This window comes from Myodes glareolus, chromosome 1 (assembly GCF_982192425.1).
Source record: "Myodes glareolus chromosome 1, mMyoGla1.1, whole genome shotgun sequence".
Classification (NCBI taxonomy): Eukaryota; Metazoa; Chordata; class Mammalia; order Rodentia; family Cricetidae; genus Myodes; species Myodes glareolus.
Window position 1 is genome coordinate 126,842,426 of NC_142026.1, and position 72,089 is coordinate 126,914,514.

At 43.1% G+C, this 72,089-nt stretch overlaps 3 protein-coding genes across 3 annotated transcripts in view; all 3 read right to left on the reverse strand.

Moving 5' to 3' along the window:
* Positions 1-15,883: 15,883 nt before the first annotated feature.
* On the reverse strand, positions 15,884-20,115 carry LOC146895801 (uncharacterized). Its single transcript, XM_087899715.1, has 4 exons — positions 19,833-20,115; positions 18,939-19,205; positions 16,525-16,635; positions 15,884-16,084 (listed from the first exon to the last, which is right to left on the reverse strand). Exons 1-4 carry the CDS (start codon positions 20,113-20,115, stop codon positions 16,047-16,049), a joined length of 699 nt encoding a protein of 232 aa, XP_087755841.1. The 3' UTR covers positions 15,884-16,046.
* Positions 20,116-48,667: 28,552 nt separating this feature from the next.
* LOC148123569 (UL16-binding protein 1-like) lies at positions 48,668-49,599 on the reverse strand. Its single transcript, XM_087899773.1, has 2 exons — positions 49,314-49,599; positions 48,668-48,795 (listed from the first exon to the last, which is right to left on the reverse strand). Exons 1-2 carry the CDS (start codon positions 49,597-49,599, stop codon positions 48,668-48,670), a joined length of 414 nt encoding a protein of 137 aa, XP_087755899.1.
* Positions 49,600-67,204: 17,605 nt separating this feature from the next.
* LOC148123570 (UL16-binding protein 1-like) overlaps positions 67,205-72,089 on the reverse strand; it is a 16,648-nt gene continuing 11,763 nt past the window's right edge. The window contains exon 5 of the mRNA XM_087899793.1: positions 67,205-67,380. Within this exon, the coding sequence (XP_087755919.1) occupies positions 67,205-67,380 (176 nt within the window). The remainder of the gene's footprint in view (positions 67,381-72,089) is intronic.

Below are 72,089 nucleotides of genomic sequence, written 5' to 3' on the forward strand. Positions count from 1 at the left end.
CATCAGCAGGGACAGAAATAGGTGGTAATGAGTGAGCTTGGTGCCTGCACACGGTGCCGTTGTTTCTTCTCCAGACATAGGAGCAACTTGGGCTGTCAAAAACTAAGGAAAGGTCTTAGTCACTCCAGCCAATGCTCCACCCACAGAAAGTTTTTGAAATTTGGGCTGTGGATTTTAGGCAGTTCCTCCTTGGTCTACCTAAAATCAGTTCCCAGTTCTCATTTGTTTGCCCAGGTCCTTTCATAGCCACTCCAGGGTCCCTGAAGGCTGGTGCCCACTCCCTGAGGATGGTGATGTTGCCACTCCAGTGATTCATATTCCAGGGAGCACACAGGCTGTGGGAAGGCTCCTGAAGGCAGGGACGCCAAGCTTCTGCATCCACAGTGCCAGGAGCCCTGGGTTACTTACAGAAGGTACTCACTGGCTCTGTCCTGGGAGACCGTGGTCAGCAAACGTGGAGAAAAGATAAAGAAAGTGGCCACAGGGAGCTGCAAACAGAGGCAAGTAATCCAGGCTGCAGTTTGCATGCTTTTGTGGGGTCAGCTACACCCACACCCCTACTCCCCACCTTTGATGCCTTCAGCTTCTGGCTGCCCTCCTAGGGAGCCTTCTAGCACTTCTCTGGCCCTGGCTATCCAGCTCCACACCCCACCTCCTCTTTCTTCCTATCAGTAACTCCCACCTTCAGACTGCTCCTCTCTCTCTCTCTCTCTCTCTCTCTCTCTCTTTCTCTCTCTCTTCTTTATTTTTTACAGTATGGTGTTAGCACAAAGCTTTACTCCCAGCTCTCTGTGAGTTCAAGACTAGCCTGGTCTTTAAGAACTAGCTCCAGGACAGGCTCCAAAGCTACAGAATTTCAGCCCCACCTGGGAAATCAGAGTTGTAGTGTGCTACATCTGAAAGTTGTATTTTTCTAATCAATTCTATGGCCCTAGTTTTGCTTTCTGTGGAAGCTAGTGGTCAATATTGGGTGTTCACAAGACTTGAAAAAAGTGACCTTGGTGTTTTGAGGTAAGGTCTCCCTCTGAAGTTGTGAACTTACAGATTTGGATAGACTGGACAACTTTTAAAGCCTGGGTATATTCCCCTATCCACTAGGACAGACTCAGACTGTCTCTTTTGGAGGATTTGTGTGGGTTCTGGAGAATGAAATGCAGAACTTCTTGCTTATAGGGCTGGAGTTCTCAAAATGAAAGCAACTTCTTAGGTGTCCATGGTGGCACCCACCTCTCATCCCAGTCCTTGGGAGACAGAGGCAGGCAGCAGATCTCTGTTGAGTTAAAGACCAGGCAGAGTTACATGGAAAGACACTGTCTCAAAAAATAAAAAACAAAAATCAACAACTACAGAGATCAGTTTTTAAAGAAAATGTTAGCACTGGAAGGCAGGAATTGTGTAACTACTGATACTTGGTACTTCTGCTTATTTTCCCCATGTGTGGTGAAGGGCAGGGCTGAGTGCTCATGCGCAGGGGTTCATCCCTGCAGGGGATGCTGGAGATGATCAATGGTGTAGTTCTCTTGCTGGTTTCCATCTTTTGTTTGAGACAGAGGGGTTCACTGACTTGGCTGACTGACTAGTGAGTCCCAAGAATCCACTTTTCTGTACCTCAGCACTTCTGAGATGGCCAGCATGCTCTACCACCCCTCCCTCTACAACTTGGGTCCTAGGACTCAAACTCTGGTCTTGATGCCTGCAGGGCAAACACTGTATGACTCGGCTATCTCTCCACCCTGAGTGTCTATTCACGTAGAGTTTCCTTTCTGCTGAGCGCTCTCTCTCTCTCTCTCTCTCTCTCTCTCTCTCTCTCTTTCTCTCTCTCTCTCTCTCTCTCTCTCTCTCTCTCTCTCTCTCTCTCTCTCTCTCTCCCTCTTTGAGATGGAGTTTTATTGTGTATCCCTGGCTCTCCTTGAACTCATTCTGTAGACAAGACTGGCCTCAAACTCACAGAGATCCACCTGCCTCTGCCTCCAAAGTTCTGGGATTAAAGGCCTGTGCCCCCACCTCCAGACTTTAGTGAGCTCTTCAATTGTAGCCTTCATCCACTCATTCTCGTAATACCTCAGCCACTAGTCAATTGCATTTATACACCTCAAGAGACTGTCTGAGGGTGCTGTGCAGCCTGAGTGACCTGGAGCCTGAGACACCCCCTACCCAGTGCTCTTTCAGCACACACTGGCTGGGAAACTCCCTGCAGGGAACTCAGAGAAGAGATAAAGCTGTGTCCTCATGGTGCTTAGGGTGAGGTCTTCATGGTTGGAGTTTGAATGTGCACTATGGAAGCACTCTAAAGAAACTATTGTCTATGGAACTATTTTTGGATAAGAAAAGATTTTTTTGAAAAATTAATTCACTTGATGAACAAAAGCCATAAAGTTAATCATTGCCACAAGGAGATTTGTTAACATTAAAAATTATTTTTCTGTCTTAAACTAATTTTATTCTATGGCCACTTGGTAAGTCACCTGTTGTCTTGATTAGAGAGACAGCCTTAGTTACTGTGGTGATTTGAAAGGAAATGGCCTGTCAAATAAGTAGCACTATTATGAGGTGTGGCCTTGCTGGATGAAGTGTAGTCTTATTGGAGGAAGTGTGTCACTGTGCGGGTGGGCTTTGAGGTATATTTTTCTCAAAGCTTCCCTCAGTGGGACAGTCAGTAGACTTCCCATTGCCTGCAACAGTAAGGGCTCTCAGCTGCAGCACCACATCTGCCTGCATGCAGCCTTGCTCCCTTTCACGATCATGATAGACTGAACCTCTGAAATGTAAGTGAGCCACCCTCATTTAGATGCTTTCTTTTTACGAGGTGCCATGGTCATGGTGTCTCTTCACAACAACAGAAACCCTAAATAAGACAGAAGTTGGTATGAGGGACTCGAGTATTGCTGTGATAGGCCTGACCACATGTTTTGGGTGAAGAATTTGGACTTTGATAGTTGAGTTATGAAAATGGTGGGATGGTTTAAACATTGCTTTATGGTCCATACCAGTAAGAGCATGGAAGGCAGTGGTGCTGAGTGTGATTTGATGAACTGTGGGGGGCTCAGTCTGCAGGTATCAGAGGAGAAGAATTTTACCATGTTGTGTAGAGTTCATCCTTTTGATATTTTGATGGCAAAACTGACTGTGTTTTGCCCTTGTAGGAAGTGTCTGCCTGAGGCTAAAGTGGAAAGTTTCGCATTAATTCTGTTGGCAGAGGAAATCTCAAAACAGCCTAGTGTAGACTCTCTTGTGTGGATATTAGTTGTAATTCTACTAAAGATTTAACAATGCAAAGGAGCAGGTTGAGCAGGGTAAATTACAAATGTAAATTTTGAGGGGAAAATGAGCATCAATAAGTAGAAAGGAACTAAGTCCTGTGTTCAGGGAGAAAAATTGATTAAGAAATGGAAGAAAGGGAATAGTGACCTCAGGGCCAGATCCCACCCAGCTAAACTTCCAGCTGTGGAAAGAATCTAAAAAAAGGTTAGAGCCCGGTGTGGTGGTTCATGTCTTTAATCCCAGTCCTGGGAAGGAAGAGGCTGGTAGATCTCTGAGTTTGAGACCAGCCTGGTCTACAGAGTGTGTTTCAAGACAGTCAAACAGAAAGTAAAAGAAAGATAGAAAACAGGTGAAGATATAGTTGAATGAGGGAACACTGTTCTAATCCCAGGAAACATCAGAACTTGGCAGCTTTGGCCATTAGAGCTGGGTTTAGAGTTAAGGATAGAAGAAAGAAGTTAAGAAATAGAGGCACTAAGGCCAGACATGTGTCAGGAATGTCCCTGAATGGAGGCCTAGTAGAGAAGCTACAATGTGAAGCTAGTAAGTTGAAGTCTGGATTTCCTTGGAGAAGAGGCCCAGTGGAGTCAGCAGTGAGAACTGAGAGTACAAACCTGGTCTCGGGGTCCAAGGCTGAACTGCACAGGGCACATCCCAGTGCTCAGGAGTGTCATGTCCTTAGAGAATTCGCAGGTCCCTCCTAACACAGGCTGCTGCTACATCTAGCACAGCAGGACAGGGTGAGGATCCAGGCAGCCACCTAGAGACACTCAAATTGCTGTCTTCTAAGCATTGTGCCTGCCACTCAGTCGGAGACAGTGAGTTTGAGGTTTCAAACCACTTCTAGAATGATAGCAAACACCTTTTCTGTGGCCAGCCAAGTCTAGTGTTATAGGCCAGGAAACATTCATTTTAGGAGCTTCAGGCCAGTGTGTTTTCTTTGTCTGATGCATCCCATGCCCTCTAGGTGGAGAGAGATAGAACAGAAAGTCCAGCATAGACTCGTGTGTTTGCATGCTTAGTCCATAGGGAGTAGCACTATTGTGCAGTGTGACCTTGTTGGAGAAGGTGTGTTCTTGTTGGAGTAAGTGTGTCATAAAGGTGGGTTTTGAGTTTTTAGAATCTCAAGTTGGGCCAGTGTGACTCACTTTCCTCCTGCAGCCTTCAGATCAAGATGTAGAACTGTCAATTCTTCTCCGACACCATGTCTGCCTGAAAGCTGCCATGCCATGTCATGAGGGTAATGGGTTAAACCTCTGAAATTTTAAGCCAGCTCCAATTAAATGTTTGCCTGTTTAAGAGTTACCATATTCACAATGTCTCTTCACAGCAATAGAAACCTTAAGACAGTCCTAAAGTCAGTTCAGCTACTGAGCTGAAGATTTTGTCTGCTGTCAAAGCAATCTTCAGCTGCCCTTGAGCTTGTGTGGTCCCTGGGAGGGGGATAAAGTCACACAAGTCTGGCTTTCAGACTAGAGAGCATCAGGCACAAAAGGAGACTCCTCATTGATCCCTGTTAACATTTTAATAGCGCTTACTGCTAGGGTCCTTCTTGAAACTGCCATGCTTGCCTGTACACACATGGCTTTGGGGCTGAGCTGACTCAGGTCACAGAGACCTGTTCACAAGGCTGGGATCTGTGGAGCATGATCTGAGGTTTGCTTCTTTCTGTTCTGCTTTATTTCTTACTTAATTTGCCTAAACAAGTCTTATGAGTTGCAATGGTGAATCAATCCCACACCAGTTATGTTTTAAAGGGGTATTTATTTTTGGGGGTAAACTTACATACACATAAACAGTCAGGAAAGGAGCCTACTCACTGGAGCAGGAGCCAGAACCAAGCACCGGAACCAAGAGAGCGAGCCGAGGCTTGCCACTCTTCTTTTAAAGAGAAATATACCACGTCTCAGTGGGCTGGTATTTCAGCGGCTATTGGCTGACGGAGTGGAAGGTACTCCCGCAGCACTGTGGGCTCGTGCTTCAGCGACTATTGGCTGAAGCAGCGGAAGGTACTCCCACAGCACCTCCCCTTTTGTTTAAGTAAGAGAGTTCTAAGCCTACTATGAAATTATATACAGTAAGTACAAACCTACAAAATTATATACAATAAGTACAAATATCCTATTCTAACTAGCTAAAGTCTTGTATAATAAATAACTTGGCCAAGTCATGAGAGGAAAGTAGCTACATATATCTAGTCTTCAACCCCATAGAAGATCCCAGAAGGGAAATAATGTTACCTGAGTAATTAGGAAGTGCAATCAAAGAACTTCCAAAACATGCAACAAATCACAGAGACAACTGGCTACCTGGGCAATCACCAAAGACCTGTTTGCAGCGTTGAAGCAACCAACTTTGACTAAGGCCTAGAATAACTGACAGATTATTTTTAACAGGCAAGAGATTTTTCAAAACCATCTTACCCTGTCTTGGCAAGATTTAACAGTTCTGTTTATCCATTTCTGGATTTTATCCATTTCCAGATTTTAACAGGCAAGAGATTTTTCAAAACCGTCTTATCCTGTCTTGGTAAGATTTGACAGTTCTGCTTATCCATTTCCAGATACTGTGTATTTGTCAGTAGTTGAGGTATGGGCAGTTCCTTGCCCAGAGGCCAGTTTTGTCAAGAAGACAAGCTCCAAGTGGAGTGTCTTTGGTGCTCAACAATCTCTCGGGACTAGGTCGGTGTTGCCAGGAGTGATTGTGTCTCATTACACAGAACTCTAAGATTAAATTAAATGCCATTTTCTACAGCTCTTAGAAGAGGTTGAAGACTATTTATATATAATCTCTATGTATCTAAAGAACCTGATTAGTCTAACCATAAATATGACAGACATAGATGACTATTGATCTACAATTCTTAACATGTATCTAATTTAAAGACTGAGAGAATAAACAACTGTGCAATAAATGAGGACAATGACCTCCAAATGTAAACAATAAATATCAATACATAAACAATATATGAGTATCTTAATCAGAGGTAGAAATGTACACTGCAATATGGTATACATATATCAATACAATATATATCAATACATAAAAAACGTTTTAAACAGGTAGAAGCATTCATACATACAATATTCAATATAATTTAACTTTGTATCCATATAAAAATCTATACCAATGTAATATCTATAAACAATAACTCACAAATACCACTATTATCTATCCAATTTTCCCTCTTTCTTTTTCAAAAAGATCCCTGAGCTTATAAAATTCCTTTCCCAACTTTCAACTGTATACTAATTATAATCAATCCCTAAATACTGTTCCTAAACCTGAGGACAAACTTTGCTAAGAGAGGGGACATTGTCCTCTAGAATTACTTCCAGCTGTCATGGGGGTGAGGTTCTTTCTGGAGGATCCTGTGAAAGTAAAATGATGGTTAAATTTTATGATCAATGTCTTTTAAAATTGCAAACAGTCTCTGAGTATTTTGTGGAGGTCTGGCCAGAATGTTGTACAAGATGTGCACCATTTCAGCTAACCAAGTTGAAATCATCTGTGACCCTGATATCCGAAACAGGACTTGTAGTAGCACTATCAGTATCATGACGTCATATCAACTGAGTGGAGTTGTTGTTATGGGGGTCCCATCTTCTTCCTGGAAACTTCAAATGTCAGTGCAGAAAAAACTCGTTGTTCATTGTAGAAAACTTAAACATTAATTATAGAGACATATACAAACATATATTCAATGAAAGGTATGATAGACATATTCAATGAAAAGTATGATAGATATGAAGAAAAGCAAAGATGTTTTCTAAACTCATTTCTTTCTGTCTCATATCATGGCTCTTGACATAAGACAGAAACTCCAGAAACTCTGGGTTTTTCTCCTAACAACAGGCTTGGAATTAGAGAGGGACCGGGTCAAGAATCCAACTCCAAAACCAGCTCTATAAATTCAGAAATATGATTTAGTATATTCCAGAGCTTCATACTCACAGAACCTATTCAGTTTTTTGATAATTCATATTGGGTAGTTATTTTTCCATCTGTCAGTATTCAAACATCCAGGGTCCTTTGAATTTTTCAAAGACGAGTGTTTTTCTGTGGAGATAAGAACAGAACCCTGCCCCCATTCTATGTTTTTCTTACCACCTGTATGGTCATCATCATTGTAGATGCTGTCATTTCTCCTTTCCAAGAGGTTTCTTCTCTTCAAATCTAACCTTTATTAATTTTGATGATATTCACAATTTTTCTTCTCCTGTGGAAACGAGAGCAAAACCCCTTCCCCAATGTAGCACATCTCCTGGCTTCCATTGAGAGGTCAGCACATCCTTGATATAAACCGGTTGATTTAGTTCAGCAGACTTTTCCATTATCCAATGTCTTTCTGCCGCTGTTGCTCCCTTCTCATTAGCGTTAAGAAAATTCAAGGTTAATAAGGTAATATGTAATCTATTTCTGGGGGCATTTTCCATCCCTTTCTGTTTATTTAACATACCCTTTATAGTTCGATTTGATCTTTCTATGACTGCTTGACCTGTAGGATTGTATGGTATACCTGTAACATGCTTAATATTATAATAAGCAAAAAACCGTTTCATTTTCCAAGAGACATAAGCTGGACCATTATTTGTTTTTATTTGTGCAGGTATACCCATAATGGCCATAACTTGTAATAAATGTGTGATTACTGAGTCAGTTTTTTCTGAGCTTAAAGAAGTTGCCCACTGAAAGCCTGAATAAGTGTCAATGGTGTGATGTACATATTTTAATTTTCCAAATTCTGCAAAGTAAAACACATCCATCTGCCAGATTTCTTTCCTTTGAGTATTCTTCAGGCTAGTCCCTGCAGGTAGTGGTGTTTGGTTATATAAAGAGCAAGTAGGGCATCTCTTTACAATCTCCTTAGCTTGTTGCCATGTAATGGAAAACTCTTTCTTTAAACCTTTGCTATTGATGTGATGTTTTTGATGAAATTCTGAGGCCTGCAACATGCCTCCAATCAATAATTGATCAATTTCTGCATTACTTTGTGCTAGAGGACCTGGCAGACCTGTATGGGACCGGATGTATGTTATGTACATCGGGCAAAGCCTATTCCTGATTATGTCTTGTACCTGGATAAACAATGAAGTCAACTCTGTATCATCTGGTAAAATTCAGCAGTTTCAGTATGCAAGATAACTCTTTCTGCATATTGTGAATCTGTAACAATATTAAGAGGTTCTTTAAAATCCCTTAGTACCATAAGGATGGCATATAATTCTGCCTTCAGGACAGAAGTATAAGGACTTTGTTCCACCTTACTCAATTCATCTGATTTTGTAACCAGCCTTCTCTGATTTATTAGTATCAGTATAAAACGTACGGGCTCTGGTTATTGGAGCATCATGGACAATTCGAGGAAGAATCCAAGAAGTTCTCTTTATAAGGTTAAGTCTACCACTTTTTGGATAGTTGCTATTAATTTCTCCCCCAAAATTAGCACAAGCCCTTTGCCATGGTTCATTGTCTTCCCATAACTCTTTTATTTCATCAGTAGTGAAAGGCACTATAATTTCTGCTGGGTCTATACCTGCTAGTTGAGGAAGTCTCAGCTTACCTTTTATAATTAATTCAGAGATCTTTTCTACATAAATTTTCAATTTTTTACTTGGTTTGGGTGGTAAAAAGTTCCATTCTAAAATAGTATCTTCCCTCTGCATTAAAATTCCCGTAGGAGAAATTCTGGAAGGCAATATGACTAGAATGCAACTAAGATTTCGATCCATCCTATCTACATGTGCCTCCTGTAATTTTTCCTCAACCATCGTCAGTTCCTTTTCTGCTTCAGCTGTTAATTCTCTGGGACTATTCAAATCTTTGTCACCATCTAAGGTTTTGTTTAAATGAATTATTAGATCAGGTGTTATCCCAACAGCTGGTCGTAGACTGGAAATGTCTCCTAACAATCTCTGAAAATCATTAAGAGTCCGTAACCGGTCTCTTCTAATTTGTGCCTTTTGTGTCCTAATTTTCTGTAAACCTATTCTGTAACCTAGGTAATTAACAGAATCTCCTCCTTGAATTTTTTCAGGAGCAATTTGTAATCCCCATTTCGGCAAAATTATCTTTACTTCCTCAAACATTCTTTCTAAAGTATCTATGTTTGAATCGGATAAAAAATGTCATCCATGTAATGGTATATTATAGATTTAGGGAATTGCTTAGGTATTATTTCCAATGGCTGACTTACAAAGTATTGACACAGGCTGGGGCTATTGAGCATTCCCTGTGGGAAGACAGTCCACTGGTATCTCCTAGTAGGCTGGAAGTTATTATAAGTAGGCACTGTGAAGGCAAATTTTTCTCTATCCTTTTCTTGTAATGGTATGGTAAAGAAACATTCCTTCAATCAATAACTATAAGAGGCCATCCTTTGGGTAACAGAGAAGGCAGAGGAAGTCCAGACTGTAGAGGGCACATAGGTTGAATTACCTTGTTGACAGCCCTTAGACCTGTCACCATTCTCCATTTGCCAGATTTCTTTCTTACAACAAACACAGGATAATTCCAAGGGCTAGAGGACTCCTCAATATGTTGAGCATCTAATTGCTCCTGTACCAATTGTTTTAAAGCCTGCAATTTATCTTCAGCTAAAGGCCATTGTTTAACCCATATTGGCTTTTAAGTTAGCCATTTTAAAGGTAGGGCTGTCGGTACCTCTAAAAGTTTGTTTGTTGTTTTATGTTCTTGTACAGCCTGAATGGCTGGTGACCTTTGTGCATAGAACTTTATTACATCCTTCCCAGAATCATGACTTCCTGAGACTGCAGGAATGTTAATCTGGGTATTCCATTGTTGTAGCAGGTTACAGCCCCATAAATTTACTGCAATATCAGCTACATACGGCCTTAACTTTCTTCTTTGATCTTCTGGCCCAATACAGTGAACCCATCTCGTGCTTTGTTTAACTCGAGATATGATTCCAATTCCTAGTAATTGAACATCTGCCTCTTGAAGAGGCCAATTTGGATGCCAAGATTCTGGAGTGATGATACTCACATCTGCTCCTGTGTCTATCAAGCCAACAATCACAATTCCATTTATATGTACTCTCAGCTTTGGTCTCTGATCATTTATAGAAGTTTGCCAAAATACACATTTCTTATTTCCTAATTGAATTTCTGACTTATCCTCCAAATTTGCATCATTTAGAACCTTATGATCTTGTACAGAAGCTTCTAGAATTTTTAATTTTCCTGGTGTGACATGTCATCCACGGTTACTGGGAGTGACTGGGCCACTTTTGGCTTGAGGGCCTGCGAGAGGCTCCTCAGGGAGTTTCCTGTTGGTATCAGGTTGCCTTGTCTGTCTGTTGTTGATCTGCATTCATTCGTCTAATGTCTTCCTTTACCACACCTCCTACATATACCTGAAGGCTGAGGTTTCTTATTCCTGCCATTCCCAGATGAAGTGTTACTCCTAGAAATACTTTGCCTGCAATCCCTTTTTAGATGTCCAAATTTACCACAATTAAAACATTTGGCAGGTTGATGTCCCCTCATCGCTTTAGAAATCGCTTTTCCTACCCAAGATTCGTCATCGTAATTAAAGGTCTGAAAATTCATGGTATGCTGGATCCATTTATCCATAGGTACTGATCTAGATCTAAAGGCCCAGTTATCTTTTTGCAGTCTAAGTTTGCATTTCAAAAGCCAATGATTCAAGAATTAGTCATCTAGCTTCTGGGTCTGTTATTCCTGTGTTCAGAGCCTTAATTAATCTTTTCAAAAAGTCAGTATAGGGTTCTCCCTGTCCCTGCCTAACCCTAGTATATGACTCTACCTTTCTTCCTGGCTCTGGTAATCTACCCCAGGCATTTAAAGCTGCCTTGTTTCATAGAGACAATATTTCTTCATCATAAAGAGCTTGGACCTGTGGATCAGCGTAAGCTCCTATGCCAAGAATTTGATCCTGTGAAACCTCTACACCTTTTGCTCTTCCTTGCTGTTCCATATGTTTGGATTCTTCTTTGAAATAAACTCCAAACATCAAGAAAGGTCCATCTTCGAGGACCGCTGAAGCTAACTATGAGAAATCTTGGGAGATAGCCCTGACATTAGAAGCCCAAGCCCTTATCATTTCCTTAACAAATGTAGAGTGCAAGCCATAATTAATAATGGCTTGCTTAATTTCCTTTAGGTCATGCATACCTACTGGCATCCATCTAGATTCTTTGGCTCCCTTTGAGCCTTTAGAAGTTGATACTTTGTCAGAATAAATTACAGGGTATGTTGCTAAAACCCTGGGTAAGCCAGTTCTAACAGGTGGTGGTGGCATTGTATCCTGCCCTTGTGTTTTCTCACCCAGATCATCAGTTCCAATAATTTTTTCAATCATTTCAAATCTTTGTATCATCATCTCTCTTAAATCCTGAATCTCCTGACCTGCATGTGTTTCTATTGATTTCACTAAGGCATCAATTTTTTGGTCCCCATTCTGCACTTGTGACTCCAAGGTCATAATGGTTCCTTTTAAAGATAGTATCTCCTCCTTGAACTGCCCCTGGATATCATGTAAATTGCCATCCTGGAGGTATATTCTGTCTGTTACCTTATCAACACTCTGTGATAACTTTTCAAAGTCAAATTCAACAGCTTGGATCCTTTCAGGTAATTTCCTAGTGCCCTTAAATAAGGAGTCAATTTTGCTTATCATAGTATTAATCCTATCAATTAATGCCACATATTTCCACAATGATATAACATTAAGAAGGAAACTAAAACCAGTAAATCGAGGTACCTCCATAGGCATATAGGCCACTTGTGATTTCTATCAAAGTGGCAGCAAAAGCTGCAGCTAGAGTCCCATTAAAAAAGAAACCTGCCATTTTACCTATCAGCCACCAGATGGGGATATCTCCAAGTCGCGACTGGAACCACTCACAACAAATCCTGTTTTAAAATCTGCTCTGTTATTTGTTCAAAAACTGGGGAAAATAAGTCAATTGAGAGGTCAGATGTACACAGAGAGAAAATCCAGAGGCCAGGCACAGAACACAAAAGGTCAGAGAGGTTCTAGTGGCCAATAAACAAGGCAGTCTGGCCTACCCTGGCTGGGCTCTCCTGCCCAGCCGCTCTGTTCAACCTGATGCAGAGGGTCGTGACACAGCCATGCGCTGCTGCTAAAGAGGCCTAGTGCTTTGGGCCCCGTGTCCCTGTGCTGGGATTAAGGGTCAAGCTGCTTGCAGCGCTCCCAATCAGTTATGGCGGATGGCAGGGGTTTCAAACAGCTTTCTGGAACTTCAAAGGGAGCTTGCACTGTGAGCTCTTTGACTCACTTTGCAAGGAAAAATTTAAAAATCCATGCAGAACAGAGCAAAGTAGACCGGCAGAGACTGTCTGAACCTGTGTATCCTGGGAGGCATGAAGGTTATGGCTGAGGGAGGGTTCATGCCATGCCGAACTGGCCAAGCTGAGCTGGTGGCAGGCAGCCAAGCCAGAGGCCGGCACCTGAGCCGGGGGTGGGGTGGGGGGCGGGGGGGTGGTTCTTAAACCAAATGCTGGGCGCCAAATAATGGTGAATCAATCCCACACCAATTATGTTTTAAAGGGGTATTTATTTTGGGGGGTAAACTTACATACACATAAACAGTAAGGAAAGGAGCCTAGTTGCTGGAGCAGGAGCCAGGACCAAGCGCAGGAACAAAGAGAGCAAGCTGAGGCTTGCCGCTCTTCTTTTAAAGAGAAATATACCACATCCCAGTGGGCTCGTGCTTCAGCGACTATTGGCTGAAGCAGTGGAAGGTACTCCCGCAGCAGAGTTGGGTCCCCTCACAGATGAGGCCATGTGCTTGCCCAGCCCTCTTCCCTCTGATTCTTCATCTACCTGGATTGGAGGCTTCCTGCATTCTAGCCCAGGATCAGGTGTCACCTGAACAGTGAAATGTTACACTGGGGTATGTACTAGGCCCTAGGTGAACAGAGCAAGTTTAGTCTCTGTTCATGAGTCTCTGACAGTGTTGATTAATTTTATTTATATCACCAAGTGGTTTAACTTGATTCATAATGTAGTGTGTATTTCAGATTACTTTGTTAAAGGCCTGTTTTCTCATTGGAATTTTTTTTAACAAACACAATCTTGCCATGAACATGCTGTCAGAGATGTATGTGGATAGATAGATATGTTTGTATCTTTCTACAATATCAGTATTTATTGAATAATGATGAATTCACAACATTACACAAAGAAACATCAGTTTCTTTGGCTACAATTTGCCAAGGAATTCCAACTATTTTTTATAAGTGGCCACTGGCAAATATGGGTTCTTTTATTCCAATGTTATTTAATAATTTTAGTCTCAGATCTTATATTACACATCAGACAGTATATGTATATATGCACATGTATGTGTGTGTTGTGTGTGTGAATGCAAATGCACACACTTGCATATATATGATGTATGTGTGTATGTTATGGAATATCAGAAGAAGATATATATAGCATGTGTGTACTTGTATCTGATATATGTGTGTAGGTTATGGAATGAACATAGAAGGATTAAGGAATCCACACATAAAAACTTCTCTCAGCACAGAGGTAGAGATTGGTTCAGATGCAGTTGTCCAGATAAGATATTAAGGAGCCAGCTGGAGAGTTGCAGACTAACAGAGCTTAGCCAGGTTCAGAGTTGAATGGAGCTGCAGGGGGTGAAGTCAGGACCATGGGATGGGGAGGAGAGGGGAGGGACAGAATCAGGATGACTGGGCTATATGGGTAGGAACAAAAGCATGTGGTAGCACTGAACTGAAGCACAGGGGACAATCAGTTCTCTCCTTGTTTGTCTCTTGATACAGCATGGGAGTCCGTTGTAAGGTTGATAGTGAGCATCAGCATTGTTCTGTTAAGTTGTGTTGTGGAATATTATTACAACTATGTAAAGATGCATTACATTAAAATTGTAGAATATTACTTTGTTACAAGAAGTGAGAGCCTGCTTTTGGTGCTGGCTGCCCTGCTAGCTTATACCCAAAATAATCACACATAAACTGTATTCATTCTAGCCTCTTCTTGGCCAACTCTCACATCCTAATCTAACCCATTTCTACCAATCTGTGTAACACTATGAGGTTGTGGCTTACCAGGAAAGATTCTAACCAGCGTCAGTCTCGGGCAAGAGCTTCATAGCATCTGCCACTCTGCCCTTCTTCCCAGAATTCTGTTCTGTCTCCCCACCTACCTGAGTTCTGCCCTATCAACTAGGCCAAGGCAGTTTCTTTACTAACCAATGAAAGCAACACAAATACAGAAGGACCTCCTACACCATTACTTTAACTATGTGAAGGTATGTTACATTTGTTTATGATGCCTTTGCTAATGATGTAAAGATGTGTTACATTTGTTTATGCTGCATTGGTTTAATTATGTAAAGATGTGTTGGCCTAAGGCACCTGATTGGTCTGACAAAAAGCTGAATGGCCAATAGCTAGTCAAAAGAGCACTAGACTTGGCTGTTGGGCAGACAGAATAACTAGAAGGAGACATTTAGGCTCAGAGAAGAGGAGAGAAGAGAAGGAGGGAGAAAGAGAAGGACTCACCTGGGGTCAGAAGACAGGCAGCTGCCAACTAGCCAGAAAAGGAGAGAGCAGAAAAGCAAGATACACAGAAAGAAAGGTTAAAAGCTCCAAGGCAAAACAGATGAAGAGAAACAAGTTAATTAAATTATAAGAACTAGGTGGAAGTGAGAACAGGACAATGCCAAGCATTCATAGCTAACAAGTTTCTGTGTCATGATTTGGGGGCTGGTTGGTGCCTACCCCCCCCCCAAACACCAAATCAAAGTCTGTTACAGTGTTTTCTTCTTTTGGGTACAGGTGAGGGTATTGTTCCTTCTTCAATTTGGGATATTTAAAATTTTTCTCAGGTCTGATTTTTCAGCTATTGTCTTATATCAAGTTTCTATTGCTGTGATGAGACACCATGACTAAAAAGAGTTTATTTGGTTTACACTTCTACACTTTTCCAACACTGAAGGAAACTAGAACAGAAATTCTAACAGGGCAGGACCCGAAGGCAGAAATCTAAGCACAGGCCATGGAAGGGTGCTGCTTACTGACTTGCTCCATTGCTTTCTTATAGAGCACATGACCACCTTCCCAGGGATGGCACCACCCACATTAGACTGTGCTGGGCTGGACCCTCTGCCATCATAATTAAGAAAATGCCCTATAGCTGGATCATATAGAGGCATTTTCTTATTTGAGGCAGCCTCCTTTCAGATAACTTTAGCTTGTATCAAGTTGACATAAAACTATCCAGAATAGATTCGGTTATGATATGTCCTTATGTGTCTAATTGATTTTGATTTGTCTATCGGTGATATCTTTTTACTTTTAAAAATAAGGTATTTATCTGACTTTGCCTTATGTGTGGTGCAGGACAGAAAGCATGTCTATGTGCACAGGAGATGCCCAGGCATAAACCTGTTGCTTGTAAAATGGATCTGGCTTGGGCAAGACCCAGTCTGAAAGCCATCATTTTATACAGTAAGGAGTAACCTAGCACAGGGCACAGCCCTATCTCCCCAAGGTCGTAGCCTAAGAATGAGAAAGGGAACAGGAACAAAGCAAGATGGAGTCGCTGGTGACAAAGACCTGTTCCCTCTTAAAAAAGTGAGGCATGGAGATGATCAACATTAATATTTTACAACACGCTTGGTCAGAAGTGACATGGCGCAGATCCCCAACATCATCAGGTTTTCTTTTCTGGCTGTGATGTAGAAGAGAGAAGGACTGTTCCAGAGAAGTCCAAGAGGTAGCTGTTGACAATGACTGCGGATCAGACTAAGATGAGGAAGCTGAAGAGCCGTGTGGAGAATCACCTAGTGATGAAAAACGGGTGTCAGTTACAATGGGCTCCTGCAATCTGTACCCTACTCTACTTCATCTCAGGAGGACACTTCTCCCCACTTCACAGACTGTGAAGCTCAGCTTCACAGGGATTTTTTTTTCTTTTGGATGTATTTATTTCAAACCTTTCTGCCATTTTGTCCTTCAAATGAAAATGACTGAATAAAACCATAACAAGTAAAAGGTAGGTCAGTAACCAGCATTTTTGGTTCTCTGGGCCTTTTACTATACTTTTGTGGTTCATTTGAGACCCGATTTAATTTAATTTAATTTAATTTGTGGCCCGAGCTTGCGTGGAACTTCCCGTGTACCACAGGCTCTTACTTACCTCAGCTTCTCAAGTCTTGTGCTGACAAGTGTGTGCAACCACACCCGAGTTCACAGTTCATGAAATATTATCTTCAATACTGACCTTCCAGAGGAGGTATCACGATCATGCGGGTGCTTTCCTCAAGGTGGGACTCACCCACTGCACTTGGGGTGTGCTGACCCCCGTGATTTCCATAAATGCAGCACATCTCCCCTAGAGTGAAAAATTAAAAAAAAATGATCATGAGATAATTACACCTACCATAAAAAAGCAAAATAAAACACAGAACTTTGTATTTAATGATATTAGATGTAAATCTTTTTACACCAAGCATGCTTATAGGAAATATTTTGAAATAATAAGTGAAAATTGGAGTCTTGCTCATCTTCACCACACTTCTCTGTGCTTGCTCTAGACTGCATATGGCAAAATCTGATCACGACAGGGTTGAGGATGAGCTTCACTTTGCTTTAGTAAACAGCTCATTTCAGTTCTAAAAGACACAAATATTAGCATGTAGATCCATGTGCACTAAAGTCTAGCATAGTACATTGATCAAATGAGATTAGGGGTTTTTGTCTGTTTGATTGTTTGTTTGTTTTGTTTTGATTGATTGACTGTTTGCTTTGTCAGGATCTTACCATGCAGTCCAGGCTGGCCTTGAACTTCGTGATTCTTTTGCCTTAGCCTCCTGAGTGTTGGAATTCTAGGTATGTACTGCTGTGCCACCTCTTAAATAATCTTTGTCTATTCTGTTTTTGTCTTAAAGACTATCATAAACCTATAGCTACTAATGCACAGAGTATTATATTTGGTGCTATTATCCAATAAACTTTTTATCAGGACCCATGCAATAATAATGATGATAATGGTGATAATGAATGATAATAATGATTCCTCATATTCCGTTTTCTTACTTTGAGATCGGGTCTCCTCCTGTAGCTTGAATCAAACTCGCTACACAATGAAAGATGGTCTTTTATTCCTGATCTTCCTGCCTTTGCTTGCCAAGCTCTGGGATTCTAGCCATATGCCCCTATGTTGATCAGACACTATACCAGACATTAAATATAAGTTTCACTAATAGCATTTTGCCTAAACAATATGATATTACAATGCAAACATCAGAGCAAGGAAAAGTCTTGTAAGTCTTTAAATGATTCCATCAGACAATTCCAAATTCCAAATAGTTTACATTCTGAAAAGTTTTTATATGTCTTCCTCTCAGGCCTCACTTCTGCTACTCACACGTCCATGTTCTTACGTAAAGAAAACTGAAGTTGAAATGTTGACAACAAAATAGATAAACTAGTTGATAAGTGTCTTTATTACACTCTTCCTGCACATTTTCCTACTGAACAGAACTGTCGAGCAGTGTCCCTATGGTCACCCTGATGGGCCAGAGCTCACCACAACTTGTGGTCACTCCTTGTCCTAGGTCAGCGAGACGGCTCTGCGGCTAAAGAGCTGATGGTACAAACATTGTAACCTGAGCTGAATCTCTGGGTCAACAAGTAAAGATGGAAGAACTGACTCCTCAAGTTCTTGTTCTTATGCTGTGATGTGAATAGATTCAAAACACAAGAACTTTACTAGAGCAAATGCAATGCCCAAGACGCATACTGGGAGGGGATTTTATGCATCTATGTGGGTCACTTCCTCAGCCTAAGATGAATGGGCCTTGCCAGGTGCCAATGACTTGTCTGTACCTCACCTCCTATAGTGTTTAACTTTTCACAGCCATGGAGACACCATAATGACTGGGCCAATGACTCTTCAGATGATAAGTCTTTCCGACGTGGAAACTGAGTGTAGCTGGAAACCTTGTAGTCTTGAGGCTGTGATTCTGATCTTGAGGCAGTACTTTCAATTTCTGTCTACAGTTATATCTCATTGCATCCTCTCTGCTGGGCAGGTGTCTGTCATATACTACTCCCCATGCTCATCCACATGTGTCTTCAAGATGTTCTTGTGTTGTGGTATTTAGTGAGTCAGCACAGTCAGCTTGTGCTTCCTGCATGTCAGTATCAACTGTATACAAAAGAGTTTGATCACAGAGACAAATCCCACTAAACCACTATGAATACATGCCTAACTCACTTTCCCTTTAAATAAAAATGTCAGCAATGACTCAACTGTGTGTTGTAAAGAGACAAGAGAGACAGAATGAGTAAAATGAGGCATCCTAATTGATTATGCAAAAATAACTTGACAAAAGTCTCTGCAGTGAGTACATGGCAAGTGTCATGGTAGTGACACATGCAAGTGAGGCATCTGGGAACTGGTTTCATTCAGTTTCTAGTGTCTGAACAGAACATAGCATATTGAACTGGCAGCTGGACTGTCAAAATGTTATTGTTGGGGCCTGGCAAGATGGCTCAGTGGGTAAGGCCCTTGGTATGGAAGCATGAAGACTGGAATTCACATCCCTGATACCCAGTGGGACACACCTGTTCCATGTCCTCAGCAGACTAACCCTACCAAGAACCAGAGTGAGACCCCAGCCTACTCCTTACCTCCTTGGGGAGAATTCCTATTCACACACTTGTAAATGCAAAAAATGACAGGCAGGACGATGAAGAAGCTTACGATGAGTACTATTGTGACTGTATATCCTCTCTTACTAAGAGGCTGCTTGGTAGACATAAACTGGGTGGCATTCATGGTAGATGGAAGCTGGGTGGTGTTCATGGTAGATGGAATCTGGGTGGCGTTCATGGTAGATGGAAGCTGGGAAGGAGATGATGTAACATTTCCAATATCTGGGGCCCTTGATGTTGGTCCTTTAAACAAATCAGGAAAATTTTGAATAAAGCTTAAAACAAATCCCCATCAGCACCTTCTCTCCCCAGGCAGCCCGAGGGGCTCATGTGTAAAAACTGTTTATGATTCCTGAGTAGAGAGAGGAGTAGAGCTGTGTGGATGATGTCCTCGCAGAGTTTATTCCATTACCAAAGAAAACAAATGTCTCTGGAACCATCTAACAAAGGACATATTTACTGTGGTTACAACATTCTGGTTATCAGGGCAATTGCTGTTGTTTAATTGTGCCAGAGAAAGATAACAAATCCTTTCAAAGTGATGTGGAGCTGGTGGAAGGGCAGTTAAAATGAGGACGAAAAGGCTGGAGGTTTACAGTGATGCATGCAGACTTGGGGCCCATTAGCTGGCCATGCAGTGCCTGGCTACTTGGTTTGTAGGGAATGAGAAACATTGGGAGGTGAGATGGGAAGAGAGGTCCTCGTGGTCACCACTGGCTTCCCAGGTAGGAAGACTACTAAGAACTCATTCACTCAGTCTACCGGATCTTCCATTATGAACATATGGGAAATCATCAGATTTTCAAGATAACTGTCATGTTTTCCCCACCACATGGAGGTTTCCTTGTGATAATCCATGTATCTACTTACTTGCCATTTTCTTCGACTGTGATAAGATCTTGAAGCAGCGATCAGAGTCTCCTATGGAGAATGTTTCTAGATCTTGTGTGAGTTTGGTGTTATTCTGCCATATGTCTATACCTGGGATGTTATTATGTATCTCTTCCCATTTCTTGTTCTTTAGATCAAAGATGAAGAAATACTGTTCATCAAGGGTGAAATTCCAGTAGGCATTAATGGGTTGTCCTTCTTTATGTAGAGATACCGGTGTGACCAACAAGGTGTGGTCACCTGCAAATGACACACAAACCATCACCTTCTATCCTTTATAGAACCATCACCTCCTTCAAGGTCAAGTCTTTCTCCTCATGCTTCAGGGAACTGTATTCTTTCCTGCCTGGCTTGTTATTACTTATTCATTGGGTATGAAACTACTTCTAGCCTGAAACAGTATTCAGTTCCTTCATGCACATACAACCACAGACTCCTTCCCACGTTGAGTCTTCCCTTCCTGGATCTGATTAGCACCTTCTATCTTTGCATCCTGTCTTATACTTACCCGTGGTCAGGTATCCCTTTTCTTCTATGGTATGTATCTGGTTTCTCAACTCTTCTTCAATGTCTTTTAGTTTGGGAAACAAGTCTGCACATTCCTTTGGAGCATTTCCCTCCTTTCTTGTGTTGTCACTATCGTAGGGACGGAGAGGCACTCCATCCACTGAGCACTGTGGTGTGGACTCTGTACGTATGGAACGAGTCTTCACAGTGAAACTGCAGCTAAGAATATGTGCATCTGTGAGAGAAACACACATGAGATGTACAAAGAGGGAGCAGGAAGCCATAGGAACCATGGTTCTGTGACACCCAGAATCCTTCTGAAGGGCAAAAAAGAGGAGGAGGAGAAACCCCTGTTCCAGATGTCCACCAGCTTCTGGATCTCATTTCCTTGATTGTCTGAGGGTGGTAGGACCCTCAGATGCACCTAGTGTCACCAGAGGGATTTATCTCACAAGTACTTTTAGTGACTTTAATGAATTGTTGAGGAATAAAATATACCAGATAGTATTTGTATTCCTGGGATTGAAAAATCTACTGAACACACAGGGAGAAGAGGCATCATAGAACACGTGGTAAATTTAATATGGATCCTGGTTTTCAGGAAAAACCTCCTGGGGTTTTGCTGCGAATAGGCATGGAAAGGGGAGTTGTCACCTGTGAGCACAGTACTCATGCGTGTACCCACTGTGCCACTTCACACTATGATGTTGGGGTCAGATGCCAGATTCCCCCTTGTTAGACCACACCTTTATCTCATTCTCATGAAGAGATCTCTGTGACCTGCTCCAAGCCCCCAATATCTTTCCCCTTTCTCATGCAGTTGTTTCCCAGCACACTTATGGCCTCTGGTCTCCCAGACTTTCATTAACAGCAAGAGAAGACACGATATCCTAGAGCTGTTCTGTTCAGCAGACCACACAAGCAAGCAGGCAAAACCTAGTGAGGCATGCACACATATATTCTCCGGTGTGTGTGTAGAGCTGAAATCTAAAATACAGTATTTTATATGAACATTTAACAAGTTTGTAATATCAGTACACTAAAAAACAATGCAAAGTGATATTTTAAAAATCCCTCTTTCCCTCCTTCCTCTCCAAATCTTCTGCTATGAGGTAGGTTGCTGCAGGTTTGGGGACATTCTTTCCTGTCTCCTTTGACCAGCTTCCTCTTCCCTCTCCTCTCTGCCTCTTCTGCCACCTGTTTCTTCTCTCCGTACAGTTTCCACAACTCTATTTTTCCTTCTTCCCACTCTTAAGATTTGAATTTGTTCTTTAATAGCTGGGGTTCTTTCTCACTCAGTACCCCATGCTGAAAGATTGGTGGACATTAACATGAGATCCCTAGAGTGGAGAACTAGCTTTGTGATTGTTAACTAAAGGTCACAACCTGGGCACTTTAAGGTGGATCACAATGAAATATGCATCAGGGATTTCTGAGAAAAATCAAGTTAGAAGTTGATGAAAGAAAACTCTTTTAGCTGAAGCAGAAACAGTGAATTATGATGGTGATTTAAAGAAAGCATCCCTGAGTTCAAAATATGTGTCAGTAAATAATAATAGTAACAATAATAATAATGAATAATGATAGTAATAAATAATAATAAAAGTTACTTTTGGTAGAATATTTTATCACAAGAATAGAAATGAAGCCAGATCAACACCAGATCCCCTGGACATACTGCAGTGCTTCAGGGATGGCTTCCTGGGCCTGGTTAAAGGATCACCATGCCCACACTGTAAGACACAGAAAATTTAGGCTGGTTGAATCTGGTAGTGTAAGAGTGGGGACCAAAAAATCTCAGAGAAGTGCATTGCCAGAGTGGATGGAATAGCAAACATTTCCAGGGGAAGTGTGCAGAGTCCATGCTGTCTGTGGATGCTGGAGCATCCCTGCTGAGAAGCACAGTGAGAAGGACCAGGGAGAAGGGCACCAGCATGGCTGGAAGCTCAAGGATGGTGATGATGACTCAAGGATGGGGTGGGGTTAGGAAACTGTAATCTTGAGTCCCCAGCAAATATGGTACAGAAAAGATGCCATCAGGTGGAATGGTCAGGAGGCAGGACCATCAAGGACAGTAGTCCATAGATGAGTAAGGGAGATCCACCCACCTTGAAGCCTAACTTCTTAAGGGGGTCATGACTAACAGAACACACAAATCCTAAATAAGATAGATGCTTAGCCACCTGTATGTGACTGCATTTTAATAACTAAAGGCAAAGAGATGAACAGGAGTCTGAAAGTGGTCGTCCCAGGGCTCCTGTGTCCACTGTTTAAAGCTGAACCACTGAGGCTAGAGAGATGGCACAGCAGTTAAGGTCACTTTCTGTTCTTGCAGAAGATCCAGGTTCATTTCCAGCAATGACATGGTAGCTCACAACTGCCTGTAACTTCAGTTTTAGGAGATTGTATGGTGTTTTGATTTCCAAGCACACACATTGTACACATACATAATGCAGTCAAGACCTTATGCACATAAAATCTAAAAAACTTTATAGCTAAACGGCCTCAAAAACAATCAGACTGTTTTCTTAAGAGGACAGATCAGGTCCCAATAAGGAGGGACCACTCAGCTACACAGCATGTGCAGTGGTTTTTCCTGTATCCTCGTAACTGCCCTGTGACTCGGGTGGGAACCTCTAGATGCGATGGTGAATGTCCTGTTCCCAGAGGGTTGTGGAAATCTTCCCTCATCTAGAGGCAGAGACTGAGTTCAGCTCTCAAGTAAGCTGCCACCTCCCCCTCAGCAAGCACCTCAGGCTACAAGGAGTGTTACCTATGGCCATGGGATCCAGGAAATCCACTTGCCAGCAAAGGAGAGATCAAGAGATGTTTAACCCAGGACTTCCTCTTGTCGTTTCAGAATGACCCAGAAGTCATAGGCATCACAGAACCCACTGCTGAGTGGGAAACATGCAGCTTTGGCAATTCCTTTAAAGACACTCTGTTGGGCTGGCCACCAATAATGGTACATGGGGTACACCCTAACCTGGGGTGAGAAGAACGGACAGAGTCCATAGATGCTGTCCCGTCCACAGCTTGTTGACTTCTGCTGCTGTCACATTGAGTGCAGACTTGAGGATTTGATGGAGAGAGAGAGAGAGAGAGAGAGAGAGAGAGAGAGAGAGAGAGAGAGAGAGATAGTGAGGCTGCCAGGTTGAGAAAAAGTTAGTGGCTGCCGTTTACAGAACAAGAGAACCCACTCCAGCCCAATGAACACCTTTATCTGATGTCATCTCCCCAGGACACAGACAACATTGGCCTGGCAACATCAACAGAAGCGTCCATAGGTCCACATCCAAGACCATCCCCAGGGTCCTCCATAGAGCACAAGGTGTTTCAGCTCCTGATTAGCTGAGGTGTCTTCAGACATAGACACAGACTGTACTTGCTGGGAGAGGGGCTAAAAGGCACTTTATGGACGGGAAAATGCGGAATGCTAGATGGGCAGGGAAGGGAGCTGAGCAGTCTGGTTTAAGTATCATTTGGGAATTGAGCTTAGCCTGGTGACAGAAAGCTGTAATCCCAGTGTTTGAAAGACTGAGTTAGAGAAGGGATCCCTGCAGATTCTATAGTGTGGGCACTAGTGGGAAATCCTGTTTAAAACAAAACAACCACAAGAAAAGGAATAAAGAAGAAAAAGAGTAAGAATGTGTGTGGCTGTGGATGTCTTCTCCCTAGAAGCATCTACTGTCATCTGCTGGAGAAATGTCTTGGAAATTTGGGAAAGAAAGTTCAAGGACAAAGAGGCCCCAGAATAGTGGAGGGCTTGTGAGGAATCCCCCAGAAGGCTGTCTTGAGATTCCAAACTGCCTTAGGTCAGGAGTTGTTTGAGACTACCTTCTGAAGGGGTTTTCAACTATGCCCAGCAAGTCCAGTCCTGGTGACTGAGTTTGAGGTTTTCTACAGACCCCTGTGGTGCCGAGGAAGCCACCAGATATCTCCTGCCACCCAGTTCTCTTCCTTCTTGTAGCCCCTACCCCGCCCTTCCGCCATAATTTCCCCCCAACCTCTTCAGTCCTCTGACTTCTGGGTGGGGTCGGCCAGAGAGCCCAGTGGCTGCCCTGTGAAGACTGGAAGGAGCCCAGGAGCTCTCTGATAGCCAGGAGTAAAATGAACTTCCTAACTTAGTCAGTCCCCCATGCCGCAAAGTCCCTCCATGTAGACCCTGGGAACTCACCAGCCTGTACCTTGGACCACAGGTAACTTAGTAGAACCAAAAGGGTGACTTCAGCCTTTGCCATGGTTCCTTCCTGAGAGTGGGCTACCAACAGGCGTGGCTGAAACTGTGGAGAGATTTGGAGAGATTTCGGATCCTCACTACAGCTCTACAGAGGACCGGGTGCAGGGATTCACCAAAGTTCTGAGCACCCCTGGTTATGAATTCAGGCCTCCCTGTGCCCCAGTCCTGCCAGTTCCTAGTTCCCATCTTCTCCTACAACTCTTCAGGGTCCCTCCTGGGCCCCGGGGTTCTGATTCTCCCTCCCTGCCTACCGCGGTCCCCATTGTACTCAGGTGCTTCGAAAATTCTTAGTTAACTGAGAGGTGAGGACTCTGTTGTCCTGGCTCCCACACCCCTCGGTCCCTTCCCCTCACTCACCCACAGTTGTGCCTCAGGGACAGTGGACAGAAGAATCAGGAAGATACAGAATGAATAAAGTCCGTGCCTGCTGGTGGTATCTGCTCAGAGGGCAGCAGAGTCTGAGGAATTTATAGAGGAAGGTTCTGACCCTGTGAGGGGTCCAAGCCCACTTCATGTCCAGTGCTTCCCTGAAGTTCCAGTCCTTGGGGAGCCTCTGAGGCCTTGTTCTAGCAGTGTCCCTGCCTCTCCTGCAGCTTCTCACACCCTGAATCTCTCAGACTCCAGGCTGCTCTTTTCCACTTCCTCTTTCTCAAGTTTCTCCTCCACCCCAGACTCATTTGCCCCTTCAGGTCCCTTCTTACCACCCCTACTGCACCCTCAATGTTTCTGCTGTCTCGTGGCTTGCCACTGTCGCACCGCCCCAGCCCTTTTTAGCCGTCCCCCCCACCTCCATTTCCTTTCTTCTACTCTCTCCCTATCGAAGACCATTGCTGTCTTAGCGGCTTTTTCCCTTAACTCTGTGAACCTAAGACATTTAGGAAAGTTCTGCAAACAAACAAACAAACAACAACAAAAAACTTCTTCCAATCAAAAGTAGCTTCTCGGGCTGAGTCAGAGCTAAGAGCACCAACTGCTCTTTTGAAAGACTGAGACTGGGTTCCCAGCATTCGCATAAAAGCTCACAACCCTTTATTCGTTTTGTTTCAATTTTTTCAAGGCAGGATTGTAGAAGGAGCGCTATTGGCTGAAGGAGCGGAAGGAGCTCCCGCAGCACAGGATTTCTTTGTATATCCCTGACTGTCTTGCATCTCAGTCTATAAATCAGGCTGACCTCGAACTCAGATATTGCCTGCCTCTGCCTCTGGAGTGCTGGGATTAAAGGCTAAAGGCGTGCACTACAGGGCCTGGCAGTTCACAACCTGTAACTGCTGTTCTGGGAGATTCTGCAAGCTTCTTGTATTGATGCAGGCGCGCGCGCGCGCGCACACACACACACACACACACACACACACAAAACACTCATGCCCATGAGGCAAAAATGAATGAACCTTTTACCTTCTGTTTTAGAGGAGAATTTTGCATGGGAAAAGTCCAAGTCATTGATAGAAAATTTGTGAATCTACTCTCACTTTTTTTAAAATGTGTTTTTGCAGATTAATTGTGTGTGTGTGTGTGTGTGTGTGTGTGTGTGTGTGTGTGTGTGTGTATGTGTGTGTTTACTTATAGGATAAAGATTACCTCAGGGTGGAGCCACAGGTTCCATCCATCTTGCTTTAGGACACAGTGTCTTTCACAGGCCACAGCTCTCTGAGTTGACTATGGTTCTGGCCAGCAAGTCCCCGAAACCCTAGTTCTCCCCAGATCTGTAGCTGAAATGTCCTTGAATTCAATTTGGAGCCATTTTTCCAAGAGGTGTCTTTTCCCTTAGGAGTTCCTTGTTGGTGTCTTAGAAATCATTTAACACATCTGTCCACAGCTGTCACATCAGGTCCATGCATCTGTCCACAGCTGTCACATCAGCCATGCATCTGTCCACAGCTGTCACATCAGCCATGCATCTGTCCACCACTATCACATCACCCCATGCATCTGTCCACCACAGTCACATCAGCCCATGCATCTGTCCATCGCTGTCATAACAGCCCATGAATCTGTCCACAGGTGTCACAGCAGGGCCATGCATCTGTCCACAACTGTCACATCACGTCCATGCATCTGTCCACCTCTGTCACATCAGGGCCATGCATCTGTCCACCACTGTCGCATAAGGGCCATGCCTCCCAGAAATCTACTTTCCCCAGCTGGTTGTGGAAATCTTATTCTAGAAGACATGAATGGGGTTTCTGATTGCAAGCATCTCTGACTCAGGAGCATCCTCATTTCCTGGGCACAAACACCAGGAACTCCCCATATCCTCTCCAGCTGACCCAGAAGGCACAGGCAGCACAGGACCATTCCTGGTTGTTTAGCACACAGCTTTGGCATCACTTGGAAAGAGTGCTCAGGGGAATGGGTACCAATACTGGAATACAGGATGCTACCTAATCTGGGATCAGGAGATGAGTACAGAGGCCAAATGTGGTCTCTGTTGTCCCCTAATCTATGAGCTGCTTTCACACGGAAGCTGGGATAGAGTGTTTGATGTGGAGCCAAGTAGGGAGTTGTCAATACTATGTATCTTTAAATAAAAGCTATGCAATGCCTGTTGAAATGAACACTATTATCTGTTACTATCTCCCTAGGAGATAGCATAGGGTGGCCTGGAAGGCCAGAGCAGAGGTTTCTTTATGCCCCACTTAGCACAACTGGCAGCATCCTATGTGATTTAAGCTTTGCTCAGAATCCCCTATTTTAGGTTCTCTGGGTCAGAGTAGATGAATTTCCTAGGGTGTGTCATCAGGTAGGGGCAGGCAGTGCCAGCTGATTGAGGAGGTGATAGATTACCTTCCTGGGCGGGAGGGTGATTTATTCTAAGTTCACACAATAAAATTCCTCATTGTAAATAAGAGTACTGCTACCCAAGCACTAGGGATACTGAGGCAGGAAGATGTAAGTTCAAAATCAGCCTGAGCTACATAGGTGACCCTGTCTCTCTCATCTTGTGTATGACAGACAGGCGGAAGATACAAGGATGGTTTGACACAATCTTCATTTCTCTGGTTTTCATTTTTAAAATTCAAGATCCTTTACAGTGTACACACTGGGAAATGGGTGTGTAACTCATTTAAAACATAATATTTAAATCATAAATTATTCAAAGTATCCCTGAAATAACTTCGTATTTAGTGAGTCAAAATTACATTCTTACAGTGGGAATATTTATTTTATGAATACATATGTATAGTGAATGACTGATCTGCCTGAGATGCATGGATCAGAGAACAAAATGATCTGCTCATAGAAAAAGAAAATGTAAAAAGTTTTTTCTTTTTTTTTTTTACTTTTTACACAATTTTAAGCACATGTTTTGTTTCATTTCTCCTAAACGTTCCAAATTAAGCTACCTGCTATGACTCCTTAGAGGGGAGTAAACGGTGAAATACGCAGACGATGGTAATTATAAAACATATTTCCTTATCTGAAGTATGCCAATCTCAAATCTCAAGAGAAAAGGATTTATTTTTAATGTACACGTTAAAACATTAAACATTAAACATCTTGTTTAATGTAAACAAGAAAGAGTGGAAATCACAGCGACCGAAAACTCCCACTTAATTTTTCTCGGATTCACAAAACTTTCTATTTCTGATCAGCACCAGTTCCCACGTCCAGCTGCTAACTGGATTCCTCCAATTGCTTTCAAGTCTAAAGGGACTAAAGGCCAAACTTTCCTCTATGCCTCGCGAATTTAAGATGCCTGTAACAACCGCTAGAGGGCTCCCTCGGCCAGCTTTGCAGGTTCGCTATTTTACTGGAGTTGGTGTTTTTGAGCAAAAATTCATGAGACCGAGGTAGCCAGTACAAAGCCTCCAGGGCTTCTCACACCAATAAAGACATCACAACCAACTATCTACGAAAACCGAAATTAGAATTCAACACACACACACACACACACACACACACACACACACACACGCACGCACGCGCGCGCGCGCGCACCCCCCCCCCCCACGTTTTTATTTCTCATCTCAGTTTCCCTTAACTTAGAACAATTTTTTTAAAAATCTATTTTTGTTCCTGGGCACTTTGATTGATCTCAAATGCTTGTTTCTGGAGGTGGCCCGAGGTGGCAAAGAAGCTGGCCAAGGGATGTAGATGGCAGGTGGGGGGAGGGGGGTTTGGGTTAGGAGAGGGGAAGAGCCTTGTAAAGGACCTGGAGGAAGTTGCATAAGGAAAGGGACTCCGTTTTTTATTTTTGCGTCCCCCCACCCAAAAAATGAAAAAAAAAATCAGAGGGGAAAGAGGAGAAAAAGGAAGCTGGGCGGTGGCTGCTGGACAGAGAAGAAAAACCAAAGCGACGTTTACCTGCGTATCCCCCGTGGAAGGATGGAACAAGAGCCCTAACCCACGCGACCCGGCAGTGTGACTCAATCTCTTACCCTGGCTATCACGGAGCGCTGGCGCGTACAGAATGGACGCACAGACACCTCTGCCTTGCGCCCTCCTGGCACAGAGCAATCAGTTGGGCGGGTCAAGTTTCTCCAAGGGACAGACACCTCTGCCTCTCCCGGGCCAGGAGCTGAACAAGTCGCTGGGCGGGTCAACTTTCTATCAGGTTAGCGCAGTGGGCAGCGATCACGGGACCACAGAACTTCCCCACCCTCAGGAAGCTACTGAAGTTTTCCCTCCGCCATCTCGCCCCTCAGCGTGTGGCTCTCTCAAGTTTGCCTCCTCCTCCTCCTGTCAGAGGCTGGAGGGGCGCGCAGTGGACACTTCTGCTCCTGAGCTTCCCGATCCCCACCCACGCCGGCCTCTACTTTACCCCGCTCAGCCACCGCCACCTCTGCCACCACCGCCGCTGATGGACCACGCGGGCAGACTCCAGACAGCAGCCCCTTAGAGCAGAAGGGCGGACGGGCGGGCGCAGGGGGCGAGAAGCGGACCTAGCTTGACAGCCTCGGCCCCACCGCGGGCGACCTTAAACGAGTTGCAGGCACCGAGGTTCCCCGCCGCCGCTGCCACCGCTGCGGCCGCGGCTGCTGCTGCCACCGCTGCAGCTGAAGCCCTCGCGGCTGACGCCGGAGCCGGCGCAGCAGGCCCCTCCCACAGGCCAGCGCTCATACCGATTGCACTGCCCGCGCAGCGCCGCAGAGTCACCACCGCGGTCATCCCCATGGTCCCCTCCCTAAGCCCGCGCCCCCTACCTTGGGCCGACCGCGCTCAGCGCCCCCGGGGGAGGCTGCAGAGCGTTCGCCCTCACCTTCTCTGGCATAATGCTCACTCCCACAGCCTCCACCCTGCCCGTGGCATCAAAAAAAGCGACCAAAGGGGCAAGTTCAGAGAGGTAGGGCAAGGCGCAGACTCAAAGGCGTCCAGCACCCAGCGCTACAGCGAATGCCCAACAAGACCTTCTAGGCGGATTCCCTTCTTCAAGACCCTAAAGGAGGAAAAGAATACAAGTCTTTCCCCCCTTTTTTCTTTTCTTTTCTCTTTTTTCTTTCTCTTTCGCACTCCTTACCACAGACTGAGGTGTCCACAGACTCCCCCACCAGTTGCTTCCGAGTCATTTGCCCACTTTTTTCCCCCTCCGAATTAAGTTTTCTCCTCTTTCCCAAAGGCATAAAGAAGTTGGCGGGAAACCCCTTCTCTCCTTCCCCTCCCCTGATCGCTTTCCCAAGACAAGGATGCTCTTCATTCCCTCTCTAGCTCTTGGAACTTTCATCCTCACTCAGGGAAAAAAAAAAAATCAATAAATGGCTTTGTCACGATCCGAGCTGTGGATTAATTAGAGATTAGATCCTATCAGCACCTTCTTATCCAAATTTTCTTTTCTTTTCCTTTTTCTTCCCTCAGTCTCAAGAGTAGTCTGAGAAATGGTCCAGGGCTGCTGGCACAGTGTGCATATGCCCTTGAGTCAGGGTTGGACAGAGGGGAAACTGCACTGGGGCAACCACTTCCTCCGCAGCCCCCTCCAGGGAAGCTCACAGGGTTTTCCCCATTACTGCTGCTGCTCCTTTGCCTCTGGAAAGCAGCGATTGAGGTGCAAGCCCAAGGTGGCCACCTGCAAACACTGGTTCAGGTGCATCCCTTCCTGCTCCTTGTCTCTGCTGCTTCTCAGCTGGGTCAAAAATAGCCAGAACGAATGGGAAAGGCTGTGAAAGTTATAGATTTCTTGTCTGCTTTGGCAATTTACTTTTTTTCCTAAGGCAGTTCTCAGAGCAGCGAATCCAGCATGTGTTGGTTAAATGTGTGCATTCAGCCATTAAAGAGTGGGTCCTACCCAGGGGCTGAATACATGCCACAGGTCAAGAAATATAAGAAATGAAGTTCTAAGCTTGTATGGAGTTTAATTTGCCCTTTTTGAGACCTGAAAAATGCATAATAAAGTCTGAAACTTGCACCTTCGTTCCACATCCCAAATGAGATTTCTATGACAGCTTCAGGGGCTTAGGTCTCTGTTCTAAGGGACACTGGGAGTCTTACCCCAACTTAGAAATCCCTGCTAAAGTGCCTAGACAGGACTGCCCTCTTAATGTACTCAAGCATGATGGCTGAGCTCTCCTAAATAGTAAACCCTGCCTTTGTCAGGGCATCAAATCTGGATCCAGCTAGCATTGTATTTCAATATTGACAGTTTTTTGCTGATGGATGAACTGCTAACTGGCTTTGGAGGAGTTTATAATTCCCTTTCTCTACAAGGTACTGGCTCAGAAAGTCATTAAGTTTGCAATACATACCTTGATGCCAACAGGAGAGTTTACTATGAAGGGAAAGGGGATAAAGCAGTAAAGTGTGATTTTAGAGAAGGTGAGGCAAGCTGAGCACTTCTCTGAGGAGAAAGGGAAAGCAGTGGGCAAGTAAAGGAAACCTCTGCCCCAGCTGTATTATTTGTTTTGCATCTAATGGAGGGAACGGGGTTCTTTCTCTGCTATTGTTGTCTGGGGTCTAGAATTGAAATATATCACAGATGGAAATTCCATATTACAAAGCCTTCCCTTAAAAAAGATTATTCTTGATTGAATTTTTTCACCTAAATTATGTTCTTTGAAATAGTTTCAGAAAAATAAACTCTTAAATTCCTTCCTTGGGTCACTGAAATTACCCTAGAGAAACAGATCACCACCTATTTCTTCTGTTACTGTAGAGACTGTAGAGCAAGAATTTCGATTCTCCCTTTTCTTCCCAACTCTTGAATAACACAAAGTGAAATGGCCAAAGGCAGACTACAAGAGAAAGAAAGGTTTTCTGGTAACCTAAGACCTTGCCCCCAAGAAAATCAAAATTATTTCAAATTCCTCATTCTAAAACTCTATCCATCTCATTCATCTCAAAGTCATTCTCCAGAAAATTTTAGCTGATATTTCCATTTCTAGTGTTTTATAGCAGTCAGTTAACTCAGCTTCCTAAGGGCCGAGGTACTAGCTGTTTGCTGCCATGCCCACCCTCCCTTCCTCCAAGGTGCCTGAGCTGAAAAGATAACCAAAAGTAACATTATGTGCAACTTTGTTCAGTAGTGAGCTATGGTAGCAGGAACAATTGAGACATGTCCTCAGCAATAGGAAAGATGTACATCCAGCATGTATGATGGTCCATTATCTTAGAAGGAGTCTGTGAAGGACAACCAATCCGAAGAGGCCTATTGCAGTCAACTGTTTAGAGAGTATGCCTTACATTAAAACCTGCCCTGGTGAGAGTTGGCCAACAGAAATGGTGCTATCTTAATTTGGATACAATACATTGTATCTCTATCCAGAAAGTCATTGTGGAAACTTTGTCTCTAATTGTTGTAGTCCCACATAGTGGAGATACTGAAGATATTAAAGACCTGGATGAATAAGGACTTTGAAAACTACCCCTTCCCCCGCCCACTGTCAAAATACCTGGAAGGGCACAATCACAGACAAGCAGAAATACCATTAGAACTAGATGTCAATTTTATTCTTCATATAAATTTATGTACATTGAGTCACTGTTGGTAGAGGCTGCTTGTTTGTTGCCAGCCACCCAGACCCAAAATAATCACACAGAAACTGTATTTATCACAACACTGCTTGACCAATAGCTTATGCATACTTTTAGCTAACTTTTACATCTGAAATGAACCCATTCCTATTATTTTGTATTTTATCAGGAGGTTTATAGTTACTGGTAAGGTTCTGTCCAGTGTCTGTCGCCTTCAGCGCCAGCATGACATCTCTGCAACTCCACCTTCTTTTGTCCTCTATCTCAGTTTAGAATTCCTGTCTTGTTACATTCTGTGCTGTCACAGACCCAAAGCAGCTTCTTTATTAAACAATGGTAACAAAACATATTCACAACATACAGAGGGAAATGCCATATTAGACCAGTTTTTCCCTCCCAGAAAAGCAATATGCTAATGAAGCTTCTTTGTCCTACATTCCATCCTCCACTAATCATTTGCTAATTAATTGGCCAATAATTTAGGCTTCTGGCCAGCACCATTTAAGTATAATAAATGTATGAAAAGGGATCAGGGAATTACTGGAAGAGGAGGGTACAGTAGGGCCGTGGTGGGGGAGGCTGTGAGATTTACCTGTAGTGCAAGGTGTGTTTTTCCTGTCAGTATTGCTTCCATGCTGTGTTTACTCTATAGTAGGCACTGTAAGTTAAAACACAGAGGAAGAACCTGTCAAGTGTTTTGACAGTGGTCGCCATTGTCAGCCTGACTGGCTTAGCAGATGTGGAGAATGGTTGAGATGCTCTGTGTCTATGGAAGTGTTTCTATAGGGGGCACTGAATTACAGCAAGACCCTCCATCAGTGGGGTGACCCAGAACAAGTCACCAGAAAGAAGAAGTGTCTCTATTACTGCTACCACCACAGGTATTCTTTAGTGAGAAAATCATAGATCCATGTCAGTAGCTGCCAGCTTTCATTGTCAGATTGCCACTGCTGAGGCAACCAGCCTCCTGTACTGAGCAGTACTTAGTTCTCTGCCTCTCCATATTACCCAGGACAATCTATCAGACAGGTGTTATTTACAGAAAATGGCGCTGGGTGGACTTCATGGTAGTTTCTTATCGGAGAATCACTTTGCTTGGGCAAAAGCCAGACTGACCCACCTGCAGCAGGGAAAATACACTCCATGTCATTGTGTCCCCTGGCCTGAACCTGGGCCCTGGCAGAGAGCAGCCTGTGGTCCTGGGCTATCAGAAGGCCCATCAGGCCTCACGCAGACGTCGTGCGGTGAGCTCTTTCTCACTAGATTATTATGTAGACAGATAACAGTCAGACAGTATGTCCAGAAGTGAGACACATCCAGAAAGGACATATTGGTCGTCATGTGTGCTGAGAGATGCCTAGCAGAGAGAAAAGAATTTTTGCCTCACAGAAGTCTCCTTTCCCAAGATGGCTGTGGAAATAGCATTCCAGAGAAAGTGAACAGGGGTCCCCTTCTCCCCCAGCCAGCACCTCTGACTCAGGAGCGTCCTCATTCCCAGGACTGCAGAGCACAGTGGGCACAAACACCAGGAACTCCCATATCCTCTCCAGCTGACCCAGGAGGCGCAGCAGCACAGGACCATTCCTGTTTGTTTAGCACACAGCTTTAGCATCACTTGGAGAGAGTGCTCAGGGGAATGGGTACCAATACTGGGATACAGGATGCTCCTTAATTTGGGGTCAAATGATGAATATAGAGGCCAAATGTGATCTCCTGCTGTCCCCCAATCTCTTGAGCTGCTTTCACACTGAAGCTGGAATAGAGTGTTTGATGTAGTGTCAGGTAGGGAGTGGCTTCCCAAGTTGTAAGTATTTGTGTTCCTTAAATAAAAGCTATGCAATGTCTGCTGAAATGAACACCATTATCTGCTACTGTATGTCTAGGAGTTAACCTAAAGGAGCCAGGGGGCCAGGACAGAGGTTTCCTTATGCCCCACTCAACACCACTGGCAGATTATATGTGATTTAATCTTTGCCTAATACCCCCTGCTTTAGGTTCTGTGGGTGAGAGTGGATGGATTTCCTGAGGTGCGTCCTTAGGCAGGGGCATGCAGTGCCAGTTGTTTGAAGAGGTGATAAATCTCTTTCCTGGGTAGGAGGGTGAGGGAAGGGGATATAAGGATGGTGAACTGGGTGCTGGTTCAGTATATGAAGCAGTCAGTGAAGTTGTGTGTGGTGACCTCTGCCCTCAGCTCTCAGAAGGCTAATGGAGGGAACTGGTGCAAGCTGGCAACCTGGCCTATACAGTGAGAAAAAAAATGAGGAGGAGGAAATAAATAAAGAAATGCAGAGAGAACTGGAGTGGTGTGACTCCTGTCCTTGGGAGCAGCTGTGGTTTTAGAGATTCAGTGGCTTCTGGTGAAACACAGTGAACTTCCATTTCCTCTGGCCCTGTCTCCCCTTTCTATGTAGTAATTTTTCTGAGATGTCTCAGCTTCTCTGACAGCCTGTGAGATAAAGAGTATGGGGTGAGGTAGAGAGCAAACCCCAGGGTCTGAACTGTACAGTCATCCAGAAGGAGTCTGAGGGGATGGGGGAATGGGGGTGGAGTCCCAGGATCATCAGTTCAGCTAGGAGCATTCTTCCTCCTTGATGCTATGGCCCTGTGTCCTCTCACACTCTATTCTTGAGTCCCCCAAACTCATTGATTGGTCTCCAGGACAATAGGGGAAGAGCCCGGGTACAGCAATGAGCTTGGTCACTGTGGCCTAGGCCATGGGTTTCCTTCTCTAAACCCAGCCTCAGATGTGAAGGGCACTGTAATAGACGCCAGTCTTCTGCTGATGACATTCAGGAAAATTTCAGAATCAGGCTGTGACCTCAGACAGTTTGGGGCTTGTCTGTCACACCCTTCACTTTTTTTCTTAGAGGTTGTGTGGTTACATCAGCTTCCAGGAGAGGCTCCAGGGGCTCAGGTCCTCTTCCTGAGAGGCCATGGCACCTGGGCATAAGTTAAGCAGCCTGGACTCTGTGGCTCTGGAGTCACCAGGCCTCCTACTCCATGTTGTCCCTTCCTCACACAAACTGGCTGCAACCTCAGAGATCCTAGGCAGCTGAAGCAGGGCAGAAGGTCAAGAATAAATAAGGCATGGATTTTGGGCTGTGCAACAGTCTCTTGCCTGCAAACATAAAGCAAGTATCAGGGACTGTTTGAGGGATTTCTTCACATCCTCCAGTCACTGTCCCATGTCCCCAAACTTGGTTGGTCTCACCTTCTATTGTCTCCCACTACCTACCCTCTCCCCCCACTATCACCCCTCTCCCTCCACTCTCTTCTGTCCTACCCCTACTGTCCAGAATCCCACCCAGGTCCTTGCTTTCCTTTTTAGCCCAGCTTTAGGGCCCTCTCTGCTCTGCTGATGGCCCTCACCCTGTTAATTCTCTCTTCCTGACTCTCAAACCTCAACTCCACCACACCCCCCACTGCCTTAAATTCTTTCTTCCCTCTTGCCCCCAAACCAACAATACTCTTGTTCCCACAGTGCTCTTGCTACCTCTGGTCTGTCTCACCCAGTCTTCACTCTTATACTTGCTCCCCCTCCCACCCTTCTGCATTGGATTCCAACCTCAGTTCTCCCCCCACCCCATCCTCTCTTTGAGGAACACTTTGGTTCTAAAGCACAAGGTGTGCTTTGGAGATGTCTTTTTATGGCTAGTCACAGTTTCTTTGCTTGTATGCTTGCTGGTTGAGAGAAACTTTCACTATGTAACTCTGGCTTGTCTGTAACTCTTTATATAGACTAGGCTAGCCTCAAACTTGGAGGTCTGCCTTCTTCTGCCTTCTGAGTGCTGAAATTAAAGTTGTGAACCACTGTACTTGACCCATTATTGATATTTTATTCCCTTTCACCTTTACCTGTCTAGTTTGATGTTTTTACTTTTACTGCTCTTATCTGTACATTTGGTATTACATTTCTATCTTAGGATTTACTATTGCTGTGAAGAGACACCATGACCATGGTAGCTCCTATAAAGGACAGGTTTAACTGTACTGGCTGTCTTAAAGTGGAGAGGCTCAATCTATCATGGTGGGAAGCATGGTGGCATGCACTCCCGAATGGTGCTGGCTACATCTTGCAGGCAACAGGCAGTTCACTGGCACACTGTTAGGTATCCTGAGCATATAAAACCTCAAAGCTTGCCTTCACAGTGACACAGACACACTTCCTCCAACAAGGCCATATCCACTCCAACAAAGCCACCCTCTGAACAGTGACACTCCCAGAGATTATGTGATAATTAAATATGAAATTGGGAAGCCAATTACATTCAAGCTACCACAGTTTCAAATGTCTCTACAAAGAAAAATATCAAAGTGTTTTCTTAGAGTTTTTACAACATTTTCACAATGTCAGATTCTAGACTTAAATTTTCAGTCCATTTTAAGAATGCTTTGGTATGATGTGTGTTGTAAGCTTCAGATTTAGCCTTTCACATGGTACTTCCCAGTTTTCCCAGCATTGTTTGTTGAAGAGATTTTCCTTCCCTCTGGCACTCTGACAGGTCATAGATGGGGTAGAATTTTGGGTGAGCCAATTCAAAGTCATGTGTACCTGTGCCTGGGTGGTAGCTGAGTTAGTCATCTGGGCCACTGGGAATATGCCCCTCAGTCAAGAGGTGGAACCAGCTTTCCAATGTCCCTTCTGAGGGCTGAAGCCAACTTTCCCATGTGCAGTGGCCTCCTCTCCTACGAAGGGCAGGCAAGTTCTCCAGTGACTGGTCACTGGGACTAGCTCTCCCATAACCATGGAAAAGCAGGACCAATTCTCCCATGAAGGACCTGGCCTGCTTTCTCAGGGACAGTGAGAGGAAGAAACAGCTCAGCATGGCTCTCAGACATCAATGACCATGGTTTGTAAGGTCTCCTATGTTAACACAGGCAATGTATATCAACAGAGACCTCGGGAGCAGAAGGACCGTGAACGCAGAGGTGCCCCTCAGCAGCAGTTTTGGCCGGGATGTCACCATGACGCCATGCAGGCCACTGGTGTGGGAGGTCCTTCTCTCTATATGTTGCTTTTCTTGTTTAATGAATAAAGAAACTGCTTGGATCTATGTCAGAGCTTTAGGGGAAACCTAAGCTGAATGCTGTGAGAAAGGAGGCAGAGTCAGAGAGAAGCGATGAAGCTGCTGGAGACAAACGCTGGGAACTTTATCCAGTAAACTGTCACATGGCAATGCACAGATTATTAGAAAGGGGTTAAATTAATATGTAAGAGATTAGCCAATAAGAAGCTAGGGATATTGGGCCAAGCAGTGTTTTAATTAATACAGTTTCTCTATGATTATTTCAGGGCTAAGTGGCTGAGACAAACAAGCAGCTCTGTCCTACAGGCCACTCAGTTCTTTATGGCCCAGCATCAGAGTGGTCCCAAGATTTTAATATGGCCAAAACCCGAGGTGTAGGTCCAGACCACAGACATTCACATCAAATTTGATAGTAACAGGAGACATGGACATTAGCAGAGACTCTTGCTGTAGGAGGGCCATGGATTCAGACATGGTCCTTCAGTGAACCTCAGACACATATGTCAACATGTCCTTGCATGGCAGCACTGGCCACTCAGATCTGTATGGCCCTGCTGGCAACATGACCCTCTGATGGAGGAGGGTCATCTGTTTATGTGTTACTTTCATTGTTTAAGAAAGAGACTGCCTTGGCCTTTTTGATAGGCCAGCCCTTAGGTGGGTGGAGTAGACAGAACAGAATTGTGGGAGAAAGAAAGCAGAGGCAGGCAGTCACCATGACTCTCCTCTTCGAGACAGACCCAGTAGGACACCACCTCATGGTGCTACACAGATTACTAAATATGGGTTAAAGCAAGATGTGAGAGTTAGCCAATAAGAGCCTGAAACTAATGGGCCAGGCAGTGTTTGAATGAATACAGTTTCTGTGTAATTATTTCAGGTAAAGCTAGCTAGGAGGCGGGTGGCAGGAAGTGGCCTGCTGTTCCTTTTGCTACAACCCTCAGAGACCAACATGACCCCAGTTGGTGGCCCAGACCCCAAACATCTGCATAGCCTTTGGTGGTAACAGATTGACAGACGTCCACACAGATCTCAGCTCAGCAGGGCTATGGATGTAGTTGCCACCATGGCCCCAGGTGACAGGCAGGTTATTCACATAGGTCTGTTCCTCATGACCTCCACTTCTTCAAATCTGCCCCTTTCTATAGCACATGAACTTTTCTGCTCATCTCTCTTTACCATTCCCCCACCATAGTTTTCGCTCACCATATGGCACATGACCACCTAAAGTCACATGATGCCAGATGGATCTGTGGTTGTCTTCTACCTGCACAGGCCATGGAGCATCTGCTGAGCCTGTGGGTATCCTCAACCCTCCTGGAACTGGTGGGACCAGGCAGACCTTGGTTGTCTTCTATGTGCCCAGGTCAAGTGGCCGTATGATGGGTTTTGACACCTGTTTGTTGAGGGGATCATGAAAACTTTGTTCCTCATTCCATTCATTCCCTTCATTTGGAGCACCATATTTATCAACTTGAGTGTCACTGAATACTCCTTGGCCATTGGTGATGTCTGTCTTAGGGCAGGGGTAAAGGAACCAGTGTCCTCATTGAATTGTTTTCTACTTCACTGCTTTTCTTCTAGTGTATCTATGCCTCTTATTCTTAAAGATTTTCTTTCCTTATTTCTGTCTTCTGCTTTCCAGAGGTTACTTTGTTCTGCATTTATTTTTAGGGTGTAAATTAAGATTGTTGACTGGAGGCCTTGATTAGTTTGCATGGCATTTATTATTTTACATTTCTCCCTAACCATCTTTTCTTCTGTGTTTGTTTGACAGTTTTACTGAAAGTTTTTTAAAGTCTATTTCAAATAAATAATGTTATACACAAGAAAATAACAACTTTAGACCTTGTGATTTTGCTCAGGAGAAAAGTGCATAGAGTTTTTTTTCAATGTTTATTACTTTATGTGCATGTGTGTTTTGTCTGAATGTATGTGTTCACCATGTACATGCTAGTTGACCAGGGAGGTCAGGAGAGGGTCAGACCCCCGGAACTGTAGTTAACATGTGATTGTGAGCTCCATGTGGGTGTTTGTTATTGAACATTGGTCCTTTGGAAGAGTATCTAGTGCCCTTCATCACTGAGCGGTCTCTCAAGCCTCCTCATAGCTTGTTTATTGTCTACACAACAAATCTCAATATATCGTAATTATCAGGTCATCAGGAGAATCTTGCCTGAGTCAGCACAAAGCACATTTTGTCATCAAATTCTAGCAGACCTAAGAGACGATTGCACAGCTTCTGATACCCGTTCATCTGTGAGATTCAGGAATAAACTCCTTGCTGATTTGAAAATTACACTAATGTAGCTATCCACATGAGTGAGCGGCCTGGTTTTTAGGGTCTAACTCAGAAAATGTGTTAGATAAAGGCATGTTTTCTGAGCTTGTGGGAGGATCATGTCACAGCTCATTGCTCTAGAGGGTTGCTGCACCATCAGGACTGGCCAACCTGTGTGTCTGTCTATCCAAAAAAACAAATAAATAAAGAATACCTTTGGCAGATGGACAGACAGGCAAACAGACAGGAGTGCATTGCAAGGGAAGAGATGACTTCACCTTTCCTTTTTGAGTCACGAGGAGAAAGCCTGTCAATCATTGTATGTAATACCTGTCATTTGAAAACTTTCAGAACACACCAACTGTTTCTATAAGTTATGCTGTCTAGCAATGCTCCTCAGCCTCTGTTTGAGGCATTCACTGTGTAATGAGGTGGAATATTGGAAGAGAATGGGATTCATCCTTGCCAGAAGCCCCAGATTTTAATCAGTGCCCTTCAGTCATGGTTCTTGCTCACAGAACTATGGAGTAGTGGTACTATCCTTCCTGTAGGAATTTCTCATTCATTGAGGTACATACAGTTCACCTAGCTGGCTGACCTGTGGTTTCTACTGTCTTCACAGTTTTAGAAAAGTAGGAGGTGTGGCTAGAATGAGTTTTAATCACTGTTCAAGAGGGACAGACGTTTTCTTGATGCTCTTTATGTGCTTAGCAGAAGTGTAATGTCTCCAGGAAGTTGTGTAGCCCTGGCTGGCCCAAGTTAATAGTCCAGACTGGCCTTAATCTCATAGAGATAGGCATGCCTCTGCCTCCTGAGTGGTGGGATTAAATATGGCACCCCACCCAGTAGTACTTGCTTTATTCATTTAAAAACTTTCCCCTTGTTAGTTCTCATAATAGTCAGGCCTAGTAATTGGGAACAAAGCCCCCCAAACCCTTCCTAAGCAAGATAATCCCATTTACAATTTACTCTGAAGAAAGCATCTGTTGTGTTACGACTTGAGTGTGACTCTGTATGTCTTAAAAACAATTTGTTATACAATATAACTTATATTGCAGTCAGACATTAACCTTCTGAATGACTGCACTGATTCTTAACCTGTGGTTCATGACCCCATTGGGTATCACACATGAGTTATCATGCATATTAGATTTTTACATTAGAATTCATATTAGCAAAATTATAGTTATGAATTAGCAATGAAACTAATTTCATGGTTGGGGTCTCCACAGCATAAGGAACTGTATTAAAAGGCTATAACATTGGCAAGTTGAGAACCGCTGGACTAGAACAGAGTTCTGTGTGTAGTGTGCTCGTACATCAGGTAGCAATAATTGATTTTGTTCTTGTTCTCAGATTTGAATGTCTGAAGCTCCCAGGTTACTCTGGAGAACCAGATGAGTTTTGAGTGATACCAGAGATGATAAAAATTGGTATTTATTAACACAGGCAGTCTCCAGTTTCTGCTTTTTCATTGGTTGGAGACAAAAACGTTAAACTGTGAAGAGGTTTTTTTTTTGTTTTTTTTTTTTTTCTGGAGAAGGCCTTCCTAAGGAAACAGAAGACATCCTAAGTATACACAAGCTGTTTGCTTTTGCTACTTTGAACCCAAAGGTTTGTTTATTATAAACAAAGAAGGGACTGGAAATCAATATTGTGGTTCCTCTGCAGAGTTGAGACTTGTGCTTCTTTAAATCTTTAATCTGTCTGTGTGAAGAAGTCCTCTGCCTTGTTGGAAAGGTCACATGTTGCTTTTAGTCTTTTCTCCAGCAGCAACACTCTCTTCAGAGGAGGGGGGCGAGGGTCCTGAGAGTCAGAAGTAGGCAACTTCCTGTGTTGGAGAAAGCTGAACTCAGATGCACTAGAGGACTCGCCCAGGCTGTAGAAGAAGCATATGACAGACCAGCTTCAGAGAAGACCCCCAGACCTGTCCCTAGGCTGCAAGCTGTGCAGTTTCAGCTGTGCTGTCCCCTGAGTCACAGCCTGAGCTGAGGTGGGCTCTGCAGGGATGCAGCTGCTGTGGATCCATCCCAGCTCCTGTAAGTGACTCCTCTCTTGTTAGCGACCCCAAAGAGAATCTGGTACATCCCAAGGACCTTTGTGCAGTTGGTAATTTGGTCTGTCATAGGTTCCCTTTGTGGGGTGATGGGGTGTGTGTGTGTGTGTGTGTGTGTGTGTGTGTGTGTGTGTGTGATGCACATTTCCCCAGGTAAAGTCTCTGGTACAACACCAGTTTTCACAATCCCCAGATGGTTTGTGGGATCAGGTCTTGGTTTGATCCAGCAGACAAAGTGGAATAGTGGAATAGTGGGGCAGGGTTTGTCTGCACAGCTGTTGTCATCCTGTGTGCTCTGTAGAAATCTAGGGAAGGACAAATTTTACAAAGACAACTCTGATCAGGGTAGCAGTCTGGAGTGAAGGTGCAGAACTCAGGCAGGGACCTGAAGAGATGGTCCTATGTGCTGGTTTGAAGGATGGTCCTCATGTACTTGAATGCTAAGTTATCAAGGAGTGGCATTACATAGAAGGATTAGGAGGTGTGTCCTGTTTGAGGAACCTTGTTGGAGGAAGTGAGTCACTGGTGGAAGCGCTTTGAGATTTCCAGAACCCAAGTCAGGCCCAGTGGCTCTCTCTTCCTGTGCCTGTGGGTCCTGATGTAGAACTCTCAGGTCCTCTCCAGCACCATGTCTGCTGCATGCTGTCGGACTGGCTGCTATGATGGCAATGGACTAAACCTTTGAAACTATAAGCAAGGCCCAATCAGATTTTTCCTTTATAAGAATTGCCATAGTTATGTGGTCTCTACACAGCAATAGAACACTGATCAAGGCAGCCTCCATCTCTGCTGTTCTTTGGGGATGACATGCGCTTTTGTGTCTCAGGTTGCTCAACTGGGACTTTTTAAACCCTTCCTCCTGTAAGCTCTTACATTCTGCAATTCCTTATACTTTGCACTTAATCTGCCTTTATGAGTCTAACTTTATCAGAAACTCCTTTGGAAAACAGGCCCAGTGGTGGAGTCCCCAGTGAGCACCTGGACACAGGTCCATGACTGAACTATGTGTTGCACACCATCAACTCTCGAGTGACTTCTGCAGCTCGCCCTCTGTGGCACACACAGCTGGTCTTCTAAGCTCTGTCTGGCTTCACTTCACTGCTGCTGCTGTTCTTGGGGGTCATCCCATGGTACTGGATCTCCAAAATGTGGGGGTCTCCTGCTGCAACTGCACTTTCACTAGTATCCTATCCTGGTCTCTCTCCATGGAGTTCAGTCCTGCTACACAGCGCCTAGCCCCTGTGACACCTTCATATCTTTAGAACTAGCACAACATGGGTGGTTCTTATACTATCTAGTTCAGCTGCCTGCACAAGGTACAATCTTGACCACGTCTGGAACACAGCCTGTGTGCTGACTCTCAGGAAACACTTTTCAGAAGACCTCACCTCTAAGATGCTGGACTCTTGTAATCACTGTGAATTTCTCAACTCTAGCTGATCAACACTGAGTATCCTAGCAAAGCAAAGGACTCACTTTAGTAATTCTGGTACCTTGTTATCACTGCTGATTTTTTGATCACAGCTATCCAGAACCATTGATTCTTAATTCAAATAACCCAGTAGAGTTGACTGTTGTGGGAATTCATTCCACCAATGTATTTGTTGGTCTTAGGTTCTTAGGGCTTGACTTCTTAATAGGAGACTGACAGAGGTTGTGTGCTCTCTTGTGTTCTGAAGACCGGATCAGGGAGCTTGAAGCAGTGTGTGGCTTGTGCCCAGCTCCCTTGGGCAGAATGAAAGGTCTTTCCAACTGGGTGTAACTTGTCCTGAATCTGTGAGTCTGTTTCCCCATCTCACTCTTTAATAAATTGATAAATATATCTATAAACTTGTGGTTCTCATAACAACCTGCTTTCCCAGACTTCCAATCCTGACCTCCATTGTCTGTGCTGCTTTCAACACTTTGTCTTCTCAGCTCCTGAACTGAGCTCTCAACACTTGATGACTTTTCCAGCCCAAAGTTCCAAATCCCTTTGACATTCCTCTCCAAACCCTGTCCATGTCTGTCACAGGAACACCACACCACATGTCTGTCACAGGAACAACACACCACATTTCTGTCACAGTACCACCACACCACATGTCTGTCACAGGCACACCACACTATCTTGCTACCAACCTGTCTTCTTTAGGGAAACTATTGTTGTGAGGAAACATCATGACCAAAGGAACTTGGGGGAGAAAGGGTTTATTTGGCTTCCATTTCCAACTCACTGTTCATCAGTTGAAGGAAGTCAGGACAGGACTCAAACAGGGCAGGAATCTGGGATCAGGAGCTGATGCAGAGGCCATGGCTGGGTGCTGCTTACTGGATGGTTTCTTATAGCTTGCTCAGCCTTTTTTCTTATAGAAAAGGATCACCACCATGAGCAAGGCTGCCTGTCACTGATCAGTAACTAAGGAAAAAGTCCTACATGCTTGCCTACAGCCTGATTTGATGGAAGTATTTTTAAATTGAAGTTTCCCCTTTAGCTACGCCAAGTTGCTATAAAATTATCCAGCACATACCTTACATTTGCCAGTTTTATTCATTATTGCTGTATTACCTGGCATCTTTGTTAGGAAGACCTGCGAGTCCCTCTCACCAAGCTTCAATAGGACATTGCTACAAATGATGACTTAACTGGCCATTACAGGGCACAATCATTAAAACAATGTGGTTGGGTTTTTGTTTTGTTTTGTTTTGTTTTTTATTCTGAGCCATTATTTCCAGTTCCAGGGGATCCGATGCCCTCTTTTGACTTCTGCAAGTACCGGGTACACACATTACATACACACATACACATAAGAAAATACTCATACATATTAAAAGTAAAGGCTAAACAATCTTAAACGGTGTCCTAGCACATTAATGACACATAGAAACTGTTTTCATAAATGTGTATGAGTTATTTTGGTCATATCAACTCTTCTATTCCTTCTCATGTCCCATTCCCACTCTAACTGCTTTCTCATCCCAATTACTTTCCATCTACTTATTTGGGGATATTTACAGATGCAAGCGTGAGGAGTTATTGATGGCAACACAGGTTTCTTACTAGGGATCACCGCACTGAACAAAACATCTCTCCCGATCCGGCACCATTAACTGCAGATAGATTCTCACAGAGATCTGGAGCCTCATGATCCCTCTCTCTCCATGAATGAAAGGCTGACAGGCCTGCTCTTGTGCAGGGATCATGCAAGTGCTCAGAGCTGCATGTCATGGCTGGAACACAGGGTTCTCTTACATCCTTTCTTCCCCCTATTGTAAGTGGTTTCCTGACTCTTGAATGTGGGTATGTAGATGTCTGGTTTAGTGACTGCTTTTACCTTCATGCCTTAGGCTTATCCTCCTGGGACAACATTTTGGTGGCCTGGTTGGGGAACTCTCTATTAGGCTATGTGGGCTTGTCTTTTCTCTGTGGCTTGTGGCAGTTGATGGGACAGTTCATGGGCAGCTGAAGGTTTCTGTCTGGAAAGGTTTTGCAGTGAGATCCAAAGCTCCAGATTCTGAGTCTGAAAGTACTTAGCCCTGTACACCAACAGAGAAGTCTGCAAGTCACTGCTTAACCTGTATCTAGATGCAGAGGGATTGAATGAGAAACTTGGCCTCTCCTCGTAGAGACCAACCGTGACTGTGACCAGGAGTCAAGCAATGAACCTAACAAGTGCTCCCTCTCAGGGACTGAGACAGGTGGAAGGTTCTTGTTTCTGTTGTTTCTTTGTTTCTGTGTTTCTCTCTAGGTGACATGGCAGAGCCAAAAAGATTTGAGTCCCCAGCAGAAGGGCACAGGTCTTAAGCCAGGGGATTCTTATACCAGAGAAAGCATTGATTAATAGAGAGAGCAAGAAGTGACAGAAACACAGACACCCAGATACACACAGAGACTGAAGACAACCACTGATGACCACCACACATTCTTACACATGAACAGACAGAAGGAATCCAGTGACATCCCACACTTTTGCCACTGGACCAGTGGCCTTGTTGGACCTCTCCCATGTGTCCAAAAAGATGTTGCCTTAACTGGATTTACCTCTGGAGGTGACATTCTAATTTTGTTTCCTTTTGGGGTGGAGATGTCAGACTTCTCTGAAGCCTTAGGCAACAATTGATCAAAGGGAACCATGGGACCTAGAACTCAGGCTGTACAGCCCCAGGACAATGGTTCTTAATCTTCCCAAAGCTGTGACTCTTTAATCCAGTTTCTCATATTGTTGTGATCCCAAACCATAAAATTACTTTTGATATTCCTTCATAGCTGTAATTTTACTACTGGTCTGAATCGTAATGTAAATATCTGCTGTGCAAGGTATCTGGTGTGTGACCCCTTTGGAAGGACCCTTCAACCCCAAAGGGAATTGTGACCCACAGGTTGAGGACCAGTGCCCTAGGGGCTTCTTGACCACAGTCTTCCCTGCTCGAAAAGACTCTGAGACCTCTGTTTTCTTGAGGTCTTACTCAGGATTCTCCCCAGGAACTTCCAGAAATGTAGGGTATTCACTAGAGAAGACTCCTCAGACATGGATTTAAGTAAAGACAAACTCTTTGTTAGCTGATCATTAATTACACTGGGTATTTGCGATCCCAGTGTAGCACTGAGCCTTTCTCAGGTAGTGCTTTTAAGAACAAAAACCATGTTCTGGATGGACATACATCAGTTAACAGAAGAGTTGGCAGAAGTGGAAGGACAGAAGCCTAAAGCAAGGTTAATCCATTCAGAGACTTGGATGAACTAGGCCTTTATTCGAGTTCTGGCAGGTAGTGCTTCCTATATGCTGAGCTTTGCAGCATGGATGGAGCTTCCGTCATGGAGTCAGCTGTGCCCTGTTACAGTTACCAATGATTTCTACTAAACAACTGGTCCTCAACCTCTGTTTTCTTTGATTAGTTGTTAGAAGTTTCCTTTTGATATCTGAGATATTTGATTATTGCCAGTTATATATGCAAGAGTCAAAACTTCACATTTCCACTAAGGAGATCTGGTTATCCTGTTTCCTATGCTGGGGATGGGTAATAACAAAATCCTTTACAGATCACTAGTACAAGTAGTTCCATGATGAGGGTTCAACCCACCAGAAAGCACCAAGTCAAACAGTCCAAGGTGATAAGAAAAGACTCTAAGCAACAAGCACAGAGTGAAGACCATGAAATGCTGTGTCCTGGTGTGGGAGAATTGTCTGTATTCTGTCAATCATGTATTTTAATAAAACGCTGATTGGCCAGGCAGGAAGTATAGGCGGACCACCAGACAGGAAGTATAGGCGGGGCGATGAGAACAGGAGAGGAGAAGGCTAGGAAGGAGGAAGTCCCTCTGTCACTCCTGCGCAGACCACCGAAGAGGCAGCATGCAAGCTGTCATGCTGAAAAAAGGTACCAAGCCATATGCTAACATAGATAAGGATAATGGGATAATATGTGTCATAAGAACTAATAAGTAGCCTGACATAATGGGCCAATCAGCTTTATAACTTATAGAGATCTCTGTGTGGTTGATTTTCTCTGGGACTTGCCGGTTGTGGGGTACCAGGCGGAAACAGATACCCCAAAAAGCCGGCCCCTCATGTTACAGTGTCCGCAGCATCCTGATTCATCTGGTGGAGGCTGATGGAAGGGAGAGTGGTGGCACCAGATGAACTCTCACGACTTCTCTGGAGCATCTTCAACCTGCAGAAGGAAACACATCTTTTGAAGGGTGAAGAGACACCTGGGTCAGTTCTCCTGGGTGCCCTGTACCAGTCATCACCACCCACAGCCACCCTCACTGAGGGTCATTCAGTTCCCTCCTCCATCACCCCACATCCTGGATCCCCTACTGTCTTCCTCCTTCTTTCCCATGTCCCAGAGCCCCAGACCAAGCTGCAGACCTGGGAATTCAGAATAAAGTGGTGATGACTTGCTACTTCCTGACTCAGGGCCTGATGGGGGGGGGCTGGAGGAGAAGGGAGGACCTCTATCCAGAAAGGGCCCTGGGTCCTGGTTTATCCAGGCCTTGAGTGGGGTTCCAGATATCATTTCTCTTTCATTGTAAAACTCTCAAAATCTGAGAGTGGCATCACACCTGTGGGTGTGCCTGTCCCTGCGCCACCTTGTCCATCTGAGCAGCCCAGATGGGAGCCGTAGACTCCAGGAACAACTTAGTCTCATTTGTCTCCAGTGGAGAGACTGCTCCATTGGTTTTGGAGGCTGCTGTTGCTGCTTGATTTATTTCTATTTTATGTGTATGAATGTGAACCTGAAAGTCTTTAAGTGTCCTGTGTGAATGCCTGGTGTATGTGGAGAAGAAGGGGCTGGGTCATCTGGACCTGAAACTGTATGGTTGTGACTGTCCTGTGGGTTCTGGGAATGAAACTTGGGTCTGATGCATGAACAGCAGGTAGTCTTGCCAAATCTACCTTTTTAAAGGTAAATTTTAAATGTAAAAAAACCTTTTTAAAATCTTTATTTATATCACTTTATCTTTGTCTGTGGGGTGGAATCTTATTCCCTCTACACATTGAGTGGGACTATGATGTTCATTTGTGTTCCTGTTGTCTCCTCATCTGCATAATGATATCCTCCTGATTAGGAACCTGCTGTGTTCCCTCCTCCTTTCCCACTGGTCTGTTACATGATTCCTGTCCTGTCCAGGCTCAAGATACACAAGCTACTGCTAGCAGGTGACATGAACTCCAGATTTCTTGTGTCCTAGCTCAATAAAATGCTCCATAAGATGACGAACAACAATAGGACTCCAGTAATTCACTCTTGCTTTTTCACTTCTCACCCTCCTGTCCCTCACCCCGCTCCCAATACAACACAGAGTACCTGTCATTGTTAAGGATTTTCCTCAGAAAACATAGAAGAGAAGAAGAGAGTAGGGAAGTATTGCAGCAAGACGGCGATCTTAGGATCAATGACCATGGATGAAGACTGGTTCACATCTGGAGTAGTGGTTGTTGAGGCTGAAGTGGAAACACAAGTTGAGTCTTTGACCAGACCTCAAGTCTGAGGAAATCTCACTGTAGCTTCTGGATGCTCAAGTAATTCAACAACAAAAAGTTCCACCCCTGTTGCTGTAGATAACTGTTTAGGTGAGTGGGTCTCCTGACATCAAAAGACTCAGGCAGCTATGTTAGGAAGAGCAGGACAATTGAGTCCTCATCTTTCCTGCTGGCAGGAGAGCAGGCATGAGGGTGACCTTTGAAGATGGTGATAGGGAAGAAGAAAGATCAGGTGAGATGAAAGCAACAGTGAGACTAGAATGAGGAAAAGGCCAGGAAATAAAGTCTCAGACTTTGACAATCAGTGAGAACCACAGGGGGTAAACAATGTACACACAATTAATGAGATAGGAGAGGGTGAGAAAGAAGTGACTGGTGGAATAAATGACCATCAGCACAAGAACTCATGATGATTAGGTTATTATACACCCCACTGCACCCTTCATCTGCCTGAGTTTCCATCCCAACTTCCCAGTTACCTGCAGACTCCAGCTTTTCTTCCCAGTGTGACTTGAACTCCTCAGGCCATGTAATGCAGTCCCCCTGTGAGGTCATTTTTAAGAAGGCAGTAAAATGCATGTTTTTCTCCCACAACTCTTTCATCCACCTGGATCCAGGGTCAAGTTCAGTCCACTCTCCAGTGCTTGAGTCAACATGGACCATTTTGTGTCCATTGAGGCCTAAGTCCCAAAATCCATTGAAATGTTCATCTACTTCATGCTGACAACACAACCTGGCCTGCAAAGTGAGGGGCTCTGTGCCCATTGGAAAGAGATCAGCCTCTGCCCTTGATGAATCCTGTCTACCTACTGTCCTCCCTTCCCATCCTCTGACCTTGCTCTACCTTCCACATTTTAACCTTGGTGCAGAACCTCTTTGGTGGGCCTACCAGAGATTCATATTTCCCTCCATGAAAGCAATGAATGTCCTAACTTGTCATAAATCCTGTCCTTTCCTTTAAGGGGCTATTGTAGGGAGGGGACACTTGTTCGTCCTGACCACCTGACTAGCTTATACCTGAAATAACCACACAATTAAAAATAACTGTATTAATTAAATCACTACTCCGCCAATTAGTTCTAGCCTTTAATTGGTTTAACCCATTTCTTGATTTAACCCATTTCTATTAATCTGTATATCTCCATGTGGCAATGGCCTACTCGGAAAGATTGGGCACGTCTGTCTTTAGTGGTTCCATGGAGGCTCTCTGACTCTTGCTGCAGGAGAATTGTCTGTATTCTGTCAATCATGTTTTCAATAAATGCTGATTGGCCAGGCATGAAGTATAGGTGGGAAAACCAGACAGGAAGTAGAAATGATGGAATGACAACAGGAGAATTCTGGGAAGGAGGAAGTTGATTCCTCCCACTCCTGCCCAGACTCCAAAGAAGCAAGATGTGAGCTTCCCTGCTGAGAAAGTTACTGAAACATGTGGCTAGCATAGATAAGAACAATGGGTTAATATAAGCTACAAAAGCAAATAAGTAGCATGAGCTAATGGGCCAATAAGCTTTATAACTTATGGAGACCTCTGTGTGATTTTCTTTGGGGCTAAACAGCTGTGGGAACTGGGCAGAACAGAAAACACAAGCCAGCAGACCCCTCATGTTACAGACTCTGCTTTCTTCCTTTCAGAATTTATTCCTGTCTTCTCCACCTACCAGCTGCCTAAGTTCTGCCCTATCAAGGGCCCAAAGCAGTTTCTATATTTATTAAATAAAATAAAATGAAAAGTAGCATATAGACAGATTGACCTCCTACACCATCTATTATGTTCTTTTATTAAATTGTAGCAGTGGGGATTGAACCTAGGACCTTATGCATGGCAGACAAGCACTCTACCACTGAGCTAAATCCCCAACACTATGGAGCCATTTGGTCTTACCTCTGATAGTACTATTCTCCTGTTTCATGTGGATCATTTGCTGTTTGAACAGGTCAAATAAATCTCGCAGAGTGTCAATCTGTGTTTCCCAGATCTTTGCGGTAATCAATCTCTTTCCTAGAATACCATTGGGATAACAGTTGTTGGTACTGTTACAGTAAATAAAACACTTTTTGTTCAGTTGGCCTAGGACTTCCTGACTCCACGGTCCAGTTGTTGGCTATTTAACAGTGGAGTTGTAGCAAAGAAAAGCAGCATCTGTGAAGGAAACATGCAGTGAGGTTAGGGATGCAGAACAGGGACGCAGAGACAGTCTCTGTCTGTGGAGCAAGGAAGTCCTCTGGAAGGGAGTCTTTTAAAAAAGAGAGAAATAAGTGTTGACCGAGGTTTCTGTCCTACCCTGTCCTACCCAGTCTGGCAGCCATTCAGTCACAAAGAAAATCACACAGAGGTCTACAGTAATTATAAACTGAGTGACCTAGTATCTCAGGTCTCTTATTAACTCTTACAACTTGTATTAGCCTATAATTCTTGTCTGTGTTAGCCACGTGGCTTCTTACCTCTTTCAGCAAGGCAGTCACACCTTGCTATCTTGCTTCCTCTCCAGCTGGGCCATGACTGTAGACTTAAACTCCCCTCTTCCCAGAATTCTCATTGCCCCGCCTCTACTTCCTGCCTAGTTGCTGTACGTATAATTCCTGCCTGGCTACTGGCCGATTAGTGTTTTATTAATGTTCATTTGACAGGGTACAGACCATTGTCCCACAGCAAGTAGGTGAGTAAATCAATCAATCAATCAATCCCGGGCCAAGTTTCCACTGTGCTAAAAAAGTTTAACCTTTCTCTCCTGCTTGAAGATCCAGGTCAATGTGTGGCCCACCCCTGCTCTCCACCAGGACAATTCTCTTATCTGTTATCACATGATCTTGCTAAGGGTGGGCCCTGTCAGTTATGACAGGAAAATTCAGGATGTCTTCTCTGGATCTGTTCATCCTGTAGAATCTCCAGAAACTGCTCATGTAGACTGTGTGAAGACAGGATGGTGCGTGAGGCTGGTGGGGCAGAGTGGAGCAGGGTGAGGATGGGACAGAAGTTGCATGGACACCATTTTTACTGATCTGTTCTCTCAGATCATAGACTTGAAAATCTTTGCTGGTTAGATTCTACTGAGAGTTTGATAAAGCCTAGAGTCACCTAAGAAGGTAGTATCTACTGATGGGATGTTTTTACTGTTAGCAATGTAGGAACACCTGGCCACTTTGGGCATTATTATTCCCGGGGCAGGTGGTCTCTGGCTGGATTAGAAATCTAGCTAAATACGAGCTAGTGATCCAGACAGCAAACAGCATCCTCCATGGTTCTTGCTGTGCCTCTCTGACTGTGAAGTGAGATCCTTAGTCAAAGATAATGCTGTGTGTAATGGGCCTGTCTCTGAGTACCTACCCTGACCTCTCTCAGCAACAGACTATGGCTTTGGAGTCAAATAAATCACTTTCTCTTTCACGTTGCTCTTGGTAGAGTGTTTATCACAGTAACATAATGAAACCAGAACAACACACACCAGATCCCCTGTATACTGCAGTGGTCCAGGGATGGCTTCCTGGACCTTGTCAGAGGCTAGACCACACTACAGGACCCAGAAAGAAGTAGAAGAGTGGGGATCAAAAATCTCAGAGAAGTGCATGTGACAGAGTGGATGAAACAGCAAACATTTACAGGGGAAGAGTGCAGAGTCCATGCTGTCTGTGGATGCTGGAGCATCCCTGCTGAGAAGCACAGTGAGAAGGACAAGGAAGAAGGACACCAGCAATGCTGGAAGCTCAGGGATGATGATGATGATGGCTCAAGGCTAGAATGGGGTTATGAAACTGTATTTATGAAACCCAGTAAATATGATAAGAAAAATTCCCATAGGGTGGAGTGATCAAGGGGCAGTAACATCAAAGACATGGTCCATTGCTGAGAAGGGGGGACCCACCTCCTCCCAGCACCCCTCAGGTTAGACCAAGGCAACTCACCAGTGGGTAGCCTGTACACCGGACAGATCAGCAGAACAGGAAAGCACAGAGCCTTGGTGGGAAGACAGAGCACGGCTGCTGCATTCTTTGTCATACCCTGAGCAACAGGTTTAGTAACCAGAGTTGTGGAGAGAAGCGCTGAGGTCTTTGTGCAGCCCCGCAGAGGGTTCACAACAGTGCCAGGCACCGGTAGACTGTGAATTCTCAGTGGGATTCTGGGTGCAGTCACAGGACTTGCTCCAGAAACTTTTAAGCTGACTGCCAAGGCAGAGACTATGACCTAAGTGATGCAGGCTGTTGTCCAATCCCCAGGCTCCTAAACCTCCTGGTTCCTCCCAGACAACTTAGCCTTCTAAATCCATGGCAACTGTCCCCGCCCAAAACTCAAAGTCCACACTGGAAAGGGACACATGTACCTAAGAGCGGTCACCTCAGAAGAAACTTGGAGTCACACCCAGGAGTTTCTCTTTGGAGTCTTTGACACACACCTACTTTAGCTTGAGCCTCACCACCAGTGTACCCTTGCCACTGCACCCCACCCCCACCTCATGCCTCAGCCTGCTGCTGTCTGAGTTCCCCTCCAATATTCAGCTGTCCTGCACTTCCCATCACCTTCCCTCTTCCTACATCTCAATCTCAGACTCATTTTCTCCACCAGGTTTCTTTCCCTCAACCCTGTCCTCACTGCTCACGTTAATTATTGTCCTGATTCTTGGCACAGTGGCCCAGCACTCCCCATCCCCTTACAGCCTGAGTCATTATCCCCCCCCCAACCCTCCATCTCCTTCCTTTATTCCCACACCCCCACACAGGGAAGACAATTACTATCTTGTCAGCAAGGCTGTGCTTTTCTCCTTAACTCTGTGGCACTGGAATCTGACACTTGAACCTAAGAGCTTTAAAAAGTTCTGCAATCACAAAATTATTCCAATTAGGAACAGATTCTGGGGCCTAGAGAGATGGCTCAGAGATTAAGAGCCTTGATTACTCTTCCACAGGACCTATGTTGGAATTCCATTTAATCTTCTACATTGTGCCCTGAGCCTTAGGTGTGGGATATTTTGAGGAAGCAACTTTAGGGACTGGCTCCACAACTCTGCATGTTGATTGACTGTGGTTTTCTATAGAGGTCTCCATCCTCTTCAGTGTGAAGTTTCTTTAATGGGGGTGAAGAATATCTTTATCCATGTGTTTAAAGCCAAATGTTTATAGATTGTTGTTAGAGATTATGCTGGTTTAGTAAATTAGTGGTTGTGGATTCTCCTCCAATAACTATGACTTCAGCACTGATTAGTTAGCTAGGTTCCCAGTAACCGTGCAGACATGATGTCCCTCTTGCTGAGCAGGTCTTAAATTCAGTGACAGAGCTGCTGGTTACCACCAAGGTATGTGTGCCAGTTCTGCACAGATAAGGGTTACTGTGGCATGCTGCTCACTGATGTGGTCCATAGGCATCAATTGCTGGGGACTGTTAGATGTCCCCTTCCTTGGAAGCTTGCATGGCACCTTTAGAAAGCTAGTCCCTCAGGAAGGTGACTTTAAGTCAGTTTCAGCTCAGGATCCTCTGGGTCTGTTTCTAAAGTGCATGGTGTCTTCAGCAATAGGGACTTATCTTTCACCTCTGGTAGTGGAAAGTAAAAAAAAAAACAAAACAAGACTGTATGTTTTGAAGGCTTGTCTTGCCTGGTTATGGTTTTTGTTAGGTAGTCTCTGGAGGGAGCGCCATCAGCCCATATGAAAAAAGTTAATTAAAACTATATATGTATAGTCATACACTGAATTACATTAGTTACATTTTTAGGTAAATAGTTAGTAGTATGGCTCCTTGTGACTTTTCCAGCCGTTACGTTGTTTTATTCTACCTCCTTTCCTCCTTCTGTATTTACCTCCTTCCACCTTCCCTAAGGAGACGTCATTTTCCATATTTCCCTATCATCTCAATCCTATCAATTGTGATTCCCCTTTACCCTTCTCCCATCTTCTTCCACACTGACCTCCCTCTCCATCCGTAAGTCCCCTCTTCCCTTGTCCCTATCAGATTATCTAACTCTTAGAAGATCTTCCTAAGCTCACATTCAAGATTGTAATTTTGCCCACTCTCACCCATATTACACTTTTTGGGTACTCAGAGTCTGCAGCCCTCCTTTGACATGGACCCTCACTAGATCCTGAGACTCAGTATCTGTCTCATGTTTTATCACCGTGACAATCAAGGGCATATGGAGTTCCCAGACAAACAAGCCTTTTCAGTCACTTCCTCTCACCAATATGGGAGATTGGATCTACCTTACATCCTCCCACAGAACAAAAGGCCACTAGAATCTGTCTGCATTGGACCCCGTCAAGCTCTCACATGTCCAACTGCAGTCAACTACAAGGCCTGCTACTGTGGATCTATCTGTCCAGAGTCAAGATGCTCCATCCACAGGATCTCCATTGTTTTATTGTTTTGAGCCTCTTGCAGATCTGTTTCCTCTTCCAGTGAGACCTAATCCACCCGTGGGTTCTGGGGCTGGAACCCAGTTGTCTTGTGACTTAGTTAGGGTTTCTATTGCAGTGATGAAACACCATGACCAAAGCAACTTGATGCGGAATGGGTTTATTTGGCTTCTGTATGTCCAGTCACAGTCCACTGAGGGAAGCCAAGGCTGAAAGTCAAGCAGGGCAGGAACCTGGAGGCAGCAGGTGATGCAGAGGCCATGGAAAGGTTACTGGCTTGCTCTTCATGGCTTGCACAGCCTGCTTTCTTACTGAACTCAGAACCACAATCCCAGAGATAGCAACACCCACAATGGGCAGAATCTTCCCACATCAATCACTAGTTAAGAAAATGTCTTCCAGGCTTGCCCGCATCTCAATATTCTGATCTCATGGAGGCATTTTCACAGAAGTTCCCTCCTCTCAGACAATTTCAGCATTGTGTCAAGTTGACAAGAAACAAGCCAGGACATCATGCTAGGGGGCAAGTGCTTTCCCCACTGAGCCATCTTGGCATGAGTGTTTGTGAGTTTACTCTGCATCTTTGGTCTCTGTTTTCTTACCCCAAGATGCTCCTCAGTAGTCAAGAGTCTCAGCTTTCTTAGTTCAATGATGCAATTCCACAACCTCTCACCTCCTGTTCCCTTGATGTCCTAAGTGAGAACTCAGCTTTGAGAATTTATTAGAGACCTTTTTCCTTCTGTCAGATTGCATAGACTATTCCTAGACTGAGGTTGTCTTTCTAGTGATTGTCCCTGTTTTCAGGTCTATTCAAAGATCAAAATGTGGTCATAGAAGTGTAGTTGTGGGTTTTTTTTCTTCTTCTTCTTCTTCTTCTTCTTCTTCTTCTTCTTCTTCTTCTTCTTCTTCTTCTTCTTCTTCTTCTTCTTCTTCTTCTTCTTCTTCTTGTTCTTTGGTTCTTTTTGAGACAAAGTTTCTCTGTAGCTTTGGTTCCTGTCCCAGAACTAACTCTTGTAGACCAAGCTGGTCTTGAACTCACAGAGATCTGCCTGCCTCTGCCTTCCAAGTGCTGGGATTAAATATGTGTGCCACCATGGCCTGGCCTCCCTCTACTTTTTAAAGGGAATTTCTCATTTCCACTATAAGCACCTCAATCATTTAAAAAAAGTTATCTTAAAAGTCATTTTCTTCTGTGTCATCTGTCTTGGGATGCTCAGGTCTTGTTATAGCGCCACTGGTTTCTGGTGGTGCCGTACTGATCACTATGTTGTTGAGTCTATTCTTACCATGTTGTCCACCCATCAGTTCCTCCAATTGGTATAGTTGAGTGCTGTGTCTCCATTGAAAGCTTCTTCAGGTGCAGGCAGAGGAGAACCACGAGAGATCACTCCTCCAGGTGCCAGCAGGCACAGGGCTCAGATGGTTGCTCCTCAAGGTGGAGTTGGGGCCTGTAGGAAGGAGGCTATTTGTTGGTTCCTGGCTGCATAGCCCCGAAATAATCACACAGAAACTATACTATTTAAATCACCGCTTGGCCCATTAGCTCTAGCTTCTTGTTGGCTAACTCTTATATTTTAATTTAGTCCATTTCTTTTAATCTGTGTATTGCCTCGTAGCTGTGGTTTATTGGCTAATGTCCTGGCATCTGTCTCAGGTGGTGGCTACATGGCTTCTCTCTGACTCCACCTTCTTTCTCCTAGCATTTCCCTGCCCATCTCTATTTCCTCCACAGACCCAAGACAGTTTCTTTATTAACCAATCATATTCACAGCATACAGAGGGTAATCCCATATAGGGGCCATGGTTCTGGTTTCTCGGCACTCCTAGTGGTCACTTGGCACTCCAGGTCAGGTGAATCCCGGGGGACTCTGTGACTCCTCTGTCATTCCCAGGTAATCTGCCGTTCTGACCTCTGTTGTTCTTGGGCAAGTTGGCATCTCGGGTTTCTCTTTTACTGGTTTTTCAAGACAGGATTTCTCTGTGTAGCTCTTGTTTTCCTGGAACTTGCTCCATGGATCAGGCCAGCCTACAACTCCTTTAACCTCACTTTGGTAGACTCTTCAGAATTTTCTAAATATTCTATCTTGTCATGTGCAAGAAGAGACTCCTTAACCTCATTATTTCCAGTTTCTTTTTCTTGACCATTGTCTCTAACTAGAACATCTAGTGTTATATTGAGTCCATGTTGTGAAAGTGGGTACCTTCCTGAGTTCAGCTTCTCACTATTAAAACTGTACTATGAGCTGTGTTGTACTGAAAATCATGTGTCTTACAGACATGTGCATATGTGTGTATGTGTATGCATTCGTATTTGTGTGTGTGTGTAGACATTCTTTCCATACCTAGTTTATCACAGATTTGATCAGAGAGTGTGTTTTTTATAAGTTTGCATTTTTCCAACATAATTATTTTTATTGATTCCTTGGGAACTTCATATCATGCACCCCAGTCCTACGCATTTCTCAGTTCCTCCGTATATGCCTCTCACCCTTGTAGCATCACCGTTAAGAAAATCTGAGAAGAAATAAAAACATGAATTAGCAAACAAATGAAGCCAGAAACAAAACAAACAAACTAAGAAAAACCATTTATGTCCTGCCTTTCCTGTCTCTCTATCACTTCTTCATTTGTCTTAGCAGCATTGGGAATAAACTCCTTTGTCTAAACCACTTTTTTTTAATCAAATATTCATTGTATGATGAGTTGTTGGTCAGGGTCAAAGCCTCTGGCTTCTGGCACACCATCCATACTGGATGCTCACTGAAAGTCCTCTCAGATATCCTGCTGTTGCCCTGAATCTTTGAGATCCTGTGGTATGATTCAGCATGACCAGCACCTTCATGCAATCTGGCAGGTCATAGATGGGGTAGATGATAGGGTGGGCCTACTAAAAGTCCTAGATGTGTGCCTGAGTTGGTCCCTCTGGGCCACTGGAACCATCCCCCTTAGGCAAGAGGTGGAGCCAGCTTTTAACATGACTTCACCATGGCCCCAGCTCAGGTGGAGACCCAGAGCCCAGATATCCACATGGACTTTGATGGTAACAGGAGACATAGACATTAGTAGAGGTCTTTGCTGTGATAGGGCAATGGATCCAGACATGGCCCTTGTCAGCAGCTCAAACACAGATCTCAACATGGCCTTGCATGGCAGCACAGGCCACTCAGATCTGTATGACCTTGGTGGCAGCATGACCCTCAGATAGCGGCATGGCCCCAGGTAGTGGCACAAGCCCCAGCTATCTACAGGAACTTCGGTGGTAACAGACCCATGGATACTCAGATATTCCTCACTTCAGCAGGGTCACAGATGAGACACGTTCCTTGGTACCTTGGTAGCAGCCTGGGCCTCAGTATCACCATGGCCACCTGAGGCAAGCAGATTACCCACATCAGCCATTTATTACCAACTTCACCTCTTCAGATCTCCCTCTCTGCATAGTGCACTAACTATTCTGTCTATCTGTCTATCTATCTATCTATCTATCCACACATACACACATTTATGAATATACATACATATATGTGTGTTTGTATATATATGTATGTATGTGTGTATTCACTCATCATCACGGCACATGACCAACTAAAGCAGCATGATGCCAGATGAGTTTGTGGTTGTCTTCTAACAACCCAGGGTAAATAGCATCTGGTAAGCCTGTAGGTTTCCTCCTCCTATCTGTGTCTGGTGGTACCAGGCGTGTCCTTGGTCATCTTCTACCCACCCAGGCCAAGTTTCCATGTATTGAATTTTGACATCTTTTTCTACATTTATTTGTGGGAATCATGAAACCTTTGCCCTTCATTCTCTTCATTTGGAGCACCACATTTATTGACTTGAGAGTCATTGAATGGTCTCTGTCCGTTGATATCAGAGTGAGGGCAGGGAGCTCCAAGTGGAAATGAAACAAGGTCCTCATTGAGTTGTTTCCTACTTCATTGGTTTTCTTCTAGTGTGTCTATATTTTCTATTTTTGCAGATTCTTGTCTTATGTTTCTTATTTTCTGTCTTCGGCTTTCCAGAGGTTACTTTGTTCTGCATTCATCTTTTGGATATACATTAATATTAATATAAAACACTATTAATTTATTGACTGGAAGCCTTATTTACTTTCATGTATTTCATTTATTATTTTACATTACCCCTTTACCAACCTTCAGCTATGTATGGTAGACTCTTTCACAAAAAATTTTCTTTAATATCTGTTTCAAATCAATAACATTTTACACAATAAAATAGTATCTTCAGACTTTGTCATTAATTCAGGAGAAAAGTGCATAGAGTTTCATTTCAAATTTTTATTACCTTGTGTGTAGGGGTGTTTTATTTGAATGTATATATGTGTGTACCATGTACATGCCAGATGTTTATGGATGTCAACAGACTATGTCAGACCCCTGGAACTAGAGGTACTGGTGATCATGAGGTCCATATGGGTATTTATTATTGAAAGTTGGTCCTCTGGAAGACTACATAGTGGCCTTCATTACTGAGCCATCTCTCCATCCTACCCATAGTTTGCATATTTTTTACACAACAAATCTCAATCTGTCATCACATGTAACATGAGGGGGCCCTGCTTGTTTGTGTTTTCTATCCCGCTTGGTTTCCCACAGCCGGCAAGACCAAAGAAAACCAAACAAAGATCTCTATTATTTATAAAGCTGATTGGCCCTTTAGGTCAGGCTTCTTACTGGCTAACTCTCACATCTTGATTAACCCATTTTTCTGATCTATGTTAGCCATGTGTCTCAGTACCTTTTTCAGTGGGGCAGCTCACATCCTGCTGCTTAGGTGATTTGGGCAGGAGTGGGAGAAATCAACTTCCTCCTCCTCAGAATTCTCCTGCTCTCCTTGCATCATTTCCACTTCCTGTCTGGTTTTCCTGCCTACACCTCCTGCCTGGCCAATCAGCATTTATTTAAAACATGATTGACAGAATACAGACAATTCTCCCGCACCAATCAAGAGAGCCTTAAATGGCTCAGCATACAGCACTTTTGTTTTCAAATTCTAACAGACCAAAGAGATGAATGCACAGCCTTTGATATCCATTTATCTTTGAGATTCAGCAATGAACTCCTTGTTGATTTGAAATTACATAAATGGAGGTATTCATATAACTGAGAGATCTGATTTGTAGGCCTTGGGACAGTACATGTACTAGAGAAACATTTAAAAAATATTTCACACTGAACGTGTGGAAAGAACATGTCACAGCTCACTGTTCTAGATGGGTGCTGCCCCATCAGCACTGGCTGATCTGTGTGCCTGTCTTTTCTATGCCTGCATATACATGTTACTTCCAGTAGATGAACAGACAGACAGACAGATAGACAGGCATACACTGAAATGAAACTATGACTTCACGTTTCCTCTTTGGGGTCATGCAGATAAAGCCTGTCAATCATTGTCTGTAATCTGCCCTCTCTCCAGGACCTTCTATTTGAAAACTTTCAGAACACATTACCTGTTTTTATGAGTTGTGCTGTCTAGCAATGCTCCTGGGCCTCTGATTGAGACATTCACTTTGTAAGGAGAAGGAATGTGGGAAAAGAATGGGACTCACATTTCAATCAATGCCCTTCAGTCATGGCTCATGCTCCCAGACAGAGTACTTAGATTCTGCATGGGGACCACTATTGCATTTGTCTACCAGTGGAGAATTCTGCTTGCAGTACAGTCATTAGGAATGTGTGCATGTGTGACTTTTTTATGTTTACCTTCATCTGAGTGGCATAATATTTACAGTTGCTTCTGTATCAGAAATTTCAGTTTGATGGAGTAAAAAAATGATTTTTCCATTATTACCTATAACATAGTGCTCACACATTTCCCAAGTCATTTAAATGGTATAAGTTACAGTTGAACCATATCATTATACTTAATAATATGTAGTTATATATTATATGTTTATGAAGATGTATGATATAGTAACATAATAATATATAACTATATAAGTGGATTAATATATACAGTTGCTTCTCTATCAGAAATTTCAGTTTGCTGAGGTGAGAAAATGATTTTTCTATCTTTTCCTACATCATTGAGTTTATATGTCTCCCGAGTCTCTCAGTGTCAAAACATTAGTTTCAAATACATTTATCTATGGTCTATAGTGCCTATATTTTATTTAACTTTACCCAGCCCACATTAGTGATGACTGCATCAATACCACTTCCAGATTTGCAAAATGCTGCCCAGGTTTCCACCATTGTCACCCTCACCTAGAAGGCTCCTGTCATTTTATTCCTCTACTTGTTGCCCACTCAGGAAGAGGTGAGTTCTCATGGCATGTCAGGTGAGGTTTAGCCATAGTATCAGGCTCCAAACAAGGTTCAACCCAAATTGTTTCCTCCACTGCAGGAATGTCCTGGTCATCTATTTGCTGGAAGTCTGGTTTACCAGAGCTGGCCCAAGATACCTACTAAGATGCCCTACCCAGTTACTACAGGATTAAAGTTTTCATTTTGATTTTTAAACCCTCTGATTGTTTTTCTTTCATGTTAAAATGTGTTCTAGTTTTCCTGTCAATGTTTATTGAACACATAGCTATACAGAATGAAGCTGTTCAACACTGAAAGGTTGGAGGATTTCCCACACATCTTCCTGTTATTGATTTCACATGTCTTACTATTATTGTCGTATAGCATGATTTCTGTGATGTCTATCCTTTATAATTTTTTGTTAGTTTATTTGATGGCTCAAAAAAGATGCCTCTTGCTGGGCAGGGTAACACATCTTTAAATCAACATTTGGGAGGCAGAGTCAGATGGATTTCTGTGAGTTCAACGCAACAAACTGTTACACTTTGATGTCCTTGTGAGTGAATGCAAGCCCACAGAAAAATACCATCAATATTGCTGTTTTGTGTCATGCTTGGTCTTGCAGTAAATGGCACAAGTTAGAAGACACCTTCAGATGTAGTTTCTCTTACTTTGAAGAAACCATAGTCATGTTCAGCAGAATTCACAGAGGGAGCCACTAAGGATTATAGGAGAACAAATTATAGATGAAGAAGCCAAAGAACAGCATGGGGAAGCAACGAGGGACAAAAATGTGATGTTAATTCTAGTGTCCTCCTGCATATCCAGGTACAGCATACTAGTCTACTTCATAGACCACATTCTCAGTGAGATTTTTTTTAATGTTTCTTTTTCTTCTCTGTTTATATTTATTTCAGGCCTTTCTGCCAATGACTTCCAATGGGAATGAAACTGTGAAGGTTACTGAGAAAGAATAAATATCAACTATTGAGTAAGGTCAGCCAAATACTTCTGTAGTTCTGGCTTCTCTGATCTTTGACTACTTTTGTTTTCCTTTGAGGCTCCATAGCCGAAGCTGGCTTAGAACTCATTTTGTTTTCAAATCTGACCTCCAACTTGGGGCAATCCTCCTGCCTCAACTTTCAAGGGAAGGCCATGAGCCACCATACTAGCAGTCTTAAAAGTTTTGTAGCTCAAAACTAATTACGCTACACAAAAGGTGAAAGTTAGCAAAACGTTATGTTAACTGATGATGGATGCCTAAATGGAAGTTTTAAAACCCAAAATAAAAGTCATATCTTCATCATTATTTTATATTTTACTCTAGATTGTATACAGAAAAAGCTAACAACAACAGTAACCCTCTGTGCAATCTGACTTGACAAACCAAAAACAGGTGACCTCAATTCTAATGGTCAAACCTGTCTGAATAGTAGTTCCATATTCTTCAATCCCTACAAAGTAATTGATCAAGTTGAATCAAATGCTTTTGGGTTTTTTTTGTATGTCGTCAGAATCTCACTGTGCAATCCAGATTTTCTTTGATCTTGGTGCCCCTACAGGCTCAACCTCTTGAGTGTGGGATTATAGATCTGCACTATGATGCCAGCTCCTTCAATAGTCTTTGAGTAGTCCATTATTAAGTTTTAGTATCTAGAATAAAGTATTCAGGATACTAATGTACAGAGTTGACTACATGTATGATATTTTATTTTTTAAACATGCCCAAGCTAAAATAGTTGTTTTTCTTGTTTTTATGCAGGTTTAAAAAAGTGTTATGTCACCCAGAGTGGTGTCACATTGATTACATAATTAGCGATGACTTTGATCTTATGATACTTCTGCTCCTACTTCCCAAGGGCTGTAGAAGCAGAAGGATCTATTACAGCTATGTGTCCCCTAGCTACCTGATGCAAGTGTCATGGTAGCCTTCAGAAGACAAGTGGACACCACAAGGATTCAGTTCTCTCCTTTCACTGTGAGTCCCTGCACTCCACCCTAGATCATCAGGATTGCATGGCTGGTGCCTTTGCCTCCTGAATCTTGCATCATTATTATCTTATACTTTATGGAAGGATTTTTTTAAAGATATATCTTTATTTTATGCTTATATGTAAAAGGAGCCGTGGGCCACTTCCCGCAGCCCGGCTCCCAGCCGCCTGACTAGCTAGCTTATACCACGAAATAACAACACACAAATTGTATTCATTTAAACACTGCCTGGCCCATTAGTTCTAGCTTCTTATTGGCTAACTCTTACATATTGATTCAACCCATATCTAATAATCTGTATTGCCAATTGACTGTGGCTTACCGGGATGAGTCTAACCAGTGTCCATCTCAGAGAGGAGAGCCATGGCATCTGCATGACTCTGCTTTCTTTCTCCCAACATTCTGTTCAGTCTACTCCACCCATCTAAGCTGCTGTCCTGCCAAAAGGCCAAGGTAGTCTCTTTATTTAACCAATGAACACAATATATAGAAAGAAGATCCTCCTACATCATTTCCCCCTTTTCTGTTTAAACAAAAAAGAAAATCTTTCATTTTAACATAGGAAAATTACATAAACAAAACAGTTATCAAGCAAGAATTACAGTTACAATATTTAGATCTATTTTTTCTTTTATCTTAACTAAGGAAAACTATAACTACAACTAACCATTTTTCAACTCCATCAAAGACTCTAGAAGGATATAATATTACCTAAGCAGAAATGACAGAGACATTTTGCTGCCTGGACTGTCACCCAAAGTTTTTTGTACCATTGGGGCATCCATCTTCAACCTGCAGGCTCATAGGATCCAGCAGACATTTCCATGAAGCAGGAAATTTCAAAGATCATTCAGTCACTTTCTTCTGTATCCTGCAGAATGTCTTGCAGACTCATGAATCAGAAACACCAAAGGATCATCTTACCTTCAGGCAAGTTCAGCAGTCTTCTCTCTGTGGGTTTTTTGTGTCCAGTTAAGCAGTCCAGGCAAGAGCAGTTTCTTTCCCAAATGGCTATCAAACTCCATAAGGAGCCTCTTTGATGCCCATCTTCTTCTTGAAGTAGATTAGTGCTGCCAGGACCAGACGTGTCTCATTTTCATGAAAAGCCTTAAGTTATTAAACATTAAATGCCATATTCTGTAGTCTAGAAAAATGCCCATCTATCTGAAATATATCTCTCTATATATAGAAAATCTAACTAACATGACTACAAGCTTGACCATTATTGATGATTATCCATTAACAACCTGTATTTCCTAATTATACATGATACTTTTAAATGAACTACACCATCACAATACCTTAATCAAGAGCAGAAACATACATATAACAAAATTGACCTTAAAAATCTATACCAATGCAAATTATTCATATCTATATCATATCCCCCTTTAAATGTAAAAGAACATTTATAGACAATATTTGGGAATATGGACATAGTTATTTCTCTCAAAACTTCTTCCTGCTGTATAGGAGCGATGTTAATCACGTCTTTTATGGTGTATCCTGTGTACCAGGTTCATCTCAGTTGACAGTTGAGTGTAAGTAATTTTTTGAGGGTGTTCACAGCAACCTTTCAGGAGGGTTTGGTCTATCATACCATATTGGTCTAGAAGGAATCCACAGGGTCTCATCTTCTGTGAAAACAAAAGAAGAACCTCTTTTCCAGAGCATCATGTTCTTAGATCCAATTTCTGAAGTCAAGGAAGCTTTGTAATATACATCTTGGTTTATCTTAGCAGCCCACACAATGATGTGCCTCTGTACTTAGTTTCTTTACAGTCAAAAAATTCAAAGAAAACACAATATATAGAATCTAAACTCTCTGTGAATTTTCCATTTTAATGTGGCTTATTTTTCTTTCTTTTAATCTATAACTATCTGTACTCTCTCTTTTTAAAGACTTTACCCCTTTTTTATGCATTAACTTTACTTTATGACGTTTTAATACTCTTTTTCTTCTCTCTTCCAAGCCTCCATATGTATATCTAACACTGTGACCCATTTAGAGGTCCTTTATGTCTGAATCTGTCCTATTGCATTGTCTGTAATTTATTACTGTCAAGGAAAATTTTGTTTTGTGCTTTTAAATCCCTAAGCACTTAAGAATCTAAGCTGTGACATTCCTAGGTCAAAAACAGGTATTGCGGGCTTGCCCCACTCAGTCCAACATGGTGGAACTGCTTGTGACTCTGAATCAGTTGTGTCTCTGAGCTGCAGAGTGGCAGGCTGCTCTGGATGTTGGCTCCATCTCTCTCCAATTTCAAAATGGTGAATGTATCATTTCTTCTAGCTCTGGGGCCACCAGACAGGAGCCACACTCAGCAGTTTAACTCTGAGACAGAGTGTGTAGCACAGAAACTCTTTTCATCCAAGTTACAGCCAAATCCAACACGCAGAGCACTGCACAGCCTGGAAACATCTCTCTGTATGGTGGCAGAAATCTGCCATGCTCTCCCGCTTGCCTAAACCTGATCCCACTGTCTGCACTGGTGCAGGCAGGGAGCACTGAGCCATTGACATGGTCTTAGAGTACTTTCCTCCTGATCCCAAGAAGGCACCCAAACATCCAGTCCCATAAAAGCCATGGAAATGCTTTATAGCCAGAGTTCACTCTGGTGTACAGCACAGGAAGCTGCATTTTAAAACCGCGCAGCTTTTTTCCTCCTACAGCTGCTGAGTCAGGGAAGTTTTACTTTGGCACCAGACCAGCAAACAGCAAAAAGCTATGTTAAATTCTCTATTTGTATACAGAATTCCTTTTTAAGCCCTCTTAGGTTTTATGTGGAGTTAGTTACCACGTTGGAGCGTCACTTGTAAAGAGAGCTGTGCGCTGCTTCCTGCAGCCCGGCTCCCAGCAGCCTGGCTAGCTAGCTTATACACCAAAATAACAACACACAAATTATATTCATTTAGATACTGCCTGGCCCATTAGTTCTAGCCTCTTATTGTCTAACTCTTACATATTGATTCAACCCATATCTAATAATCTGTATTGCCACTTGACTATGGGTTACCGGGATGAATCTAACCATCTCAGAGAAGAGAGTCATGGTGTCTGCCTGACTCTGCTTTCTTTTTCCCAGCATTCTGTTTAGTCTACTCTGTCTATCTAAGTTGCTGTCCTATCAAAAGGCCAAGGCCGTCTCTTTATTTAACCAATGAAAGCAACACATAGAAAGAAGACCCTCCTACATCATTTATAAGTGTTTTGTCTGCATGTATGTTTGTGCATTTCATGTGGGCTTGATGCCATTGGAGGCCACATGAGGCATGAGATCCCTTGAAAGTGGAGTTACAGATGGTTGTGAGCTACTTTGTGGGTGCTGGGAACTGAACCTGGGTCCTCTGCATTAATATTAAGTTCTTAACTATTGAGCCATCCCTCACGACCATAACAGAAACTTCATAAATAAATTATACCCAAAGTATCTTGCTAACGTCTTCAGTCATTGTAATGTAAACCATAAAGCAAGACACATTTTCAGGTCATAGCATGGCTAATGGCAAAATCAAAATTCCAAACTCTATTAACAAAAATTGTTGCCTTGTACTTTAAACACTAACTCCTGTTACGCACTTGCACATGTGTGTAGGTAAAGAAAATTAGTTAAAGAAATAAAGGAAAGTTAAATTTAAATATTTTAGATGAAATTCTTAACTTCATTAAGACATGGCTTTGTCAATTAAGGCATTCTTGGCAGTCCACTAAGTCTTTCTCATGAATAGAACTGTGGAGCAAGGTACCTCTCTCAAGCCCCTACTGTGCATCAGTACAACACAGCTTCTTCCAAGTTCTTCTCTACTGCAGCAGTGATATGTGGAAAGTATGAGAACTTTTCAAGTGTGGCATCCTTGGACTTCACTCGATGAACCTGAGGGTAGCAGGCAGCCTCAGGGTGAGGCCTCAGAGCAACTCCAGGGGTGCTGGCTTCTACATCATTGTCTAGAGATACATCAAACTTCATCCTTTCTGCATGCTGGTTTCAGTGCATGCTAGTATGCTTGCTAATCCTCATGTCCCTTCAAGCTATTGCCTGTACTGTGGTATTTAGTGAGTCAGCACAATCAGCTTGGTGGTTCCTGCATGTCAGTATTAACTGTATACAAAAGAGTTTGATCACAGAGCCAAATCCCACAAAACCACTATAAATACATACCTAACTCACTTTCTCTTTAAATAAAAATGTTGGCAGCCATTTCACTGCATGCTCTGTGGAGGAAAGTGAGACAAAAATAGTAAAGTGAGGAGTCCTAATTAATGTGTGAAAATAGCTTTGCAAATATTTTTGAAATGAGTACATGGCAAGTGTCATTGTAGTTGTGCATGCAGTTGAGACATTAAGAATCTTGTTTCATTCAGTTCTTGGCATCTGAGCAGAAGATAATATATTGAACTGGTAGACTGGTATCCAGAGTCTCAAAAGGTCAGTGTTGGGGAATGGGAAGATGGCTCAGTGGGTAAGGGTACTTGTTATGAAAGGGTGAGGACTAGAATTTATTCTCCCAATACCCAGGAGGACTTTTTTTTAAAACTGGCCCCAGAATTAGTTTGTAGAACCTTAGAAAGACCCCAGCCTGCTCCTTACCTCCTTGGGTAAATAATTTCTTCACCATCAAACTTGAATAAAAAAGTAAATGATGGAGATGGCTACTCCCATGATGAGGTTGTACCACTGACTGGTAGGTGGGGGCAGGGTGGCTGAAGGAAGCTGGGTGATCTCTGGGGCTTTTGATGTAGATCCTTTAAATAAAACCAGAAAAATTCTGGATGAAACTAAAATCACACCTCCATCTGCACCTTTTCTCTCCAGGCATCCTGAGGGACTCATGTTTAATAACTGTTTATAAGGTCCTGAGAAGAGAGAGGGGATGGGTTCTGTATGCGATGTCCTTGCAGAATTTACTTTATTACAAAAGAAAGAAAATGTCTATCAAATCATTAAACAATGTGACATATTTACTGTGACTAAAACATTCTGGATGTTGGTACAACTGCTTGTGTTTTATTGCACCAGAGAAAGGTACTGAAGCCTTTCAAAGTGATGTGGAGCTTGTGGAAGGGCAGCTATAAGTGAAAAAGAAAGGCCTGAGGTTTACAATGATGCATGCAGATTTGGCACCCATTAGCAGGTCATGAAGTTCTTGTGCCATTTGACAGTAGGGAATGAGAAACATTGGGAGGTGAGATGGAAAACAGAGATCATCAAGGTCATTACTGGCTTCCCAAACAGGAATACAATCAAGAAATCACTTTATCAAACCATTCTATCAAATCATCCATTGTGCACACATGCTAATGAGAGAATTACCATGCCTTCCTACCTGTGGAGGGTTTTCTTTTTCTTTTTCTTAATGATAATCTTCTAACTACTTACTTGACATTTCCTTCCAGTGCTTTAAGAATTTCTTGAGGCAGCTACTAGAAACTCCGATGGAGAATGTTGCTAGATGTTGAGCTAGTTTGGTGTTAGTCTCCTATTTGCTGTTCTTTGTATTAAGGTAATTAAAATAGAAAGAATACTGTCTATCAATGGTAAAATTCCAAGAGGTATCAATGAGTCTTCTTTGTTTGCATTGAGATACTGTGGTAACCTGCAAAATGTGATGATCTGTAAATGACACACAAAACCATCATCTCCCCTATTTACTGAGACAATATTCCCTCCAAGGTCAAGTCTTTCTCCACATGCTACAGAGAACTGTATTCTTTCCTGCCCATCTTGTCATTTGTTTAGCCATTGTGTGATAATTTCGTGGTACTATTTAAGTTCTTGTCACCATCTAAGATTTCGACCAAATTACTCAGTTCATGAGAACTATTCCACTAGAGGACCATAGATGAGAAATGTCTCCTAGCAATCATTGAAAGTCATTAACAGTGTGCAAATTATTTTATAGCCTAAATAATTAATAGAATCTCTTTATTGTCTTTTTCAAGAACAATTTGTAATCACCAAGAAGGCAAATTGTCTTTGCTTCTTTATTCTTTCTAAAGCATCTACGTTTGAATCAGACAGCAAAATGGCATTCGTGTAATGGTAAACTATAAGAAATTGCTTTCATATCACTTCCAATGTTTGCCATACAAAATATTGGCACAGGATGTGGTTGTTTAAAGTTCCCTGTGGGGGGAATTTTCTATTGATATCTTTCAGTAGCCTGAGGATTATTATAAGTAGGTACTGCGAAGGCAAATTTCTCTCTGTCTTTTTCTTATAAAGGCATAGTGAAGAAACAATCCTTAAAATCAATAACTATAAGAGGCCATCTTTTAGACAATAGAGAAGACAATGGATTTCTACATTTTGAAGAGCCCATTGCCTGAATCACCATATTAACAGCTCTTAGACCTGTTATCATTCTCCATTTTTCAGATTTCTTTTTAAGAACAACACAGGAGAATTCAAAGGACTAAGTGATTCTTCAGCATGCTGAGCCTTTAGTTTCTCCTGTACCAGCTGTTCTAAATCCTGCAGTTTCTCTGTTGTTAAAGGCCATTGCTTAACCCATCCAGGTTTTCTGTCAATCATTTTAAAGGTAGGGTTATTTGTGCCTTTGGAACATCAGCAGCTGTTATGCCCTGTTCTTGTTCAACCTGAATAGTTGGTGAGTAGTCTTTATGATACTTTCTAATATTTTACCCAGTGAGATAAGTTATTTTTTAGTTTGTCTTCATATTGGGGGACTGTAACAAATCATGTCCCCACAAATTCATTGCTATATTAGCCACATATGGTTTTAATTTTCCTCTCTGTCCTTGTGGCCCTATACAACTGGCCCACCTCGTGTTCTGTTTTACCTTAGATAAAGTTCCAACCCCCAAAAGCTGAAGCTTCTAAAAAGGCCAGTTTGGATTCCAAATTTTTGTTGCAATTATTGTTGCATCTCTCTTGTCTCTGTCAGACTTTTTATGACAATGTCATTTATTCCTATTTTTAATTTAGCTCTTTATTCTCTTATACAAGTTTCCCAAAATACTCACTATTTCTTCTATATCCCTCTTTTATAGCTGTTCTAGTATCTAGAGCAGTATGGGTTCTTACATAAGGCATTAGGTTATTTAATTGCTCTGGGAAGGAGTTTCCTCTATGATTACAGGAAATCACTGAACTGGATTTGGCATAGGAGCCTGCCAGGGGCCTCTTAGGAGTTGCCCAATGGCAAAGGGTTAGCTGGACTATCTCTTGCTCATCTACACTCATTAGTTCAGTGTCTTCCTTTGCCACAACTCTACATAATCCAGAAAGGAGGGAGTATTATTTGAATTATGCATAGAAAACATTGTTCTAAAAATTCCCCATTTAAATTCCCCTTCAGGGTGACCTTGTTTGTCACAATTGAAACACGTGACATTTTGATTTTGTTCAAACCTCTGGAAATCACCTCTCCTATCCAAGCATCATCATGGTCATAAGATTCAATATTTATTGTATCTCTATTCATTCTTCCAAGGGTCCTGATCTTGCCTTTGAAGGTCTAATGATCCATTTTCATTGAGAATTAGCATTTTTAAAAATCAGATATTCAATTATTATTTGTTTAGCTTCTGAATTTGGTATCATTCTATTTAATGTTGCTGTCAAAATTTGTAAGAAATCCATTAAGGCTTTTTGGGGGGCCATCTATGACTTTAGTAAATGACTCAATGTTTTTTCCTACTTCTTCAATTCTGTCCCAAACAGTAGAAGATGCTACATAGCATAAAGTCATGGTGTGGCCATTATATAAGGATTGCCTTTCTGTAGTAGCATAATCCCCTTCTCCAAGAATTTGACTTTGGTAGATTTCCATACCTCTAGCTCTAATTTGTTGCTCAATGATCTTAACCTTTTCTTTCTACCAGGTCCTCCATTGTGATTGTGGACCAGGATCCATAAGATGACCATGAGTTTAATATCAACTTCACAAATGGTGAATGCATGCCATATGAGGCTATCACTTCCTTGCCTCTCCTTAAACCTAGCATTGTCACAGGAGCCAAATCAGTTCTTTCAGATTCTCCATTATTTGGTAATTCCTATAAGGTTACTAGATACATTATGGTTAGTTGTTTGAACCCCTTAGGCTGTTCCTCTCTAAACTTATAATGCATTACTGAAATTGTTTCTCCATTAAATTTTTGTATCTGGAATTGAAAATTTCTATGATCTGTTTTCTTAAGTTTTTTAAGGCCTTTATCTTGGAAGTCCAATCAAACCAATTTACTTCCAAACAACTTTTTAAGAGACTAATAAAGAATTGTTAAAATGACAACAAGTATTATCAAAACAATAATTAACAGAATGTCGATTTCTGTTAAGTAGATTATCCCTTCATTTAATTTTTCCATTTTAAAATCTTGCATTGTGTAATCATACAGAGACCTAATTTCTCTATTGCAATTGTGTTTCCACATCTTTTCACGCTGGAAAACTCTATCTTTTAACTAGTTACTTCCTTTAAGAATTCTTAAATTTCTCACCAAATCTGCTGACAATGACGATGAAAATGTGAGACTCACTGCTGCTGCACAGAACAGTTTGAAACCTCAATGGATTTCAAGGCAGCTACCTAGTTTAACAGCCACCTGACGTTGTTGTCCAGTGAAAGCCCACCAGGAGAGAAAAAAAGAAAACTGAGCTTTAGGGTAGACTCTGATCTCATGTAGCTCTG

Excerpts from the sequence above, each read along its gene's own strand:
- LOC148123569 (XM_087899773.1), bottom strand. The coding sequence starts at position 49,599 with ATGGGCACAGAGCCCCTCACTTTGCAGGCCAGGTTGTGTTGTCAGCAT. Across the intron at positions 48,796-49,313 it reads AGAAAAGCTGGAGTCTGCAG|CCTCAACAACCACTACTCCA; the intron begins GTAACTGGGAAG and ends TTTCCACTTCAG.
- LOC146895801 (XM_087899715.1), bottom strand. The coding sequence starts at position 20,115 with ATGGTTTGTGTGTCATTTGCAGGTGACCACACCTTGTTGGTCACACCG. Across the intron at positions 19,206-19,832 it reads ACAGTCGAAGAAAATGGCAA|GACCAACATCAAGGGCCCCA; the intron begins GTAAGTAGATAC and ends ATTTGTTTAAAG. Across the intron at positions 16,085-16,524 it reads CGTGATACCTCCTCTGGAAG|GTGATTCTCCACACGGCTCT; the intron begins GTCAGTATTGAA and ends TTTCATCACTAG.